Genomic DNA, 72,089 nt, shown 5'->3' with positions numbered 1-72,089 from the left:
AAACCAAACCTTCCTGTAGACAGTGATTAAACAAATTTAATAAGATGATCATTGACAGCAACTCGACCTGGGTTGTTTTTTCTTTCTCCCTCAAGCCAAATTTCTTAACTCTTTGCCCAGAACCTGCCAAGTGCCTGCCTCTGCTCAGATAAGCTCCGTGGTTCCAAATGATGTAATTATGTTCTGTTCATATTCAGCAAAATCATCTTATCTTGGAGACAATCATCAGCATCTAGAGTACTTTGTGAAGATTCTGTGTATTTGATGAATATGAAGTATATAAGAAATACACTAATTTTAATTGAACTTTGAATTTATATTCCTAGATTTCTTTTTTTAAAAATGCCAAATTTTCCTATGAGAAAAATAACGATGACTCAAAAATAAATGTTTAGTTACTATATTATTTTTATTAAAACAGTTTTTATTGGCAGCTCTCAAATTCCACACAGATTTTGTATCAAGTGCAGTAATTGAAACTTTGCATGTCTCCATTAATTCCAGTTTCTTTCTTAGTATTTTTTTGTTTCTTTTAACATATCAAATTCCATTGTTTTTATTTTATGCCAGACATTTTCTATAATTATTAGATGGCAACTTGGACAGTAACATTCTCCCAAAATATTTTTTCAAGAAATCAGAAAGCAATATAATGTTTAAGATTTTAAGTTTTTCTTTTCTCATAGGGCTAAATATGTAAAAGACTGAGTTAGAAGAATTCATTGTGATTTTGGACTGTGTTCCAGAAAAATATACATATATATATATAGTTTATATATATAGATTCTGTATATATAGTTTCTATATATATAGTTTCTATAAATAGTATATATAATATATTTTATATATAGTGTGTGTACATATATTATATTTATCTTAATCCAGAGCCATGGGACATTCTGTTTTATGATTTCTGACTCTGTAAGATTTTTTTTTTAAATAGACAAACGGAATTGGTATTTAAAGGTAATGGAAGATGTATTAGGTTCCCACCGCAGCTGTGACACAGGAACATAAATTTGGTAGATTAAAACAACACAAATTCACTACCTAAGGATCTGGAGGTTAAAAGTTCAAAATAGGCTTCACTGCAATAAAATCAACATATCACTAGGGTTTCATTCCTGTCTTGAGGTTTTAGAGGAAACTATGTTTCCTTGCCTTTTCTAGTTTCTAAAGACTGAATGCATTTCTGAGCTCATGCTCCCATTTCACCTTCAAGCCCACAACTGCCTGTCTTTCTCGCTTTACATTGCTCCAAAACAAGTCGTCTTTTGCTTCCTTCTTCTACATTTAAGGATCCTGTGATTATACTGGACCAACCCAGATTATACAGGACAATTTCCTCACTTTAAGGTTGGTTGATTAGCATCCATAATCCCATTTGCAATCTTAATTTCCCTTTTCCAGGAAACGTAAAAATTTGGGGATAATGATGTGGCTATCTCTGGTATACCATTTTTCTGCATATGACAGAAGAGGAAAACAGTTTTAAGCTATTCTAATATACATATGCAAAAATTGTTTTTAAATTATTTAAATATAATATGACTTGAATTAAAATATTTAATAAAAGTGATTCAGAACAACTGGAGGTAATAGGATTTACAGAATGAAAAACTAAGTTCCCCAATAAACCCTCTCCACAGGAAAAAAAAAAAAATTACCCAGAGAAATTTTTTTAAAAAGTTAAAGTTTAAAAATTGTCCTCACAGCATATCAAGTGGAGAATCATGTCTTCAGGAAAATATATTAAATCTTTATAGGAAAGAAAAAGTCTGTGGCATCTGATCCAAGTTTTACTCCATTACCCCATGACCTTCCTCATGATACAGTAGCTGTACCCTGGGCATGTGCAGCCAGGACAATGGGGACTTCCTCTCACTCTAGCTCCCAGTCAGAGGCAATGGTGTAACCCTTAGAAGCACACTTGGCTGGCGTCTCTTACCTATATGACTCCAAGTCTAAAGCTACACAAGCTCCATTCCAGGAAGGCACAGTAGAAAGGACTGCTCTGTTGTTCCCCATCCAGCCCTTATTTATACAGAAGGAGTTTTATCTCAGATATGGCAGGCTGAGAATACTGAAGTTATGATTGTCCTCGATCTAGTTCACTTGTAGAGAGAGGTTTCATGCCAGAAGGGATAAACAGGAAAGACTGCTATCCTCTTCTCCCCGGTGCCAATTTGTAGAGTTGGGTTGCCAGTCTGGGAAATGCACATTCGTCTAATTCTGGAGCAGTGTTGCAAAGCTTCTGATCACAGGGAAAGACAAACCCGAAGGGCTACCAGCCCCACAACTGTGGCTGAGGGGAGTGATTTCATTTGGAACAGAGAGTGGAAAACTCCATTCCTAAGGCCTTTGTTGAAAATAATGCAGTTCTTCCTACACCAATTGAGAGGAGATTGTAGGTCTGATAAAAACAAAACAGCAGAACGGTCAGAAGTTTGGCAGAAAAAACAAGCAGAAAAGAGCTACTCTGGGACTAAAGACAACAGCTCTGGAGGTTAGCAAGTCTGTGTGCATAGGTTAGGTTGCACCCCTCAGGAGTATCAGAGCAAGACCAGGGGCAGACTTGAAAGCATTCACTAAACTACACACAGACCCAACAACTCAGGTCTAAAGCCCCATTGGCACAAAGGTCTTAAGCACTCACTAAGCAATAAGCTACCCTAACCTAGGAAGCCAGGAGTCACACTCCTTTTAGGAAACTAGGAAAACTTTCTGACAGTCTGTAATGCTTCACGAATGCCAAAGGCTGAGTTCCTTTCAACAGCAACCAGAAGGAGAGAATGTTTACACTAGTTCCAAGCTGAATGTGAAATGAAAAATGTAAATTTTGTGATGGCTGCCTTCAAGCCACATACACACATGCATACACACCACACAGCAGAAAACAGTAAAATGTAACCTGCAATAGAGGTGTAATCCAATCTTTGACTAAGTGGCTTATGAGGACCCAGGGAGCTACCTAAAAGATAAAATGAGGGAAAAATACCTGGGCAAGAATATTGAAGATTTCACACTGCAAATACATTTTGAAGAATTAGTTGAGCTAACTCACTGAACACATATGCAAATGGCCATGCAAACATCTATAGCACCCCTCCCTCCCATAGTGGGTATCAGTATCGAGAATTGCTTCAATATGTGATCTAAAATATCCAGTTTCAGCAAAAAGTTGAGACAGGTAAAAGAACACAGGAAAGTGTGATCCACACACAGAAAGAAAAGTAGGCAATAAAAACATCTGTGAAGGGGCCGAGATTAAGATTTAGCACACAAAGACTTAAAAGAAACATATATATTTCTTTTTTCTAAAAGGGATAAAGGAAATCAGAGTGTAAAGATTTAAATAAGGTGTAGTGACAACATCTCACTAAATAGAAAACATAAGTAAAGAGATACAAATTACACAAAGAACCCAGAATAGAAATTCTGAAGCTGGAAAATACAATAACTGGATTTAAAAAATTGCTGGAAAGGATCAACAGATTTGACTCAGCAGGAAAAAGAATTAGGGAACATGAAGATAGAGTAATAGAGATTACACAATATGAAGAAGAGAGAAAACAAAAAACAAGAAAAATAGAGTCTAAGAGAAATCTTGGAAACCATCAAGCACAAAAATATAGCTTTAATGAGAGAACATAAAAGAAAGTAGAGAGATAAAAGGACAGGAAATTATTTAAATAAATAATGCCTGAAAAACCCCAAAATATGAGGAAAAACACTAATCGATACAAATAAGTATCATGACAAACTTCAAGTAGGATAAATTCAAACAGAGCTACATCTGGACATATTTACAGTAAAAATCTTGAAAGCTAGAAATAAAGAGAAAATCTTGAAAGCAGCAACAGAAAAATGACTCATCTCTTAAAAAGGAGCACTAATACGATTAAGAGCAGACTTATCAGACAGGATGAAGGTGAGAAGATGGTGAGACAATGTTTTTAAAGTGCTGAAATGAAAAAAATGTTTAAAAAGCTTACATTCAACAACACAATTTTTATAAATGAAATGAAAACAAAGAAATTACCAGATAAACAAAAACTGTGCATATGTATTGTTTGCAGATCCACTTTACCAAAAATACTAAGTGTACTTTTTCGGGTTAAAAGCAAATGACATTATAATTTGATGCTACATAGAACAGACTGTCAGTAAAGAAAATTATGTGAGTAAATTTTTTAAACGTATGATTGTATATTTTTTCTTCCTTTAGCTGATTTAGAAATCAAATGTATACAACAACACATATTAATAAAATATTTTTATTTACAAAACAGGCAATATGCTAGGCCCTAAAAAATACTCAATAAGTTTAAAAGGAAAGAAATTATATAAGATACATTTTCTAACCACAATTTAATTTATAAATAATTTAGAAAACATTAAAAAAATTTGGAAACTTTACAAGTGTGTGGAAAGCGAAAAACACACTCCCAAATAACTAAGGGGAATGAGCAAATACTTGAAGAAGAATAAAAAGAAAAAACACACAATACCTATAGGATGCAGTTAGTCAGTATATAAAGGAAATCTGCTAACTGTAAATCTCAACATTAAAAAATAAGAAAGGCTTTCAATTAATAACCTAATCTTCCACCTAAAAGTTAGTTTAAAATAAATTAATAAACCAAACAAAGCAGAAGGAAGAAAATAATAAAGACTAGAGTAAAAACTAATGAAATAAAAAAGTAGAAACACAATAAAGATATAAACAAAACCCAAATTTCCTCCTTGAAAATGTCAACAAAATTGACAAGCTTTTAGATGTACTGACTGTGAAAAAAAAGAAAGAAAAAATGAAGGCAAAAAAAATAAGAGAGGTGAGATAAATTACTAAACCAAGAATAGAAGATGGGATATTAGTGTTAATACAAAAAAAATCAGGAAGAAAAATTATTATAAACAACTAATGCCAAGAAGACAGTTATGATAGATAAAATAGACAACTTACTAAAATAAGATAAAGTATCAAAGCTGATTCAAAAAGAAATGATACATTCTAAATCGTCTTATAACAAGTAAAAAGACAAAATTAGTAAATACAGACTTTCCCACAAATGAAAATCATGCCCAAAGAGCTTCATTGATGAATTCTAAATAACATAAAAAGAAGAATTAATAATTTCACAAATTCTTCCTCCTAAAAAAAAGTAGAAGAGGGAATAGTTTGCAACTCACTTGATGAAGCCAGCATTATGTTGCTGATAAATAAGACAAAGCTGTCAGATAAAAAGAAGACTACACATTATTCCATGCTCATGGATAGGAAGAATCAATATGATGAAAATGGCCATAAATGCCCAAGGTAATGTGTAGATTCAATACCATCCCCATCAAGCTACCAATACCTTTATTCGCAGAATTGGAAAAAACTACTTTAAAGTTCATATGGAACCAAAAAAGAGCCCACAATGCCAAGACAATCCTAAGCCAAAAGAACAAAGCTGGAAGCATCACGCTACCTGACTTCAAACTATACTACAAGGTTACAGTAACCAAAACAGCATGGTACTGGTACCAAAACAGACATATAGACCAATGCAACAGGAGGGAGGCCTCAGAAATAACACCACACATCTACAACCATCTGATCTTTGACAAACCTGACAAAAACAAGAAATGAGGAAAGGATTCCCTATTTAATAATTGGTGCTGGGAAAACTGGTTAGCCATATGTAGAAAAGTGAGACTGGTTCCTTTCCTTATACCTTATACAAAAATTAATTCAAGATGGATTAAAGGCTGAAATAGTAGACCTAAAAACATAAAAACCCTGGAAGAAAACCGAGGCATTACCATTCAGGACATAGGCATGGGCAAGGACTTCATGACTAAAACACCAAAAGAAATGGCAACAGAAGCCAAAATTGACAAATGGGATCTAATTAAACTAAAGAGCTTCTGCACAGCAAAAGAAACTACCATCAGAGTGAACAGGCAACCTACAGAATGGGAGAAAATTTTTGCAATCTACCCATCTGACAAAGGGCTAATATCCAGAATTTACAAAGAACTTAAACAAATTTACAAGAAAAAAAACAAACAACCCCATCAAAAAGTGGACAAAGGATATGCACAGACGCTTCTCAAAAGAAGACATTTATGCAGCCAACAGACACATGAAAAAATGCTTATCATCACTGGCCATCAGAGAAATGCAAATCAAAACCACAATGAGATACCATCTCACACCAGTTAGAACTGCAATCATTAAAAATTCAGGAAACAATAGATGCTGGAGAGGATGTGGAGAAATAGGAACACTTTTACACGGTTGTTAGGAGTGTAAACTAGTTCAACCATTGTGGAAGACAGTGGTGCGATTCCTCAAGGATCTAGATCTAGAACATTTGACAAAGCAATCCCATTACTGGGTATATACCCAAAGGATTATAAATCATTCTACTATAAAGACATGTGCACACGTATGTTTATTGTGGCATTATTCACAATAGCAAAGACTTGGAACCAACCCAAATGCCCATCAATGATAGACTGGATTAAGAAAATGTGCCACATATACACCATGGAATATTATGCAGCCTTAAAAAAGGATGAGTTCAAGCCTTTTGCAGGGACATGGAGGCATCTAGAAGCCATCATTCTGAGCAAACTATCACAAGGACAGAAAACCAAAGACCGCATGTTCTCACTCATAGGTGGGAACTGAACAATGAGAACACTTGGACACGGGGCAGGGAACATTACACTTTGGGGCCTGTTGTGGGGTGAGGGGCAGGGGGAGGGACAGCATTAGGAGACATACCTAATGTAAATGATGAGTTAGTGGGTGCAGCAAACCAGCATGGCAGATGTATACCTATGTAACAAACCTGCACGTTGTGCACATGTACCCTAGAACTTAAAGTATAATAATAAAAAAAAAAAAGAATTCTTGACCAGCAGAATTCATGAATATACAAAGCTTTGTGGGTTATGTTTTAAATAACTTCATACTGAATAAAGTTGACCCTCAAGTTAAAAAAAACAAAAAACTAAAACAAATCAAAAAACAACAACAACAAAAAAGAAGACTACACATTTTTATCTCTGAATATAGACAGAAAATTCCTCAGTAGATACTAGCAAATCTACTCTGATTTGAAGCATGTGAAGAGGATTATATATTATGAAGAAGTGAAATTTATCCCAGAAATACTAGGTTGTTTAACATAAAAAATTAATGAATATAATACAATGTATTTATGGGAAAGAGAACAAAGACATATTATGACCTCAATAAATACAGAAGAAGCATTTGACAAAATTCAACAGACTTTCATAACAAAAATAATTAGACAACTAGAAATAAAATGATATTTCCCCAACTGAAAAACCGCATCTGTGAAAAACTCACAGGCAACATCATATATAATGTGAAAGACTGAATATTCTCCCCTCAATTCTGTAACAAAGGAAGCATTTTCAGCCTTGCTACTTCTATTTAATATTGTATTGGATGTTCCAGTTAGGTTAGTTTGACAGGATAAAGAGATAAATAAATATTTATTTATATATAAAAGATTATATTTATGTTTATATGTTTAAATATAAAAGACAATTTTTATAAAATAGAAAATAATACAAAAACTAAACTAAACTCTTACCAATAAAAGAAACAAGAAGTAAAACTATCGCTCTTTTTAGTTGCCATAATCTCATCTATAGAATATCCTAACGAATCCACTCAAAATACTGTAAAACTAATGAACAAATTCAGCAATACTGAATACAAGGTCAATATATTAAAATCAATTGTATTTCCATACACTCTCAATGAACAACCAAGAAATTAAATTAAAATAATTACATTTACAATAGCACCAAAAAGAATATAATACTTAGACATAACTTTTACATAAGAAGTATCAGACTTGAACATTACAATTTTTTAAGTGATAGAAAGTTAAATATCTCAATAAACTAAAGATAACATATTTTCAAAGATCAGAAGAGTAAATATTAAGATGACAATACTTACCAAATTAATCTACAGAAACAACACAAACTGTATCAAAATATCAAGTGGCTTTTTTTCAGAAATTAACAAGCTGATCCTCAAATTTGTATGAAAATATAAGTAACCCAGAATAGATCAACAATCTTGGAAAAGAAGAACAAAGTTAAATAAACCACATCTCCCAATTAAAGAACTTAATATAAACCAATAATAATCAAGATACTGTGGTCTTCCATAAGTAAATATTTATAGGTCAATGGAGTAAAATTGAGGGTCCAGAAATAAATTTTCACATTTATAGTCAGTCAGGTTTTGACAAGGGTTCCAAGAGAAATCATTGGGAAAATAATAGTCTTTTCAACAAATCATGCACAAAGTCTGGGTATCCATATGCAAAATAATGTAATTGTACTCCTACCTTACATCAAACTAAAAATTTTTCTCAAAAAGAATAATCTATGTGTAATAACTAAAACTAAAAAAATATTAGAAGAAAATTGGAGTAAATTTTTAAAACATTGGGTTAAGTGGGTTAGGCAATGGTTTCTTAGATAAGACAAAATTATAAGTGACAAAAAGAAAAATAGATAAATTGGATAGCATAAAACTATTTAAATTAAAATTAAAAACCTTTTTGTGCACAAAAAAATCATAAAGTGGAAAAAATCCACAGAATGAAAGAAACATCTGCAAATCATATATCTGTGAAGGTATCCAGAATATATAAATACCTTTTAAAATTGGACTATTAAAAAGACAATTCAATTGAAAACTGGCACAAAGATATGGGCAGACATTTTGATACAGAAGATATACAAATGGGTAATAAGCACATTAAATGATGTTCTATATGATTAGTCATTAGGAAAATATAAATCACAATGACATACTTCACAGCAACTAGAATGGCTATAATTAAAAAGACAATAAGTGTTGTAGAGGATGTGGGTAAATTGAAACATTAATGCATTAATGATAGACACATATAATGTTTTAGCTGTTTTAGAAACAGTTTTTCAGTTTCTCAAAAAGTTAAACATACAGTTACCATATACCCATTGACTGTACATCTTTGTATATACTCAAGGGAATTGAAATATATAAAATATAACTATCGGGTACTGGGCGTAATTCCTGGGTGATGAAATAATACGTGCAACAAGCCCCCATGACACATGTTTAACTATGTAGCAAACCTTCCCATGTACCCCCAAACCTAAAATAAACGTTAAATAAGGGATATTTATTAATGCAAAATATTATATATGGATGCTATTACAGCATTTTTCATCCTTGGCCAAATAGTTGAAACAACCCAACTGTTCTTCAACTGATTAATGGATAAATAAAATGTGCTACATTCACACAATAAGATGTTATTCAACAATAAAAAAATATGTACTGACACCTGCTATAACATGGATAATTCTTGAAAACATGCTATGTGAAATATAATTCAGTCACAAAACACCACACATTACATAATTTAATTTCTATGAAATGTGCAGTATAGGCAAAATTATAAAGTCAGAAAATAGATTAGTGTTGCTTAGGGCTGGGGTGGAAGTGAGAAAAACGGAAAAGGGAGATTGACTGTTAAAAGATCCAAAATTACTTTAAGTGATTTTGAAATATTCTAAAATTTTATTGTGAACAATCTGTTATTTAAAATTTTCTAAAATTTTATTGTGAATAATCCTGTGAATATACAAAAATATCTTATTGTGTAGTTGAAATTGTGAATTATACGATAAATAATTTATATCATTTATTTCCTACTTTACTAAGGCATAACTCCTACATTTTTAATTTTCTTGCCATATAATCTTCATAGTACCAAAATAATTGTAGCTTTTTACACAATTCATTTCTGTTCTGATACCAACAGTTTTCTATTTGATATTCTATAATATATTTCCAAGGAATTAACCCCTAACTAAAATTTGATTCAAAAGCCTACAGAAGAGGCAGCAAAAATTTTATTTTGCTATAAAATTTGAGAAGTTCTGGCCTAGGACAAAAGCAATCCTACTATTTCAATTATTTGTGAGTAATGGGAGTACATGTGAGCTAGGTTCACAATTCCTTGGGATGAGGAGAAAGCTTTGAAACAGTTTAAGTAACTGGAAAAGTACCAGGACTCAAAGCACTTTTACTTGCATTGCCCATAGAAAAATACAAGAATAGATCCCATAATCATTTTGTTACTGTTGTTCTTCTGTTGCTAGTACAACCACACACTGAGTACACCAATGAATTGAGTTATAATATAAAAATATTTAATATGGTTCATTTTAACATAAGAAAACATCTCATCTACATAATGTTTCGTTTTTGTTAATTGGTGTTAAGCTACTTTTCTATCACAGTACGGAAACAACTATTTCAGTTGCTCATATGACCACTTCTGAAGCAAAATTCTATCATCAGCAAAAATGACATAATTGTAAATTATATGATGTAGCAAATATTAACACCAATCTAACTAATCTGAGAACTGAAATAAATAGCAGAGGGCAGGGGTTAGGAGTTACCAGATACTCTCATAGCACTGATTGTTTCATAGTATTTTAACAGCATTGGTCTATAAAGCATTACTAAACTGGTTTCTAGGTCAGCTTCTTACTTTTTGTGTAATTAAAATATAATGAATAATAAAAGTATTATGAGAAAATTCATACATTGCTCTTGGTAGTTCTTCCTATTAAGTAAAAAATACTGAATAGTCATCAATATTGAGTTACTTTTCCTAATAACCTACTTGTTTCATATGAAATGTATTATATAAAAAAACTTTAAACACTTTCAGAAGGAAACGACAAAGTTTGAATGAATGGTCAATCAATAGAAAGCCTGTGATTTTTTTTTAGTACATTAGAATCAAATGTTCAAATTTATGAAACAATTGTAAGAGCATATAGCAAAAATGAATGAGTAACAGCTAAACACTGTGACCTGAACATGAGTATTGATCATTTATCCTTTCCATAAGCCCACTAAATAGTACTTAAACCACAAAAGAAGACATAGGCATCAAAGGCAATAGTAACAACGAACAAAATATTTTCTATAGTTTTTAGAAAAAGCAATGCAGACAGAAGAGTGATAACTGACTTAAAAGTGAGAAGAAAGTTATAATTTAATTGAAGGCAGAGGGAGGAATGTGTCAGCTATGTCAATTTGTCCAATAAAACCTCTTTAGACCATCAACTTATACACACACACACACACACACACACACACACACACACACATCAGGACCCCACCAAAGGGAAGAGGTAAGACAATGACCTAAAAGCAGAAAGATCAGTTGAAGCTTTTTACACTGAACAGAGGAAAAGGCACAGAGATAAAAATTCTACATGCTTGCACTCGTATGTGGAATCTAATAAAGCTGAATTCATAGGAATAGAGAGTAAAATAGTGGTTACCAGAGGCTGGGGGAGGGGTGTAAGACAAAAGAGAAGTTGGACAATGAATACAATGTCACTGTTAGGAGGAATAAATTCTGGTATTCTATTGCACAGTGGAGAGACTATAGTTGATAATAATGTATTATATATTTCAAAAAAAAAAAAAAAACTAGAAGAGAGAATCTGGAATGTTCTCACCACAAAGAATTGATAAATATTTGTGGTGATGAAAATGCTAATTACCCTGAGTTGATCATTACAAAATGTATGTATGTATCAAAACATCACATTGTACTCCATAAATGTGTATAATTATTATTTGCCAATGAAAAATAAAATAAAACTAAAAAAAAATCTGCTGTGGAAAACTCTGATTTGCTGCTTGTTCCTCTGCCTCAGGCAGCTGGACCACTATAATTACTCCTCCCCACCCACCCAACTCTGGTGTCAAAACACCAGAGGCAAATTTTCTGAAGAAAGTGAACAAGAAAGACCTAGCAGACCAGTTTCAGCAGAAGGAAAGACATGGAACTGAAAAGTGGGGGATTCAGAGGTCGCCATCTAAATGAGGGTCACACAACCTACCTCATCTTCAGTGCACTTTGGGAATGCAGCTAAGTATATACTCTCTTCAAAACACACACACACACACACACACACATACACACACACAGTCACTAAGCAGGGGATAGGAGAAGTCTTTTAAGAAACTGAGTTTTTCCATTAATGTCAATATTTGCCAAATTGCCATCTCTGTTGCTCTCCTTCATGCTCTCCTAAGAGACACATCTGTGGAAATATGACAGTAAAAATAAAATCATTCAGTATGGAGAGTAGTTGTGTGAATTTTTTGTACTCTTGGGTTGTTTCCCTAAACCTTTAGGAAACCATGCATTTCCTCTGTACCACATTTTTCATTGGTGTCTCATCCATGGCTTCTTGTTGCTTCTCAATAACTTGGTTACCTTTTGAAAATGCTGCCTACTCTGTTATGGAAGGAAAACTTAATTTTCATTGTTTGCATATCTATGAAAATCATTTCTCTATGGCTCCTACCTTTGGGACTTAGACTACAAATGTAACTATTTGTTGGACTCTGTATCTCTGTGCCTTTTCCTCTGCTCAGTGTAACTTCTATTTATTGGACTCTGTATATATGTCCCCAACATAACTTCCAGATATCTTTTAGGGCCAGCAGTTACATCACACAGAAAGGGCAGTTCAATATCATCCTATTATATTTGCTTTGAGACTTAGAAAAAGGGAATATGTTTGACAACAATATTTTCATAAAAACAATTACCAGGGAGAAATCAATGGAAAAATCGCTTTGACATGGAACATTATGATATTTCATGAAAATTAAGATACACTGAAATGCAAAGGAAATTGATTTTCTGCAGGGAAAGTAATCACATATGTGTAGCCGATTGTCTCACTGCTTAAAATATATGCTGTGTCTTTTCCTCCTTTCAACACATTGGCCATTCCTTCCGATGCTACTCAAATAAAGGAGCCTTGAATGGCTCCTGTGGTATGTTAGGGGCCAGTTTCCAAACCTGGCCCCTAACAAACCATATTTACTGACATTCATCTCATTGTGTGGTCCCCTATCCCACTGATTGTTAAATGATCCTGTGATTTGCTTAAACCAACAGAAGAGGATGATGGAACACTGTATCTGCTTTGCTTCTAAACCTTAAGAAGGCCTGGAAGCTTCCGTGTTTGATATTTGAATCTCTTAGTTATCATGTAAATAGTTCAGCTATCAGGGAGAGTGACTGGGAGAGGCCAAATTCCCAGTAGGAAGGGAGAGCTTCCCAGTATCCCAGTGAAACTTCAGATGACTCCAGCTTCACTTGGCCTATGACTGAAACTGCTTAAGAGACCAAAGACCTACCCTTGGTTATACAGCACTTAGCTATGCAGCAGTAGATTCCAGACATAAATCCAGAGTTATAGACTTCCCCTTCTGCCCTCTTAGGATGTTGATTTTTTCCTAATAATTTTATAACTGAAAAACCCTTATCACTTTATCTTATTTTTCAGAATTTTTAAATAGATTACAAATATATCTGCGTGCATGTAATAGTGCTACACTAGCTAATGTGAAAGTGGAACAAGGAACTAGCTGTTCAGGTCCTTTTTCTCTGTAATAGTGTTCATTTCAGTAGTACTTTCAGCGTAAACACAAAGAAGTATGTCTAATTTAGACACTTTCTGGATTGAAAGGCAGTGAGGAAGAGAAGGGGGTACATTTGAGATTCTAATATGTCTTTACCTTTACTCGCTTATCCCCACAATCATACTCAAAGAAACTCACTATGTGATTTATGCTCAGAAATAAGCCCAGATTAAGCCAGACTCAACAGTTCTGACTTGGTTCCAGTCAGTTACTGGGAACAAATCTCCTAGGGTACTATTGTCTAAACACAGTAAGAATTAATGCTCACCTTCTATCTAACTTAGCAAAGTTTTTTTTTGAAAATTTATATATGTTATTCTAAGTCCTGGATCTAAAGGATATTTACAAGTGTATTAACACCACATATACTTTGAAAACTTTAAAATGTAGCTTAATACTTCCTAAGTCAGTGAGCCATTATCATGTGACTTTTCCATAGATCCTCAGCATTGCAGGTAGCCAGACTATCCTTCTAATTTTAAATGAAACTTTGAATACATACTTGGTGATACTTTTACGTCTCCCTATTACTATTTCTCCGTAACAGTTAAATATTACCAAATACCACCATAGCAGGAAACATGTAAGGAACACACTTATTGATGTTAATAATGTTCAGGAAAGAAGGAAATGCATGACAACTATGCCGAAGCTCACTCTCTTTTATACAAAACCACTTTAAATATTTATATCGCAGTTCAAAACAAAAAGTGTGGGTAAGCATCAAGAACATTCAGCAATTCAGACATGAGGATGAGAAATTAGATACGATTATTATTGCATATCTCTAATGTAAAGATACTTTCTTGGCAACAAGCCTGGGAAGGACAGTCAATGGGATGTGAGTCAACCCAAAATGATGTATTATTCAGCCAAACACTCATAAGAGTAATTGCTGGAACCTAAGCTACTTGGAGTGCCATTACTTTTCCCCACGAGAATCCTGGCAGATTCCCCAACATCTTCTGTAGCGGTCAGCACAGTTAATGACTGAAATCATCCTTTGAGTCACCTTGAGTTTGCAATGTCCCTGTTCTCATGGTGCCACTTTCTCTCCTGGTCTTCACTGACATTCCCTGCCACTGCACTGCTGTGACATCTTAGAGCCTCATTATTTAATGTGATTTTTCTATACCTTATTCTGGGGGAGAGTCTCTTCTCCCCTCCCAAACGAGCGTTAGACCCCACCAATTCTCCCGTTTTTGTGTGAAAGGGAAAATAACTTAGAAAGTCTCATTTGGCCTGCAGAGAAACTAGTTACTCATTACTTATTTCCTTCTTTTTGTCTTTCCAGGGCAACGGGACAAAAGTATTTCCTTTTCGAATGTTGGAACAGAATCAGTTTCTTTCTTTCTCTATCTCTATCACTTTCATCTCTATCTCTCTCATCTCTCTCACATCTCTATCTCTCTCTCATCTCTAATAGCTCTCATCTCTCTCTCTCTCTTTTTCTATTTCTTTTATCTCTCCAGCTTAATACTTTCCCCTATCCCACTCTCAGTTTCTTTTTTCTCTCTCTCACATGCTCATACATATGAACATTTGTTCTGTGGCAAATATCAAGCAAATATGAATTAGTCTCAATCTACGCAATAGCATCGGTGGAATGTTTGTAGGAATATGCTGCAGATAATTTTAAATGTCAGAAATAAAGCATTTGAACATTAATTGCTACAAAACCTAGTTCATGTTGGAAAGAAGACTGCCTGTATCCGTTCAGATAATAGACAGCTTAATGAATCCAATCTAGGTGCAGACCTGGGCCGATTTCCACAGAAGATCCATGAAAGCAGACCTTCTGTCCTATTCTATTCTTTCTATTATTTTTTCCTCTTCTCTATCTGAGAATCTAATGTTCTCCTTCCTTTATAATTTGACTGCCTCCCCCCAACTAATTACAATATTTAAAAAAGATAGTCTTTTTCAAAATATATAGTATAAACCTAATAAAAGGAATCAGAAAATAAAATGTGAAATATAATACTAAACTGAGAAACTGCTGGAACACCACACTTCCACCTTCAAAATGCTCTAATCCTAATATAAAATCAAGGGAACAATTAGCCTTTCTTCCTCATACTACTCTTTATCTTTAACTATTGGGAAGATAAATTGGTTATGAGGACAAAAAATCTTATCTGAAGCTAAATGAAGTTTCGCAATTATTTTTTAGTCCCTACTAAATCTTGCCTTTCGGACAACGTTTGGCCAATTAGTATAATCCAGCTCAACCGCTGACATTCTTGGTCTTAGCATCTTCTCTGGCTTGACCAGAGTCTCTAATGCCTCAAACTCTTAGAAAATACATTTTCAAAGTATGATTAATAAGGAAGATTTTTCTGAGGCATAGTATTTGAAAAAAGGATGAGAGCAGAAGACTCACCAGTTTTCTTGTGTTTTCTATAATAAATATTTAGTAGTGAATTGAAATCTCTGTGATCTAATTTACCTATAGTCAATGGTTAGTCTCTTTGCATATTAAATAGTAGCAGGGGTAATTGCATAAAATAGATTCAAAATTATTTTGAAATAAATACATTTATTAAAGTAAAAGTATTCATTAAAATATGAATTTCTGGTCTCAAAATTTTTGATGAGGGTGGAACATCATTATTCTAGATGAGGGTTTCTCAATCACACCAATATTGACATTTGGACTTGATGACTATTTGTGTTGGGGGACTGTCCTGAGCTCAGACATTTGGACTCTATGAATGTTTAACAGCAAACTTGATTTCTACCACTAAATGCCAGTAGTATCTCCTCTTTAATAACAATCAAAAGTGTCTTCTCTTTAATAACAAAAGTATCTCCTCTTTAATAACAATCAAAAGTGTCTTCAGACACTTATCAAATATGCCATGGGGAGAAAGACTGCACCTTTTTAAGAGTCACTAACCTAGATGTGAGTATGACTGTAAGATAACAAATCTAAGGAATAAGTAATAGAAGTCCTTTCTTGAACATCAAGTATAGGCCATTCTCTGTGCTGGGTATTTTATGTCCAATAACTGCAATGTGGAAAATGACCTTGATGCACTTCTACCTCTTCACAAGCTATCCTGAAAGAACAGGGCAGACTCACAGACCAAATTAAAATGCTCAAAATAGATGTTTAATTAATTCAATGTAAAGCAGATAGTGAGGAGACAGGGAAAATGGATGGGATATGCTAATTGACTTAATATAGTTGCCAAGTATGTGGACCGCAATCCAAGGTTAGGCAAGGTTCTTAGGTATGGTCTTTCTCTGCCATATCCAAACCTTCCCTGCCAATGATGTGGTTAATAGGATTATGGGTAAGTTTTGATCATGAGCACTCACAGATAGAAGGTATGGTAAGGGAAAGAGAGGTGGCCACAGATGTAGCTCGCCAGTTAGCTGTTAAAGAGCTATGGGATTTTCCTACATTTTCTGAGAAGGCTACTCATGGGGCCATGATGAAACTCCACTGTCATCATTAGGTGGCTGATGTAAGAATAACATAGCTAGTTGCTTAGAACTGGCACCATCAATTCATTCTATCTCTTTCTATTTTAAAGTCTCATACTTGTTTGTTCCATCATAACTTAATTTTATTCCCTCTTATATATCTTATAAGTTGCTAAATTACATGCTACTTGTTCTTTTCACAATCTACTTGATTATTCATTATCTATAACTTTAAACACACTCTATGATTTGCTTTATTACAAGTTACTAGTTTGAATACCATTTATGCTTAACCTTCCCAATACATTTCACTTACTCTATAATTTGTCTTTCTTTTAAGCAAATTTAATATTCTAAAAATTGGAAACTTGAATTATAGTAATCATTTAGTGGAAAATTAACTCAACAGTTAACTTTGAGGTGATTTCCCCACCTCACTCAATTTGCTTAATGTTACACAAATTACATAAAGTACATTTTAAAGAGAGGATTCAGGTCTATCTGTACCCAAATGAAGGTTTTGAGTTTGTTTGTTTGTTTGTTTGTTTTGGTTTTTGGAGGGTTCTATTTTGGTTTAGGTTGCTTCTTTTACTTTACCATTTCACTTTTTTGAACAAAGATTCCTAAAGTAAATCCTAATAATGTTTCTCCAAGATTTCCCCTCAATTTATTTGTTTTTTTTTGTTGTTGTTGTTTTTTCCACACACATTAATTAAGAAATGTCCTGGAAGGAATAAAACACACAAAATAAATAGAACATTATGTATAGATTGAATCTTACAATTAACCCTGCCACCCTGCTGTCCTTAATGAATATTCATGTAGTTATGCATTGTTCAGCAATGGGAATATGTTCTGAGAAATACATCTTTAGGCAATTTCATCATTGTGCAAACATCATAGTGTAATTATACAAAGCAGGATGGGCTAGCCTACCATACGCTTAGGCTGTATGCTATATCCAATTGCTCCTAGGCTACAAATCTTACAACATATTAATGTGCTGAATATTGCAGGGAATTGTAATATAACATTAAGTATTTGTGTAAGTAAACATATCTAAACATAGAAAACTTACAGTAAAAATATAGCATAAAAGATAAAAAGTGGTACACCTCTATAGGGCGCTTACCATAATGGAAGTTGCAGGACTGGAAGTTTCTCTGGGTGAGTCAGTGAAGGAGTGGTGAGTGACTGTGAGGGCCCAGGACAATATTGTACATTGTTGTAGACTTTACAAATGTACACTTAGGCTACATTAATTTGTAAAATATATTTTCTCTTTATTCATTAATAAATTAACCTTAGTAAAAAACCTGTGAGTTTTTTACTTCATAAACTTTGAACTTTTTAAGTATTAACTTTTTTGTTATAACACGTAGCTTAAAACACTCAGTGTACAGCTATAGAAAAATATTTTCTTTATATCCTCATTCTATAGGCTTTTTTCTGTTTTTAATATTTTAAAATTTCTTTTTACTTTTAAACTTTTTGTTATGAACAAAGACGTCTAAGACACATAAACACACACAATGCCCTTGGCATAGGCAGAATAAGTCATCAGTATCACTGTCTTTCACCTCCACACGTTGTCCCACTAGAGGGTCTTTAGGGATAATACCATGGAGCTGTCACCTCCTATGATAACAATGCCTTCTTCCAGAATATCTTCTGAAGGACCTGTCTCACAGTTACCTTTTTTAATGAGTAGGAGTATACTCTAAAATAATAACAAAAAGTGTAGTATGGTAGTCACACAAACAAGTAACATAGTCATTTATTGTCCTTATCAAGTATTGGTGCTAAAAGTAATTATACTTGCTGTACTTTAAGACTGGCAGCACAAAGGGTTTGTTTACACCATCATCACCACAAACACGCGAGTAAAGTGTTGCAATACTACGTTGGGATGGCTGTGACACTAGGCAACAGGAATTTTTCAGCTCCATTATAAACTAATGGGAACATTGTCATATATGTAGTGCTTTGTTTAATAAAATGACATTACGCAACTCATAACTGAATATATATGTGTCAAGACAGCTACAGCCTTAAAGTTTTCTTCAGCTTTACTGAACTTGGTATTAATGTTTCCATTGGTGTGACACTATTTAGAAGATCTTCTTCCTGACTCTAAGATCTGATCTCCATTTTATTAGAGCATTTACTTCAGAAACCTTGTAATTTCTTTCCCCCTTTAAAATGTAAATCTTTTTAAAAGCCACCTCCCAGTTTTATGGCCCAGAATTGTCTTCTTCAAGGAATGGAGAGCCATTCCTTTGAAATGTAATCAACAAGAAAGACAGAGCCTCTCTCCTCTAGAGTCTTTGGGAGTGTAAAAGTCTAACTTGGTGGAAACCTTATTCAAATTGTCAAACAGCTTTCTGTCATGAAGGTAAGAGAGTTTACTTTTTTCTCAGGAAGTAAAAGGATGGACTAAGATTCCCCCACCTCACTCCAGCTTGGAAGAACTCCCTCGCCTTTTGTTCCAGTAGGGTTGAATTCAGACTGAGTTCTGATCTCTTTCTCCCCTATTGCAATATCCTTGAAGAAACTCTTTCTTGCGTAAATTATATACACATAGTCAGGAATACAATTTTGTGCTAAGAGCACAACATTTCCATATTCAGGGATGACATCAAGGAGTTCAATTACCAGTGCTCACTTCATCCTGCTGTTGTTGGACCAGGAGGCTGATGGAGCAGCCCCAGCTCAGAACTTCACATCCCTTTCAGCAGGTGCAAGTCCTTAGCCAGAAGATGGTGGATGACTCATGAAGCATCAGAAGGCCTTCCTGGACTTCCTGAACAACCTTCCTCCCTCAGTAGTGGTGTCTGAGGACCAGCTAATCCAGGGCACCCAAAGTTCAACATTGACAAAGTACAGACAACTAGCCATCTGCGTTGCCCATGCTTCCACCACAGAGAAGCTCACCAATGCCCAGGTGGAGCCATCCTGGGCCCTCAGCCTGATGTTGCACAGGATGAAGGAGGCCTTGAGTGAGCACAGTGAAGCCCAGCAGTCTACATTTCCAGTGCCCAACTCAGCACCACCAGCCATGAGGTTTGCCTCATGGGGCTCATGTGCAGATTGTTGATATGAAACTGGTTCCTATAGGTGTTTAATAACATGAAAGATGGCAGGGTGAAATGTTAGATTCAATCTTAGAGAGTTTGAAATATTTATTTTCTTTTCAAACATTTAACTGACGGCTCTTATAATCATCTTAAGCCATATTACATACTCAGTTATTACTTAAACTCCAAAAGCCAAATAGCAGAAGGAGAATAAGTAATTTTTAAAAGAACATGTTTCTGTTTTCTACTCTGCTATCCAAATGGTACATCTGTTACTATAGTGTAAGCTTAATCTATCAGTTTGCAGCTCCTGTCAGTATAAAGGACTAGATCAACAATTAATTTTCAGTATGAATATACCATTAAATTTGCACAAAATATTATATTATAAACATGTTCTGTAAAATGGTAAAAAAAAAAAAAGATGTTATTTCATATGGAAACAAAAATGTATTGTGACCATCTCCTTATGAGAATCCTGAAACAGTACATTTATGCAATCAATGGCTGTTTAGTATTGAGTTATATACTAGATGCTGGACAGGCTGCTAATACCTATTTGTGTTTTGTTAAATAAAATGCCCTACAGAAATGCCTCCTCTTAATTAATATAAGTATATTTGAATACTGATTGCAGCATTAAGCTGGACTCTTCAATTATCTGTAGTGTGTGTGTCTAGTTTACCACGAACGGATTTTCAGGGTAGCTCCATATTTTCATCTCATAAGTTATATAAATAAAAAATACTGTAAGAATCAAATTATGTCCTTAGCATCTTCAACAATAATGAAAGTACAAGACCTATGCCAGAGAAGATTTAGGAGAAGGTTGTCAAGAAAAAAAAAAAAGAAAAAAAAAGAAAAGAAAACTCTGACGTTCTCTCAAAATGCTGAAATCCTGCCGATAATAAAGCAATCCACTGTCCAGTTCTGCATTAAGCACCTACGTAATTGCATTCACCTTTGCACTGGGCACTGTGAACAAAATTGAAAAGAAAATAAATATGTAAAGTAAGCCCTCCATGGAGATGCGTAAAACTGAATTCAGGAAGCAAAATACATATTCAATAATTAACCTCACTTCCATGTACAATCTTTGGTAGTTCAACATGAGTTGTATAAAAACAGATATCTGCATGCAATGAAGTAGTTTTCTGAGAAGATAACTCTATTTCCACTGAAGTGTGGACTTGAGAGAAGAAAAGATTAACTGAAGATTAACTGATAATCGCCTATACAGGAAACTGCAAAAACTTTCAGGGAAAAGATAATGAAGACCTGAACTAAGGCACTGGCAGGGGAAATGGACAGGAAAAGCCAGATTCAAGAGATATTTATGAGGAAAGATTAGTAAGTGAATGATTGGCTGTGCAAGATGAGGGAGACATCAGGAGTCAAGATTGGCTCTGAAGTCTCTATCTTAGGAAACCGGGCGTCTGTGATGCTTCTTGAGATAGAAACACCAATTGACTATCTGAAAGATTTCCATAATGTGCAGGATACCAGGCAGTTCTACTGTGCTTATAGAGAGAATCCAGTCTGATATCTCAATTACTGTAGGTGAGGCAGGATGTGTCAGTTATAGCAAAAAGCAGCAGTATCAGTGCCAGTTTCCCTGCTTAGAGGAGGCAGGATATTTTCATACCCCCTGAAGCTTGAGGTAACCACAGACAAGGAAGCTTTCATATCATTTGACATGAAGGATTCTTATTTCATTTTTCTTCTTTCCTTGCCATACGTGATTCCAGAGTTTGAATTCCTTAAATAGATTTGCTGGATATATTTCTTTTTATTTATTTTATAACAATAGGTGCAGATTAAGCCAAAGTTGTGGTACTTCAATTATATGGCTACAATTATATAATAATTTTGGCTGAATGGCATTTGTTCATTTTAAGGATTATTTACAAAAATAAACAAACAAATAAGTTTCTCATTAATTTATAATAGTAATGAAACAAGGCAACATTCTTACAACAATGGAGTAAGAGTCAGGATATTTTGGTACTAGTATCACTTCTTTTTTAAAAAATTATATGTGCCCTTTGGATCTCACTCATTGCCAAAATCCACTGCAACTTCAAATTCACTTCTGAGAATTCTTTTCATCTTCTGATACTAAGTGAAATTGAGTTTCCCCTGCAAACTCTGATTGGTGCATCTGTGTCACGTGGGGTCTGCTAGACAACTAGGCCTGGGGTTGGAGTTGGTAGGTTCCTTAATCTTCTTTGCCATTTTTAAACCATATTTCTATTCTCCTTATATAGTCACAACTTGGAATCTTGTGTAACAAGCTAAACTGTCCAGTTACTGTCTCCTTGTCTATCATCTTCCAACTCTTGGGATAGTCTACCATATGCTCTTAAGATTTTACCTCCTGACCTGATCACTTCTTTTCTTCCGTACTATTCCTTATTCTTTCATTAACATCAGGTGATTTCTTTCTTATTTTTTTTTCTTTTTGAGATAGAGTCTTGCTCTGTCACCCAGGCTGGAGTATAGGGGCTTAATCTTGGCTCACTGCAAACTCTGCCTCCTGGGTTCAAGCAATTCTCCTGCTTCAGCCTCCCAAGTAGCTGGGATTACAGGTGTGTGCCACTACAACTGGCTAATTATTGTATTTTTAATAGAGATGAGGTTTCACCATATTGCCCAGCTAATTTTTGTATTTTTATAGAGACAGGGTTTCGCCATGTTGGCAAGACAGGTGTTGAACTCCTGACCTCGGGTGACTTTGTCTCTGTGATCCAATATATTCAATAATGTCTATAAAATAATAAACATAAGAAATATGTGTTGAATGCACATGTGTAAATTTAAAGGCCATTTCATTTTCACCAAACACTGATTTTCATATAGGAAGAGAATACTATTAATAATATTAAACATTTAACAGATTGTTCTGAATATTACATGAGATAACATATAAAATTAACAACAAAATGTTGTTGGTTAAAATTCTGTTTTGTAAAGCTAGGACTCTTACTGTGAAACTAGCAGCCAAGTTGTTAAAAGATAAGTTGGCATGTTAGTCCCAGTGATAGATTTCCACTACATGGTTCATACGCTGAAGGATAAACAACACAATTGCTAGGACAACTCTTTAAAGACACACATATTTGGTTCCCATCACAGAACTACTGAGTTAAAATCTCAGAGGTAAGCCTTCATCATAGTATTTAGTGGAAGTGGGAAAAAGAATCTAATGTGTATTTTAGGTTGAGAGCAATGATTATCAAAATTTAATACACATCAGACACAGGATATTGCTAAAATCGATACCCCTGGGCCCTCAACACAGAGATTTTGATTGTGTAGACAGGAGGTGGGCTTCAGTGATCTACATTTTTAAGAAGTACTATGAAAAAGTTTCCTAATAGAGCTGGTCCAAAGACTCTGTTTATGATATTCTGTTGAACACAGGTATAAAGGTCAAGTAAAAGTAATATAGAGAAATGAAATTAAAGCATAATTCCAGGAACAAAATAATATGCAGACAAGTTAATGGCAACATGGAAAAATGTAAATTCAGGTATCACAAATAATATATATCACTTTAAAATTTTAAGTATGTGAACTACACATGAAATATGAAATATATTACATTTATAAAATTAAATTTTAAATATCACACATGAAATGTATTCTATTTTTTAGATTCCCAAGTAGTAGAGAAGCATATAGCATAAAAGCTGATTTTTTTTTAATTAAACCTTTTTTTAGGTACACTGTTAACAAAATAATTAGAGCACTATGGAATAAATTTTTCCACAAGTCTTTTTATTTATTTTTTATAAATAAAAGGCGTCTCACCATATTACGCAGGCTGGGTAGTCTCAAATTCCCGAGCTCAAGAGATCTTCCCCTCTTGGCCTCCCAAAGTGCTGGGATTACAGTTGTGAGCCACCATGCCTGGCCGAGAAGTTTTAAAATCTACTTTGTATGCAATGCTTAAATAGACACATAGTCACATTTATTCTATAGTTGGAGTCACATTGTATTTATTATTTTGTGACATGCTGCCTTTTTATTCTTTGAGAGTTTTTTTATGTCATATATTAATGATTTAATATATAGTATTCTACAACCTAGGTGTATATTATAGGTCCAATCTAAGAATCTCTTTTGTTTAATAATGAAATTAAAAGAAATAAAATATATTGTGATAATTTAATATCTGGTCTTTTTTCAATATATTTTATATGATTGCTTATTTCCCTTCATTATTTTAAATTTACATTATATTTTTTTCTCATTCACTGGTTTAATTTTCTTTATCTTTTGCTAGTTTTCTTTGTTCAATAATCTTGTTTTCTTCATTTCTTTCTCTAGATGACAGAACATTATCCATAACATTCTATTTATTTACTAATTGTCTTACATTTTAACATGGATGTTTGTACTTTTGTTAATTTATTGATCTTGGACATTTATAAACAGCGTTAGTCAAGCAGTAAAAATTCTTAAAAAGCAGTAAAAAATGTTATTATGATTTAACTGAATCTCTTTCTCATCTACTTTATGTTTGTGGAAATGATCTAATTTATTTCCAGATTTTCAACATTCTTGAAAAAGACTTCTAATTTTTATAACATTTAAGATTTTAGACCGGGCTCAGTGGATCATGCCTGTAATCCCAGCACTTTGGGAGGCAAAGGTGGGTGGATCACTTGGGGTCAGGAGTTCAAGACTAGCCTGGCCAACATGGTGAAACCCTGTCTCTACTAAAAATACAAAAATTAGCCAGGCGTGGTGACAGGTGCCTGTAATCTCAGCTACTCAGGAGGCTAAGGCAGGAGACTTGCTTGAACCTGGGAGGCAGAGGTTGCAGTAAGCAGAGATCCTGCCACTGCTCTCCAGCCTGGGTGACAGAGTGAGCCTCCATCTCAAAATAAATAAACAAACAAAAACATGTGAACGTCAAGATATAAAGTTGTATTGAGATTATTCATGTTCACTTATCCATTTTACTGTCTCTTTTGTGTGGCTTTTTTTCTATAGTCTACAATTTTCCACTTCACAAATATAATCCTTGATAATCTAACCTGTGTAATAAATCAAAACATAAAAATAGAAAGTATATGTATTAGAAAGAAGAAACAAAACAGATTTGTTCATGGTATGATTACTATTCAAAAAGCACCAGCAACAAAGTCAGATAGCATCATTTAAAAAGCAAGATACTGATTAAAATTGCAATTACAAATATATGACACCTAACAATAAAACCAATAAAATAAGTTCAAGAAAATTGTGAACAAACTATAAACAAATTTCAAATAGTCTTAAAATGTGTTCTGTAGAGGATAAGGCATATAATGTCAACAATAGAAATAGAAATACTTAATATCAAAAATTTATTAATTTTCTCCAAATTTATCTATAGTTTGAATGCAGTTGTAGTAAAAAAAATATGTTTCATAATGAAACTGCACAAGTTGATACTAAAAAGTACTTTAAAAAGGTCAAGAATTGCTAAGGCACTATTGAGAAATAGTAAGAGTCTTGCTTAAAAAGCGCCATATTTATCAAAAAGCTTTAATAATTAAGACAAGTGGAACTGACACAGGCATAGGCCAATATTCCAGAACATTATTCCAAATTGTTAACAAGAGATAACTTAGAAACAGTACTTTATTTATAAGAACCCATATTATGACACAGATATTACAGTATTGTGTATGAATGGAAAATAGGATAGGTGAGTGCTGATAATTGATGGATCTGTATGCAAACAAAAATAAAATTAAACCCCTATCTCATACCATAAAAAATTCTATTCTAAATGCACAAAGTAATTGTGAAGGCAGCAATTAGATGTTCTAATAAACTATAAGTTAATATTATTGTTACCTTTAGATGGATAAGCATTTCCTAAGGAGGAACCGAAAAACTAAATAAATGTTAGATATTATCAAAATAAAGAACTTGTAGCCACCAAATTATACTCAAAGAAGACATCTGCAAAACAATAGAGTGATAATATTCGCAGTATAAAAATAACCATTACAAATCATTAAGAAATATGGATATCAGTAGGGAAAAACACAAAAGACTCAGGAATTTCATAGAAGTGGGCTACATTGGTCAGTAAGCAGATTTAAACACGGTCAACCCATTCATCATGAAAATGCAATTTTAAAAGACAATGAAATGACATTTTACAAATTTTTGTGGAAAAATATGGCTATATCAGGTTTTGACAGGTCAGTGATACAGTGGGGATTCTTACAGGCCCATAGATGCAATGTAAATTGGTATATCCATTTTGGTAAACAAATTTAGCATTACTTATAAAAACTGAATATGTGCATCTCATTTAATAGTCAATGATTTCACTTTGGAATAAATACACCAGGAAAATTCTTGCATATATCTTCCATGGGAAATGACTAAGAAAAAAGCAGGTTTTTTTGAGTAATAAAATCCTAGAACATAACACAGACAGGAGAATGGATAAATGAATTATTCTATTTCTGAACAAGTATTATTACAAAGCACTAAAATGCATAAGTTGAAGCCACAACCATAAACATAATGAATCTCACCAATGAAATTTTGAGAGAAAAGACAGTTTGAGATGAATTCATATAATATGATCAATTTTTATAAAATGAAATTGCCTGATATTGAGCATTATGGCTTTTGAGGTGTATTTACATATATGATAAAACTTTAAAGGAAAGAAAGCAATGATTTACACTAAATCCAGATTTGCGGTTACCATCCAGATTTGAGGTTGGCATTTGTGATGTACTCAGATAGTTCTTCAAATATACTTTGAATAGTATTAAAAGATACTATTTCTTAATTAAGGAGCTCAGCATATAGACTTGACTTTCTTTGCTATTCTGAACTGTACAAATCAATTATATAAATAGTATATTTATACAGTTAAATGACATCTTATAGATCATGTTATATATATAAGAAAACACATGTAAGCATATATATGTGTATATATGTGCATATATAATAGGTATGATATACATTGTATTTTTAAATTTTAAAAGGAATATTAAGCCAAAAAAATAAAAGAACTATATTCCCACACTTGATTTGGGATTGACTAATGACTAATGTTAATCTCATAGGGACACTTCCAATTTATGGAAGACCCAAATTGATTATCTTTTGAAGTCACTGTAGGGAGCAAAATGCTACCTCCAAAATGGAAATACCCTTTCCATTTCCAAGGGAACGTGTACATGTATGTGGGAAGAACAATGAACAGTTGGGTAAAATGTGACTGAGGGAAGACTTATTGTTCATGCAGAGAGTATTGCATAATCGAGAAAGTGCAAATTTAAAATCAGTCTGACTTGGTTTCATTCCTGGCTCCAACTCTTGACACACATCACCTAATTTCTCAGTATATTTCTTCATTTTTAAAATAGGTATAATAATACACAAAATTATGGCATTATTGTGTAGGTGAATTATTATGAATACCAGAATGCTTCTTATATGGTAGAGTCTCAAAGAACATTGTTTCTATTGTATTTCTCCCTAACCTGTAATAACAATGAGAATAACAAAAGTAAAGAGTGATATTTCCACCTCAGTTTGGAAGTGGTATTGGTGATAACAGACCCAAGAATATTTTCATGGAGGTTTTGAAATAAGATGTTTCTGAGGCCAGTCGTCGCTGAGAAAGACAGCAGATTCCCCTTTTTTTTTTTTTTTTTTTTTTGAGACAGGTTCTCGCTCTGTTGTCCAGTGCAGAATGCAGTGGCATGATCACAGCTCACTGCAACCCCAGCCTTCCAGGTTCAAGTGATACTCCCACCACAGCCTCCAAGTAGCTGGAACCACAGGGATGCACCACCACACCCAGCTAATGAGTGTATTTTTTGGAGAGAGGGGGTTTCACAAAGTTGCCCAGATTGGTCTCGAACTCCTGGACTCAAGTGATCCTCTCCACTTGGCTTCTCAAAGTGCTAGGATTACAGGCATGAGCCACCACATAAGGCCACATTACTTATTTTTTAGGGATGTGAAAATAAACTCTCTATTTGCATTATTTCCCTTCTATGATTCTGGTCTGTTATGAACTCTTTGCCAATAGGAAGTTCAATTTTGTGTGACTATACAGCTAAGCTCAGCATTTCAATACATAATAGTGCAAGAAAATAATCTGAGAGGAAAAAAAGGAATGTTATTCTTCCTAACATTATCTCCCAGAGTATCCTTTCTAATGAGTATATTTCTAAAAATAGACTAGGGCAGTCTAAATTTGAGAGTGTCAGATGTCCAGGAAATGCTGAGTCTCCTACATAACTAAGTAAGTCTTTGTGAGCCAAAGCTCTATATTCTGAGATAAATATTATTTCCAAATTACAGGATTAAGACCCAGTTTACTTTTCTGCACAGGATAACATGAAGAAACCAAATTGATATACAAATTTTCTCAGGCTGTCAACTCAAAGAAACACAATATATCCACCCTGTATTACAAAACATGGCAGAGCTCAAAATTTTACTGGCAGAAATAAATCTCTCATAGGAATTCCAAATTGGTTTACCTTCAGCTTCTACTTTCTGATTAAGGGTGAGTTGTTCATTTTCTAGTTCCTCCCTTATTCCTAGCCCTTGCACTGATTCTTCTTCATTCTTCCTCACATTTTTCTGCTCAGCAGTAGACTTGGCCCTCTGCTCTCCAATGGAGAATCTGACAAGTGCATTAGGGGGTTATTTTTCTGTAGACCTGATCTTATTTATATAAATCTGCTGGTTGTTTTTTTGTTTGTTTGTTTGTTTGTTTGTTGTCAGTAGGAGACTTCAACTGGAAGTTAGACGACACTTGCCCATTCCTGATATTTTTGTGCTCATGCATCTGGAGGTTTTTTACCCTCTGTAGAATTTCTATCTTAAAGCTCTCTGGAGGCTTTGCCCAGTTAAGATTTAATTCTCATTTCCCGTCCAATTGTTCCATTCCTCTCTTATTCCCCTTAGACCCTGAGTGTCGATCAGGATAAAAACATTGAATATCTTAAGAGGATAAACTAATAGCTCACACTTCAGCCTTAAATCCAGTGGTCCCAGTAATACTATTCAAAGAGATGAACAGGTGACTTTGGTCATGATGAAAAAGGATATGATACAGAATATTTGAAGCATTGAGTTGCCAGGACCAAATCAGCAGTCCTTGAAGGAGAGAAGACAACAATTCCCAGGATAGGCATCAATTTACCTATGGGTGAATGACAAATTATTATTGATACTTGTTTTGTTTCAAGAGGAACTCGTGAGAAAAATGCTTAAGAAAGATAACAAAAAAATGGGATGGAGTCTAGCTTGCAAACTGAAATGCCCTGTGTCAAAAACACTATTAACTATGAACCATGAAGTAGCTTTCCTATATGAGACCAATCTTCTTCCAAGGGGTAAAAAAAAAAAAAAAAAAAAGACATGGTAATAATATGAGATTTGGGGAACTGAAGACCAAAAGCTGCAGGATCCTTCATAATCTGGCTTTTCGACAGTGTCAGTAATGTGAAAGAGAATATGTCCCATTTGCCTCAAGATAAATAGGTTTCGGAGTGAACAAGAATAAATGTGAAATCTGATGCTACTCCAGACACTTCTAGGCTGTTACAAAAGAAACTGTAACATCTCAAAATCACGCCCTGCCTTACAAAGGCACATTGCAGCCTCCAACAAGAGACTATTTCAGCTGTTTTAATTGCATAAATATATAGTAGAAAATAGGTAGGATATCAATCAATAACAGAGGGGAAATTTATTAACTACTCTGATCCTACATAAAACAGGGTGATCTCAAATATGTTTGAAATAAGTATGAAGCAGAGTGAGTATTTCAGTGCTTTATCTCTTTAACTTGGTCAATACCTCCCTTTTAGGATCTATGCAGGAAAGGAAATCAGTAAAATTAAATTAATCTATCCTTTGGAAATCTGTGACTTCCTATGATGATTGTTAATTGTAGTATTTTGTCAGTGTCATTGATTATAATAAACTGTTACTTACACATAAAAGAACTTTGGCTGGCAGAATAATGGCCCCCTAATGATGTCCACACCCTAATCCCTGGAACCTGTGGATATAATACTTTACATGGAAAATAATAATTAAGTTTGTAGATGAAATTAAATTTGCTAATCTGCTAATCTTAAAATAAGGAGATTTTGGAGTTTGGCCCAATGTACTTCTAGGCTCCTTAAAGTGGAAGAGGAAGGAAGAAGAAGGGGTCAGAGTGACATGAGGACTCAATATACTGTTGCTGGCTTTGAAGATAGAGGAAGCTAGGAGCCAAGGAATGCAGGTGGCCTCTGGAACCTGGAAAGTGCAAGGAAACAAATTCTTCTCAAGAACCTCAGGAAGAAACTCAGCCCTGTTGATACCTTGATTTTAGCTCAATGAGATTCATGTCAGACTTCTGACCTACAGCACCATTAAAAAAAAGTTTGTGTTATCTAAAGCCACCAAGTTTATAGAAATTGTTATATCATGTTGATACACCAATAGCAAACTAATATAGAACAAGGACCCTATATATCTTTGATTTTATTGTCATATTTTTGTTGATAAAAGATAAGTTATGCTATACCTAAACCTACATCAGAAAGAAGCCATAGTATACTGGGATGACTTTTATTTTATTTGATGTATATTTTCTAGCTTTCTAGACATCCATCTATTCAGTCTACCAGTTAGTTAGTCCATATGTTGGTCATAAATTGGTTGAGCACCCACTGTGAGACAGGTATCTTTGAAGACACTCTGCATACATAAATGAAAAATTTATGTATCATACATGCCTTCTTGAAAGTTGGCATTTTGTATTTTTTTCTTCAACTATTGAGGAAATTGTTTTTATAAATATGCTTCCAAGTATCACAGACATAAAAAGTCAGTTAACTTCTTTTTTTTTTTTTAATTATACTCTAAGTTCTGGGATAGATGTGCAGAACATGCAGGTTTGTTACATAGGTGTACACGTGCCATGGTGGTTTGCTGCACCCATCAACCCGTCATCTACATTAGATATTTCTCCTAATGTTATCCCTCCCATAGTCCCCCAACCCCCGACAGGCCCCAGTGTGTGATGTTGCCTCCCTTTGCCCATGTGTTCTTATTGTTCAACTCCCACTTATGAATGAGAACATGCAGTGTTTGGTTTTCTGTTCCTGTGTTGTTTGTTGAGAATGATGGTTTCCAGCTTCATCCACGTCCTTGCGAAGGACATGAACTCATCCTTTTTTATGGCTGCATAGTATTCCATGGTGTATATGTGCCAAATATTCTTTATCCAGTTTTTCATTGATGGGCATTTGGGTTGGTTCCAAGTCTTTGCTATTGTGAACAGTGCTACAATAAACATACCTGTGCATGTGTCTTTATCAGTTAACTTCTTATTCTTATAAATCGCAATGTTGGTTGGATGGCCCTCGTCTAAGCTACCCTCCAAGCTGTGATTAGATGATCAAGGCCTCTTCCATTCTGTGGCTTCATGACCTATGAATATTTCAGCTATAGGAAAAGGAAAGAAATAAAACATTGAGGGTCCTGTAACAGATTTTCAGGGACAGTGCTAAAAGTGAGACACATAACTGTCTCATTCCATTGCCACAAATTCAGAGTGTAGCCACCTTAACTAACACAAAGTTAGGAAAAATAGTCATCCTGAAGACCAAGGAAGAGGAAATGAGATTGGGTTGCACCTCACTGGTGTTGTCTACAATCTTCTTTTTTGATTATATTCTCTCTTGTTTTCACACATGAAATATACATCTCTGTTTTCCAAGAGGAAAAATCCAAGTCTTTGCATTTACTGCAAACAACTCAAATCTAAGATTTGCAATAATATTCAGTTCTTTCCAACGTATTCAATAATCCTAAAACAAAACAAAAATTATTCACCTTGCTTCCCTCTGAAGTAGTAGTAAATATACAGTATAACTATAATAAATATCCAAATTTAAATAGAAAAGAAAGAAAGACAATTATGTCCACCTGTCATTGACGTTTAACATTTTTGACAAAAATTTTGAGAGAGAGTTGAGGCTAGAACACTAGAAATGAAAAATATTAGCCTGAAGCTGATTCTAAATTTCTTAGATGCTGTGGAGCTGAGTAGAGTTATAGAAGCTTAAAAACTTCCAGATGGACCTAGGGAAAAATCAGACTTTTTTCTACTTCTTTTAATTCATTTTAATTACTTTAGTGATAGTATATCTGGTAGCATAGAGTCATAATATTTATATAAAACAAATATCTATGCACAAAATGTGTTAACATTATACATACTATATCAGGGCTAATTTAAAATCAGCCTAGATAGGTGAAATCAAATTGAGCTAAATAAACATCATCTTAATGAAAGTCATAGGATTAGAAATATTTATAAGAGAGTAGCTTCATTAAAAGAGTAGCCTAATTCTGGCTTTTTATATTTTCTCTGAACAAAGAGAGCATAGTAAAACAAAGTTTTACTCATTTCAGTGTTGATATTAATTTTTACCAACATGTCTCTTGCTTTAGCGATCTCCTCAATTATGAGACTATTACCATTATGATTATACTGATATATAATGCTATTTTTATGATATATTAATATTTTGAGTGTTCAATGATTATATTCTATTTATATATCTAATATTCCTGTTATATGTTATATTTAACCATCATTTTTGGTAAGGTAAGTGGGGAAATGTCCTGCTTAATTGTAGAAGCAATTCTGATTTTAGGGAGAGACAAAAGCTGCTTGAAGGGGCTTTTAATAACTGTCAGCCTCAATCACATACTTAATAGGTGTCAAAGCAAAGAGTCTAAACCAGATTTGTTTATCTCCAATGCTTATGATGCTACTTTTATTCTTCAAAACTGCCTATGTAAATATTTTAAACATAAGTTTTGGAGAGTAGGAGAAAACCTAATATTTATTGAAAACTGTTATTTCCAGATACTTTTATACACTTATAATCGAGTTTAATATTCTTTGCAAAACCTCAAATCAGGATGCCTTAGTTAATAGCTCTCTAATCACACTTAAGACTGTAAGCCCTGATCACATGCTAGCCTCATAAGCCTTTTTTTGACCATTTTGTATAGAAAGAACCTGTCTCAAGCTTTCACTTCCTGTTCCCTCTATCCCAAAAGCTCATTTCCCAGTCTTGGTTCCCTTCCTGGTACTCATTGATCCACTCTCAATAAAATTTCTCCTTAAAAAGACTTTACTTAGCTGCTCTGTCACTCTCCTCTTTCACTGTTTTATTTACCATATAGAGAAATGTATCTATCTACCTATAATCTATCATGTATGTATTTATCATCTAATCTACCTACCTATCTACCTCTGTGCCTACTTACCAACCCACCTGCCTATACAATTCTTTCCACAAATAGAATATAAACTCTATGAGAGAAAAATCTGTATTTATTTTACTTATATCCCAAGCACCTAAAAAAGTCAATATATATTTGCTTAACAAATACATGTATGGTTGAAGAATCAGAGGTTGAAATAAAACTCATAAATTCATAGAGTTAATTACATTTTTGATACATATTTAATTACCAGCCGACTTTCTCATTTGTTATTTCACTGATTTTCTAAAAGTTGTTTTCAGATTATTTAAGATGAAGCAGATTCATTTTGCATTTCACTCGAAGAGGGTAGCTCTAGATGTAGAAAAGGATGTTTTCCACAGTCATTAGGCCAATATTATGGACACATAGACAAAATCGTATTATAGGGAAGATTCTGTTTCCATCTCTTGTTAAAAGAGTTGTATTTGATAATAAAATGTATATAGAAATAATTTTTTACTCCAAAATTTCATTTAAAATCATGTTAGCAGAGCCGTTCTAAATAAAAATTTCAAATTGATAATATGATTGGTAAGTGATAGTGAACATCAAAGGGACTTGAAAATGACAGTTTAATATATTCATATAATGGAAATTCTCATTCAGTGGTTTTAGTTTTTCATCCCCTCTTGTTCCTACCATTTCTGTCATTTAAATCTTAAAAGTTCCTGTGGTACTGTGCCTCAGGATATGATTTTCTAGTTTATAAATAAATGATATCCAGCCAAAAGTGATGATGTATTGGTTAGTCAAAAGAGGAACGATAAACCCTATTGACTGTTAAAAATACTGGCAGCAAACCAAATATATATTGGTAAGAAAAATTAGTTCTAAAAGCAGTATAATCATTCTAAAATAAAACATGAAATTGAAAAAACATAATTTTCATTTATTAAAAATATTTTCTGTTTTGTCAAATGCAGTGGTAATTATAAAAATAACTACTTTATGCTAGTACTTCATACCAACTACAAAAGACAATGCTGACACAGTTTAAAAACAATAAAAAAATGGATAAAGTTTGCATATCTCATTAAATATAAATCAATAATTAAAGAAAAATAGGAACTTGAGCAGAATGATATTTGTTTGGTTTTAGGCAACCTGGCATCACAGTAACTTTTTTTGAATTATTGTAGTGAAGATTTAGAGTAGGTTATTGGGTTTAATCTCAATGTCTTTTACTTACAGCACTGTAAGTGTGTAAATTACAGGAATAACATGGTGGTATCATAAAATACAAAGCAGATTATTTCAGTTTTGTACAGTTTCTGGCTGAAAGTGGTTCAATGATCTAACAAAGCTTTAAAAATATTTCCTAGTTTTCTCAAGTCTTCATTAATTTTTAAAATGAGAAAATATTGTCCAACTATGCTTAAACTATGGAGAATTCAATGTATTTTCAAAATGCATTAGCACTAAACTCAGCAGGTTTATGTCTTCAGATTTCTTTCTAGTTGTAGCATTCTGAAGTGCTGGCCAGTGTACCATGGGACAAATTTAACAAAAACTTAAAAAAAATATAGCGCTCTTAGCAAATAATGTTGAAAACAATGTTCTATATAAAATATCTATATGGACACTTATATTTCTCTAATGACTTCTATTATTTCTTATAACAGCCTTGCTTCAAATTGATCTCCATTTGATCTCCAATATTGCTTTAGCTTCAAATGGTTTGTTTTCTTTATACATTTTACTGCATGTCCCCTAGTCTTGTTATAATAATACAATAATAAAAACGAATTAGTTTTCTTTAGATATATGATTAACATTTTATTATGTGCCCAGAGGTGTTATAAACAAATTGCATGACTGAGTTCCTTCAAAATACTCTATTTATAGCTGATATGCAGAACAAATAGTGGGAATGGCATATGTGGGACCTCATTGTAAAATTACTTAATGCATTCCAAATGGCAATTAGAGTCACACCAACTTAGTATGTGTCAAGTGGAAATTGAAAGAGATTTTTGTTATTGATCTAAGGAAAACAAAGAGCTAAAACTGAACTATTGATACCAAACCAGGAAAGATGTCCTAAGACAGCTTTGTTGATATTCTTGGAAGAATATATGTATGTATCTAATGATTTTAAAGATAATACTTCTAATGTTATATTGAGCAACAATTTAGGATAACTCATCAAAGCAGCCACTACTTTTAGGCATTTTTTCCTATACTACAGACCATGGAGGTGTTTTCAATTTATTTAATGTGTAGCATCTTTATTAAAACCCTGTTATTCCTACAAGAAATTGTCACAAACTTAGGGACTTAAGACAACATAAATATATGACCTTACAATTTTTGATATTAGAGGTCCAAAATGGGTCTCAGTGAGCTAAAAATCAAGGTGTCAACAGGGCTGAGTTCTTTCTAGAGATGCTATAAAAGAATGTGTTTCTTTGTCCTTTTCAGCTACTAGAGGCCACCTACATTCCTTGGCCCCCTTCCTCTGTCATCAAAGCCAGAAGCAGCAAATTGAGTCCTTTTCTTACATCACAACACTCTGATCTCATCTATCTTTCTCTTCCACTTTTAAGGACCCTTGGAATACACTGGGCCAACCTGCATAATCCAGAGAAAACTCCCAATTTTTAGTTCAGCTGATTAGCAAATTTAAATTTATCTGAAACTTAGTTATCCTTTTCCATATAAGAGAACACATTCACGGGTTCCAGGGATAGGACGTGAACATCTTCACAGGTCATCATTTTCCCAAGCATAATGCTAATAATGAGTGTTTGATAATAGGCTCACTTGTCATATTACATTGTACCTCACGGAGGTGATCTGAGCTAAACCATTTGTTTGAAGTTGATGGGCAAGGCATTGCTATGTACATGACAAGAAACAAGAAATAAACAGTTTGTTTAATTACTATTTAATTAATTGCTATAAAGGTAATTTTTCACCTTCTAAAAAGTATATTTTGATTATTAACTACTTTTCCATTGCTTACATTTCACCAGCCTCTTAAGATCCTCTTATTGACTTTACATGCAGCCATCTTGAAATTTGCTAAGCAAATGGGAGAGTCTAATTGGTAATTAACCTGGATGATAGCCAAACTCATTAATTTGGGGACTAAATGCATTTTAAATCTAATTTTTCACAGAGAAGTCCACTATAAATTGGCTGATTTGTATTTCCTGAACCTCCAGAAGCAAAATTTATCTCATTTATTTATATAATAAGAGAGTAAATTTAATAATTTTCAAATAAGAAAAATATATCCTCCTTATAGGAATCACGCAATGTGTTTAATCACATTGCAGCTCAAACTTTGTGAAAAATATGGAGTACATTTGCTTTTAATTATAGTAAGGCAATAAACATTTCTTAAAGCTTCATAGCAGATCATTACTTTAGTGGACAAATTTAGTAAAATATCATAATGAGTTGTTATAATCAGATATAAAATTTATTTGCATAAATTTGATTAAATGGTGTTTGTTTCTAATTTCAACACATAATATTAAGTTAAAGGTGTTGTTATAACTAAAACAAATGTAGTTTTAGTCATCTCTTAAGGCATAGTGGAAATAAGGAAACTAAAGTAAAATAAACAGCAGTGTTAAATATTTAGTTATATATTTTTCCAAATATTTGTCCATATATATTTAATATCTATGAGATTAAAATGTACAACACAAAGATTTATGAAATGAGAAACTGAAACATTGAAAATGGCATTAGGTGACATAAAACTGTTAGAAATAAACTGTTTTTAATATACAACAAATAAATTGATATAAAAGTTGTAAAATAACTTTTCTAGAAAGTTTGATTAGATGACCAAATAGATAGCACTTTTAGCCAATAAACAGCACATACACATTATTTTAACATTCCAGAGAAAAAGATTTGAAATTTTGGATATTTAAACCTAAAATTATGTCACTAACTTCATGAAAGTAGACATTCAATAGGTCGTATTTCCAAGGCACTGTGAAATGACATTGGAAAATGTCAATTAGAGTGGAACTCAGAAATAATACCTAACCACATACAATTTTTAAAATTTTTTATGGATACATAACAGGTGTATATATCTATGGAGCACATAAGATATTTTGATACATGCATGCAACGTGCAGTAATCACATGGAGTATCCATTACCTCAAGCATTTATCATTTCTTTGTGTTAAAAACATTCTCTTTTTGTTATTTTTAAATGTGCAATAAATTCTTGTTGACTCTAACCTTCCTGTTGTGCTATTAAATACTAGATCTTATTAATTCTATCTAACTATATTTTGATACTCATTAACCATACTCATTTCCCCCACAACCCACTACCCTTCCAAGCCCCTGGTAACTATCATTCTTCTATCTCCATGTGTTCAATTGTTTTAATTTTTAGATCCCAGAAAGAGGTGGGATCATGTGAAGCTTGTCTTTTTGTGCCTGGCCTCTTTCACTTAAAATAATGTCCTCCAATTCCAACCATGTTGTTGAAAATGACAGAATCGCATTCTTTTTTTATGGGTAAGTAGTATTCCATTGTGCTTTTGTGTTACATTTTCTTTATGCATTCATCTGTTGATGGACACTTAGATTTCTTCTAAACCTTGTCTATTGCGAATAGTGCTGCAATAATGGGAGTGAAGATATCTTTTCATGTACAGATTTTCTTTCCTTTGGATATAAACCTAGCAGTAGTAGTGTTGGATCATATGGTAGTTCCACTTTTAGTTTTTTGAGAAACCTTCATACTGTTTCCCATAGTGGCTGTACAAATTTACATTCCCACCAACAGGTAAAAGGGCTCCAGTTTTTTTTTCCAATTCCTTGCTGGCATTTGTTATTGCTTTTTTTTTTTTTTTTAAAGATAAAATTACTGCTTTTTTTTTTTAAGATAAAAGCCACTTTAACTGGGGTAAGGTAATAACTCAGTGGAGTTTTGATTTGCATTTCTCTGCTGATTAATGATGTTGAGCACCTTTTCATATACCTGTTTGCCATTTGTATGTGTTCTTTTGAGAAATGTCTATTTAAATCTTTTGCACATTTTTAATTGGATTATTACATTTTTTTCCCATAGAGTGGTTTGAGCTCCTTGTATATTCCAGTTATTAATCTCTTGTCAGATGGGTAGTTTACAAGTATTTTCTCCCATTCTCTTGGTTATCTTTTCACTTTGTTGATTGTTTCAATTGCAGCAGAGGACAGTGATCTCTTAAAGATGCAAAGTAAGTGAAAGACTTAGCTTACTGCCTGTACAGAGTTTTCAGGCTACAATGCAGAGAGGAGGAACCCAGAGATCCCAGAAGTCTTTTGTAGTTGAAGAGATATAATTAAAAGTTTGAGTAGTTCAAGAAAAGTATAATTTTCAGGTAATTTTTAAAAAAGTTTTAAGTAATATATAGGTGACAGCCACACAGAGGGATTAATTTGCAAATATGAGAAAGCTGCTCAGAGAGACAGAGATAAAAGTGAGACAGCTTTCAAAATTTTCAGAAGGTTCTCAATTCTTCACTGAGTACTGATCAGTGAACATGTATGAGAAAACTACAGAAGGCTCAGGAAAAAAGCACCAGAATGGAACAGGTAGAACAAACTCAAGAGCTCATACGCTGAGGGAATAATTCAGGTCCCTGACATGAAGAGTGGAAAAACTCACAATTAATGGGGCATTGGACAATCAGGAAAGATCTTGTCTTGTTAGTGGGGAAAATCAGATGTAGACTAAAGTTGCTGTGGTTGCAACTAACAAAATTTACAATCTAGCTTTGAAAAGATCAACTACTTCCAAGTACATTAGCTATGTCCAAGAACAGACACACACACACACACACACACACACACACACACTCAACAATATTTATAGAAGAAGTGTAAGGTGCTCATCAAGGTAAAATTCACAATTTCTGGCATCCAATTAAAAATTACCATACATGCCAAGAAGAAAAAAAATAGAGAGAAAAAAATTAATCAGTCAAAATTGACCCAGAAGTAGCAGATGTTAAATTAGTAGGTAAGGACATTCAAACAATCATAACTATTCTGCTTGTACAAAAACTAGAGAGAACACTGCACGTGTGAGGTAGACACATGGAAGTTATAAAAAGGACCCAAAATGAACTTCTAGAAATAAATAACACAATGCCTGAGATGAAAAGTACTAAATGGGATAAATAGTAGGAAAAGATTAGTAAACCTAAAGAAATATCAATAGACTGTTAAAAATGAAACACAGAGGGATAAATGTTTTAATCAAATTAACAGAGCATCAGTGAGTAGTGAGGTGATTTCCAGGGGCCTAATACAAGTGTAATTTGGAACCCCAAAGGTGAACAAAAGGAGTGTGACTAAAATATAGATTTGAAGATTAGTAGCTCAAACTATTCCAAGTTCATTGAAAATATTAACCAACAAATCCAAAAACCTTAGCAAACCCCATGAATAAGAAACTTTGTTGAAAAAAATTACATCAGAACAAATTATAGTGAAATTGCTTAAAACTGGCAATAAAGAGAAATGTAAAAGCTACCACAAAAAAAAAAGATAGATAGTGTACACATAGGAACAGTAATTGGAAGAACAACAGACTTTCATCAGATAAAATCCAAGCCAGAAGATAGTGGAGTAAACATCTGTATAACACGAAAAAAAAAATAGAGAACAAAACCAATGCCATCAACCTAAAATTTTAAGTCAATATTTGGAATGAATAAGTTTTAAAATAAAGACAACATAAAAAAAAATCTTTAGACTTAGAAAAACTGAATTTCTCATAAGTCAACTTACCGTATAAATTAAAGAAACTTTTTAAAAAGAAGGAAAATTACAAACAATGGAAATCTACATTTTTATAAAGGAATAAAAAATACTGAAAAAGATAATATTTGTAAATGTAAGATGTGGTTGTATTATAAACTAGGTTAAATAAGCATTGAAACTTTAAAGAAAATATATTAAAATATTTTGCTATTTTCATTACATAAATAATATAAATGTTTGAGAACAGTAGCACAAGGGCTGGGAATAAGAAATTAAAGTCTACTTTTTTTTTCAGATTAGTTATCAGTACTCTTTCTTTTATTATTATTGTACTTTAAGTTCTGGGACACATGTGCAGAACGTGCAGGTTGTTACATAGGTATGAACGTGCCATGGTGGTTTGCTGCACCTATCAACTCATCATCTACATTAGGTATTTCTCCTAATGCTATCCCCCCACCAACCCTTTCACGGCCTGACAGGCCCTGGTGTGTGATGTTCCCTTCCCAGTGTCCATGTGTTCTCATTGTTCAACTCCCACTTATGAGTGAAAACACAGGGGTTTGGTTTTCTGTTCTTGTGTTAGTTTGCTGAGAATGATGGTTTCCAGCTTCATCCATGTCCCTGCAAAGGACAGGAACTCATCCTTTTTTATGCCTGCATAGTATTCCATGGTGTATATGTGCCACATTTTCTTTATCCAGTCTATCACTGATGGACATTTGGGTTGGTTCCAAGACTCTGCTATTGTGAATAGTGCTGCAATAAACATATGTGTGCATGTGTCTTTATAGTAGAATGATCTATAATCCTTTGGGTATATACCCATTAATGGGATTGCTGGGTCAGTTGGTATTTCTGGTTTTAGATTCTTGAGGAATCGCCACACTGTCTTCTGCAATGGTTGAACTAATTTACATTCCCACCAACGTTGTAAAAGTGTTCCTATTTATCCACATCCTCTGCAGCATCTGTTGTTTCCTGACTTTTTAATGATTGCCATTCTAACTGGCATGAGATGGTATCTCATGTGGTTTTGATTTGCATTTCTCTAATGACCAGTGATGATGAGCTTTTTTTCATATGTTTGTTGGCCACATGAATGTCTTCTTTTGAGAAGTGTGTGTTCATATCCTTCCCCCACTTTTTAATGGGGTTGATTTTTTTCTTGTAAATTTTTGTAAGTTCCTTGTAGATTCTGGATATTAGCCCTTTGTCAGAATAATAGATTGCAAAAATTTTCTCCCCTTCTGTAGGTTGCCTGTTCACTCTGATGATAATTTCTTTTGCTGTGCAGAAGCTCTTTAGTTTAATTAGACATCATTTGTCAATTTTGGCTTTTGTTGCAGTTGCCTTTGATGTTTTAGTCATGAAGTCTTTGCCCATGCCTATGTCCTTAATGGTATTATCTAGGATTTTCTTCTAGAGCTTTAATGGTTTTAGGTCTTACGTTTAAGTCTTTAATCCATCTTGAGTTAATTTTTGTATAAGGTGTAAGGAAGGGGTCCAGTTTCAGTTTTCTGCATATGGCCCGCCAATTTCCCAACACCATTTATTAAATAGGGAATCCTTTCCCACTGCTTGTTTTTGTCAGGTTTGTCAAAGATCAGGTGCTTGTAGATGTGTGGCGACAAAGCTGAAGGCATCTCGCTACCTGACTTCAAACTACAGTACAAGGGTACAGTAACCAAAACAGGATGTTACTGGTACCAACACAGATATATAGACCAATGGAACAGAACAGAAGCTTCAGAAAAGTGTACTTTATAATGTTCTTATACTGTGCATGAAATAATATGACATTACTTAAATAAAGTTTGATAAGTTAAAATTTATGCTCCAAACTCTAAAGTACCCCCAATTTTATAAAATGAAACAGAGAACTAATATGCTAACTACACTAATGTTGAAAATCAAATACAGTTCATTTGATGTGGAAAAATAGCACAAAATACGTCAAAGTTTATAAAACTGAAATTTACTGTAGTAAAATGATACAATATAGCAAAAAGCATTTAAATAAAAATATGCTTGTTGCCAAATGTTGTTTCACATCGAGCAGTCTGGAGATACCAAGCAGAGACTTCAGTTGTCCCTTTTTGGGATTATACCAGATTCATTTTTCCTCTTAGATCAAGAACCACTGACATATGAAGCAGAGCTCCTCAGAACCAGGGATCTCAACCTGGAGTAATGGCTGGGGTTTCACATACACTGCTGGTCACGTAGGCACATTACTACTATGAGATCAAGCATGACGGAAGCCTATGGGGATCTCCTTGAAACCAGGTGCAAAGAATCAATCTTTCTGTTACCAATAATATGGACAAGCTGGCACAAAATGCTCCCAAACTTGTTTCAGACACAAAGTAGCAAAAACAGTCAGTCAGTACATTTGTGCATGACAAGTGGTCAGTGCTATGTAGATATACTTCCACTTTAGCAAAATAACTCACACCAATGCCAGGCTTGTTGGAATGGACTGTCACATCATCGTTCACCCTCACTGACCCGAGGACAACGACTTTTCATGATAAAACAATCAGTCCTATTTTGGTAGCAGTTTACCTCCTTTATAATATCATGTGATCAGTTAGGCAGTCAAAATGCACAGATACCTAACTCTGCGATAACTGGTAATATGGATTTTAACACACAGTTTAAGCATACAATAGTACCAACACAAATTTCATGAAATAGGTTTCTGAAATAACTTTACAAATTCTTTTGTTCCCCATATCTGTTATCTGCATGTGTTAGTATTCATATGCTGTATAATTAAGAACCATAATCATTGTATTGTTAATTACATTCAAATCTGCTTTAGGCAAATTCTCTACCATATAAATAATGTCTTGAGAGAGTTTTTTTTAATCTTCCAATACAATTGATCACTAACATCAGTATTACCATGAGTTTTCCAGCTTTTCCACTATTATTTTTCCCATGATTCCTGTATTATACCACTGTTATGTAGTATTCTAGTATATTGCTATAATATAAAACTGTCATTATAAAACCCTTATTTCACTCCATATAACAAAATGTACCTGTTCCATACATATTATTTCTCATAGGAATATATTTTAGTAGCCATGGCTTTATTAGTTCAGGATTAGAAAATTCTAAACACATAATCAAATTTCTTTTTGCTTAATAGATACTGGTTTCCAGTGGGAAAGTTTCCATTTCAAGGCCCTTCTATCTCCCAGGAATTACTCTAGTCCTATTAAAATTTTTTCCAGTATCCACTGGTTTCCCTGTAGGTAAATAGTGGTTAAAATTCAGCTGTAGAATAAGAACTAGCCAAGAGAATTTCAATAGGTAAAATTATCCACTGAAAAATGTCCATAGATTGGGAGGCTCATACATCTCCCATAGGTGCATACACAGATTTTGTGAGAATCTCCAGCATTTTTTCTTGATAGTTCGGATTTCTTTAGATTCACAATGTCTAATTTTCCAGGTCATTTCAGGGTACACTCTTGCCCCTACCTCTGGGTTTGATCAGTGTGTCTTATGTTATGATCTAATTGCAAAGCTCATTTTATTTAGGCCATGTTATCACTCCTAGAAGCTTGCCATTCTTGTTCTTCTGCCTAGAATAGGATGTTTTCACTGTCTTATCAGTGCTAGGATGTGGCTTTTTTTTCACTGACAAATAAAAAATGTATATATCCATGGTGTAAAATATGGTATTTGAAATAGACATCCACTGTAGAACAGGCAAATCAAGTTAATTAACATAAGCATTGCCTCACATACTTATCATTTTTTGGTCAGGTAAGAACAATTAAATCTTCAAGATTTAATTTAAGCAACATTCAAAAAGTTATTTTTAACTATAAGCAGAATGTTGTACAATAGCTGTCTTGAACTTATTCCTCTTGTCTAACTTAGATTTATATTTTTTGAACAACACCTCTTCAATATCCTCCCATACCCACCTCCCACCTCCTGGTAACCACCATTCTACTCTCTGTTTTAGTTACAGTACTTGGTCTAAGTCCACCCCAGAACATGAAGCAACATCAGGCCAGATATTAAGTTCTTATATTAAGTAGAAAAGGTCTAACACCACCAAAGAGCACCCGAGAAAGCCGGAAAATGTTAACCATCTTGTCAGAAACACAGGCTTCAAAGTAAAAATTGAAAGGCTGAAAATTCAGGGACATACAACACCAATAAAGCTCCACTAATGAACCCAGAAGAGCTGAAGATCTATGAAATGTTTGAAAAAAGAATTTAGAATAATCCTCTTAAAGAAGTTCAAAAACTCACAAGAAAATATGGATCAAAGAAAAAGAAAAAGGAAAGAAAGAAAGAAAAGAAAGAAAGAAAGAAAGAAAGAAAGAAAGAAAGAAAGAAAGAAAGAAAGAAAGAAAGAAAGAAAGGAAGGAAGGAAGGAAGAGAAAGAAGGAAAGAAAAGGAAGGAAGGAAAGAAGGAAGCGAGGGAGAGTGGAAGAAAGGGAGGGAGGAAGGAAGGAAAGGAGGAATTGAGGGAGGAATGGAGGGAGGGAAAGAAGGATCTTAACAGAGGTTGTTTTAGAACATCTATGAACATATATAGTTAATCTTATACATAACGGTAAAAAATTGAGCATTTCACCCCTAAGAGCAGGAACAGGACCAGATGTCTGCTTTCGCTGTTTTTATTTAGCATTTCAGAAGTTCTAGCCAGTGTAATAATAAAAGGAAAGAGGAAAGCTATTCAATCGGCAAAGATGTAACTGCTTCCTTCCTGAAATTCTTTACCACTGACTCTGCAAGCCTGGCTATTTCTTTTCATTTTGGCCTCAGCTTAAACATTACAGGCTCAGAAAGAACGTATAGTGAAATCTGAAATATTCCTTTGATACTCTCTTCTCTATCTCCTCAGATGCTTTATTTTCACAGTAGCGCTTGTTATTTTCTGATATATCTGATTACAATTGTAAACTTTGGATAGCAGAGATCCATTTGCCTTTTCAGTACTGTATTATAGACTTGGAAAAGTTTCTGCAACATGGTAAGAGGTCAATATACTTACTTATTGAGGAAAAAAAGTAGGATACAACTTAATGGAAGAAGGGATAAAATTAATGCAAATGTGTAAGACTAAAAAGAATATATGCAAACTTTACAACTAAAAAAGTATTATTTAGTTATTCTTTTCTGGTTCTTTTAATTTTGATCAAAGGTATCTTATTTTAAAGATTCTATCTACCTCAATAGTTATGTCATAGATTTTGCTCCATAATTTCAGAAACAGGGTCTTTTTTAGGGCTATGTTATGAGTTCGAATATTAAAGAATAATATTTTCTCTATTTGAAAATGACCTAATTGGACCACATCAATTCATTTGTTTTTCATAAGCTCCTTTTAAACAAATTCAATTTTCTTATGGAATAAATGATTTTGCAAGCTATTTTAAGAAACCTGTACAAGTCAGAAATTTGATGAAAATATATTTTCATTGCTGGCTATCTTGAACTTAAGAAAAACATATTAAGAAAAGTTCAACCATTTGAGTCCACCATTATGGCCATTATTGGTTTAAAAAATATAATATGACAGGTTTTTACATTAGGATATTTAGTTATATATGTTTACTTAAATTTAGGTTAAATCCTGTCAGATTATTAGAATTCTGTATTTCGTTTGGCCCATAATTGTCAGCTTTCATTTTATATTTATTAGCACTATTAACACTGAAGTAACAATTTTTTGAATGTCATTTACTGTCTATGCGCTATTTGCTTCTAACTGAGAAACAAACTGGTCAAATTTCTTGTAATTTTGTGAAAGATAGATGACTCAGCTGTGAGTAAGTTTTTATGAGCTTTCACTAAGAAAGCTTTCATTAAGGCTAAAATGCACAGACTCTGAGACAGATGGTACTGCTATTTAGAAGTTTTCTTTTCTAAATGTTTGTAATTTTAGGTTGTAGTTCTGAGCTTTGTAAAGTTTTGATATGGTTTGGCTGTGTTCCCACCTAAATCTCATCTTGAATGGTAGCTTTTGTAATCCCCACATATTCTGGGAGGGACCCAGTGGGAGGTAATTGGATAATGGGGGCAGGTTTTTCCCATGCTGTTCTCATAACAGTGAATAAATCTCATGGGATCTGATGGTATTATAAGGGGCAGTTTCCCTGAACACTTCTCTTGTCTGCCACCATGTAAGACATGCCTTTGCTCCTCCTTTGCTTTCCGCCATGATTGTGAAGCCTCCCAAGCCACATGGAACTGTGAGTCCATTAGACCTCTTTTTCTTTATAAATTACTCAGTCTCAAGTATTTCTTCACAGCAGTATGAAAATGGACTAATACGAAGACTGAAAGAGTTAATAATTGTATTATTCTATATAATCTAATTTCTTCTACACAAAAGAAATCAGCATTTACAAGCTTATGTCTGTCTCATTGTATGTATTTTTATAGTTCATTAACCAGTTAATATTTCTGGAATTGACATAAGTTTATTATTATTATTATTGCTATTAAAACATCACATTGTAGATATACGACACTTAACTTCAAAAAAAATACATAAAAATGAGAACAGTGTCCTTCCCTGCTAAGTCATGAGATGAGAAAATCTAGTACAATTATTCTCATTTAATTTGTGAGGAAAATAAATTCTAATATTTCTGAGTTAAGAGCTCTTGTCTTCTAATGTTCCTGAATCCATCCCCTAGCATATAGTATACACTCAAGTAGTGTATATTGATATATAGAGAACTCTTCTAAGGCAAACTTTTAAGTGTTTGCTTTTGGAGTCAGAAATCTCAGTGATTCCTGAGTTTTCATTTTCTTAATTATAAAATGAAAACCAAAATAAAATAAAACATGGTATGAGATGTTGTGAGGATACTGCCTATAACGTGCTTACTGCAGGACCTTAAGCTGAATTTAATAACAGTGAGTGAGTGGAAGGAACTTCCAGAAGGACACAAAATTGTGTAAAAAAATATCCAGGAGACAAAAATAATTCTATGTATGGCTTTCCCATCTTCCTTAGCTGTTGTTTTTGGTGGTGGTGTTTCATATACCATGGATTGATTCCAATATAAATAGAACAAAGGCATAATCATGAGTAGAATCAAACACATTTTTTGTTTACTGTTTAATTAGGATGGTTTCCAGTGGGAAAGAGCAAACAGTTTTATTCTTTACTCTGTTCATATCTACACCAACCCTAGAGGTTACTGGTAAAATGTTTATGAGCTGTACTGAAACTATGAACTAGAATAGGTCATAGCAAGAATTGCTTGTATAGCCTACATGAGCTTGAGGCTTAGGACATGACAATTTTCAGACATGGCTGGAACAAAGGTAAAATAATAATGAGAGAAAAAGTTAATGGACTTCAGTTATTGACTGGAACTCTTTTTTTCTTGTTGATTTTTTTCTGTTTTTTTGAAAATGATATGAGTGTCTGGTTTCTACGGCGCTTATAAAGTTGATTTCAGCAATTCCAAAAGGTGATATTGGAATTCGTGAAAAATAATTTAGACTGGATAAATGTCTTTGTACTTGAATATCCAGTTACCATAGTGCATCATTCCACCAAAATGTGTTTTTCATGTTAAACTTAAATTATAATATTGCTTCATCTGTTACTTCCTTAGTTCCTATCAATGTCATATTCAGAAAAGCAATAAGATTCAGGCTGTATTGAGATGTAGAGCAGTGAAGTGTATAAAAATGAGACTCATTTGTTGGAAAGAAAACTTTACATCATAATTCAGAGGTACAGAACTATAAATAATTTAAATTTAGACTAAAGAACTCATTTCTATTTTAATGGGTATGTTTACAATGTTAGAAACAGAAAATCTATCTATTATACAGAAAAAATTTGTATAAACGTTAGTTACAATGCTATATACATGTTATATACATTAGACACAATGTATATGATATATATGTAATATATACGTATATGCCAAATTTCCAGGTAAAGCATGTATAAAATAACTTAAAATATTTATGTAAATGCTAAATTTTATTTCCCATTAAATAGGTTTATTTGCAAGCATATGCGATATTGTGCAAAAGTATTTTTAGTTTTTTTAGTAAATTCTCATGTAAGATTAAAAAAGATTCTACACTACAGGTCAGGATATTTGAAATCAAGAACAAATTCAACTATATTTTGGCCTCTTAAAAGTGACTTCCTTAATAGGCCTTTCACTCAATGGATGTTAGCCCTTGTGTCATTTTAATTTTCACACCAATTTTTGTTATTGCTATTTGAAATTTTGTTAATAGAAACACTTTTAACAACCTATTTACACCTATTTACTGTATTGGTGGTAAGCACCACCAATACAGTAAGTTCTGTTCATAAAAATTAAAATCATACTTTGAAATTAAGATGTAAATAATGGAATTTTATATATTACTAATGTAAGAAGTTGCATTTGTAAGAATCACTGGGTTTATTCTGGAATTGAATTGAACTTTCAGATGCAAGAAATTGCTTAAGGAAGAGCAACATTAGGTCAAACTCTAATTTTAGTGCAATAAACTAATAATTTTTACAAAAATGAATATTTTTACATTTCCATATTCAATTTTAAAATATAAAACATCTTCTTTTCTAAAGCAGAAGTTGCAGACTCAAGAACTCTAATAAATATTTACAAACAGCAACCAGAACTCATTTTATAGGCTAGTTACTTCACCTTATAGAAAGGAGTGATAGAGGATATTTTTGCTAACTTGGCACCCAGATGTGCAAATTATCCTGGCAATACACCTTATTGTTCCACCTACAGCTACATTTTTAGATAGAAGTGGGAAGTTTCAAAGGTAAATGGAAAAGAAGAGTACTACACTGTATCTATTTATTTTAAGGCCCCTTAACACTTCAGCTTCTACAGTTAAAAATCTGAATGCCAGAAACTGGAGAATTCATTTTTTAAAGCAGGACTTGGTAAGATTTTAGGCAAAGGTTAATGTCCGGAAACTAATGAAACTACCCCAGAAAAGCTTGTGTGAGCAGTAGTACAAGCAGAGATACTTTGGGACCCAGTTGACTGAGTCAGGAAGTGGTTTGGAGGCAGTTGTGTTATTCTTGCATGAAAGCACTTGTGCCAAGATAATGTAAATATCTGGGAAAACCCAGAGACAGTGTTAACCAAAACAAAAATTGGACTTTCTCAAACAGTTGAGGAAGATTTTATTCAACACTATTACAATGGGGGAGAGAGAGATCAGAACTAAATCCGCACTCAACTCTACTGAAGCAATGATTGGGAAGATTCTCAAGTGCTGAAGTGAGAGGGAACACAGGCTATCTGTGTTTGCTAATTTACATTACTCAAAGCAAAGCTTTTCATATTTTTGTGATAAAAGTACTTTTACAACTCAAAGCAAGGAACCCACCAAAGTTAGGCTCTTACCTTGTCACATAAACTGAAAGATAGGTGTGCTATCTGACTTGATACTTATGTTTCAAAGATGGCTCTCGGGTCCTTAAGGAAGACATCTCTGAGCTATAAAACTGGAAGGAAGTTTGTAAAAAGATTTACATCTCAATAGGACAGAAAAATAACTCACAATTATAAATGTTCTAAAATAAATGCTCTAAGAAACTGGAGGTCAAGGCCTAGAGACAGGAAGAAGGCTCTCTAAAGTTTAGTCCTCCTGAGAAAGACATTAAGGCCACCTTGGCAGCATTGTGGGTGTGGACTATGTTGCAATAATAGCAGAGAGGGCTGTATCTCTGCTGGTAGCTTCATTGGCAGTGTTCACTCACAAGCTGAGACTAGATCATGAGAAAAGCAAGAGTGTGGATGTCCTGTAGGACCCCGCTGAGCTGAAAGACCAGGTTATAGGCATGTGGTGAAGCAATGTGTGGGTACTTCCAGGAGTAAGAGGGGATATTTAAAGGACAGTGAATTACCAGTAATAAATCCTGGAGAGGCCCGTAGTGGAAACTGTGGACTACTAGATGGCGGAGGCAGAGAGGGGACATGGACTGAAAAACTATCTATTGAGTCCTGTGCTCATTAACTGGGTGATGGGATCAGTATCCTCAACCTCAGCATCATGCAATATACCCATGTAACAAACCTGCACGTGTACCCTTAGATCTAATATAAAAGTTGATGTTATAAAAATATAAATAATGAATTTAAAGAACAGGAAATTACTTCATGGTCATGGGATAGAGAGACCTAGAAGACAAATTACACTCTTATATTTTCTTTTACTTAATTGTGCAAATTAAGTTATTCTCGACAGTCACCTTGTGCTTTTTAAAGTCCTGAGTTAAATAGTACCTCCAGCTACTATTACATAATTCTCTCTTAGATAGATTTTACTTGTTTTCACTTGTTAAATATAAGATATTGGTATCGGTATGAGCAAAACGAGATAATTAACCTTTCTCCATCATTTAAATAATTGTTTTAGTTTTTGTTTGCTTTTTTTCAGAGTACAACATAACTTAGAAAATAATATTTTCTTTTTGCTAGAGAAGCAAGAACCAGACCAGAATCAAGAGAAAACTGTTCATTATTGAGCAGAGAAATAAGCTTTTCTTTGCAGAAATATTTAAGAATTGAACAATCTTAAACAGGTTTCTTTTTCACTGTGTGAGTTCTCTGGATATTTAACATGCTCTTTAAATCTTCAAAGAGTTTTAAAATGCAGTTTCTTAACTTATTTGATCACAACATTTGTTCTTAAAGTGAGGTAATATACTGTAGAACCAGATTTATATGACTCAAAGTTAGGAAAATGATGCAGTTCAAATTTCTTAATGTCATTCCATAGAAAGAAACTTCTAGTTTGCTGTAAGTGGTGAAATGTGTGCAGTAAACATTTTACAAATGGATGGTGTGAGCATAGGACCATCAGCAGGTAAGTCCCCCTTCCTCTCCCTGTGATGAAGAAGCAAGTCTATAGTCCAAAAGGAAGAAGCTCATTTTCAGAAAGTGAAAAAAAGCAAGAATCAGTGTGAAAGAAGACTCAATGTTAGGCAAGTCCTTATTCATAAACTGTTTTGCTTTTCTGTTTTGGAATATTCTTAAGTTGTTGTACATATTGCTGATTCATATTTTTCCACCAAGAAAATGCTAAATTTTTCTTCCTCAACTGATTAATTAACTTTGCTATTGCATGTTTCTTTCATTTCCATCTTACTGTTTCCATTTCTAAGTCAATTTGAATTCACATTGAATAGTTACAAGTAATTTCAGTTGCCATTATGCTTCCCTTAAAATGTTAATGAGAATGTCTATTGTCAGTTTATATGCTAGAATTTAGGATACTCTAATAAATTTATTTAATAAAATAAATTCTATGCTTCATTGATACTAAGATGTACATTTTCACATGTTGTTATATTTAAAACTGGATGTGTCTCATAAATCATGACATCACACATTTACTTTGGTCTGATGATAAAGACATATTTGTGTTTGTGAATATATGAACATCAAAAGCGTCTGTACCCAAATATTCAAATTAAGGCTCAAAGGCTTAGAAAATAATCTTAGAGATGATAGTGGAATTGTATTAACACACAGGAACCGATGACTGTGGGGAAGTAATGAATCAGAAATGTTTAGCAACGTATTAGAGTCAGAGTTAAAAGAAGACTAGATTTACATTAAGGCAAAGCTAGCTTGAAAACATGTGTCAGTGACTTTCAGCATTGTTAAAAGGAAAACAAGCCAGAGTAGCCTCAGAGACTCCAGTGCAGCCATGGTGGAAGAAGATTTATGGACAGAAAAAGGAAAGTGATGTACAGAAAATGGAAGTGAGATACTGAAACAGCTGTATTGGTTACAGCTTGGCGTTTGTCTTATTTGAACATGGTTTGAACAGTTGGCCACCTTTGATTGGCTGAAACTTGGCGATTGGCACAAAGGTAGGCTACAGTGTGTTTACAACTCCATTTAGGTTATATTTCACTATGTATACAGAAACATTTAGGCTGAACTTAAAATATGTAAGAAGGCAGTTTTAGGTTAAACTTGATGCAACAATTCCCCATTTTTGGTCGTTCTCTCAATTTAGAGAGATTGCCCAAAACTTTAGTCAATGATGTTACCACCGTCATGGTAAATGTATTTATTTGGTCTTGAAACCCAATGGGAAATAGCAGAACAGTGGGTTCTATAAGGTAGGAACAAGATTGTTTTCCTTTTTCTTTGTAAAGGTTAGAGTAGAGGGTACCTTCTTATGCTGGAATGTCCTGTTTAAAGGAGAAAACCAAAACTGTCTGTTTTAACATCTATGTGTTTTCTTGAAGTCTTAGTTTGATTATGTCACATTTAGCACAAGTTGACTCTATTTTGGTTTGATCTGCTCTTTTGGGGTACAGTGCATGAGATCTGTTCAAAACAAGAGCCTTCCATAATTTGTTTAAAACTTCCTCCTTTTGGTCAGGTTGTCACTTAAGTGAGAGTGTGACCAAAATGTAGGGGCTTAGTGCCATTCTCAGTTACTATCATTTTGGGTTTCCTGTCTTAGTATGTCATTCATAGGCTATGGTGCTCTCATGATCACACATTTATTTCAGCTCTTGTCATTCCAGTTGAAGAGAGGCCCTATTTGACATTCTAGGATGGCTGCCTGCAAACATTTAAAACTGTTGAGAGTATACAGCACACCAGGGAGACTACTATTTATGACTATCAGGAGGATAATACCAAGAGTTTAGAGTATGCTTTTTAGCCAGGGTCCCCATAAACCAACCAACTAAAATTAAATCAATTAAAGAATGAGCTAAAGAGTCTACTCACTTTAACTAAGAAGTTTCATCATTAATCCTCTACAACTGAATAGCTATAATACCCATTGTGAATATTTCTCCCTGGGCAACAAGAAGTATCAGCCACTGCACAGATACTTCTCAGTTTAGCCAGTAAGTAATCTAGGGCCATATTATTTAGCAAAACTCTCACAAGAAAATTTAAAGTCTGTTGTGTAACCACAGGCTTTACAGTAGAATTTGCTGTAGATCCTATTGTGAGGGATAAATTTCCAATTATTGCCTTATTTACTTCAAACCATGGGAAAAAAAAAAGACCTAACAAATGATGCCCTCCTAGAATAGTGAAGACTTCCTGGCAATTTTCTCTTTAACTCATGATTTAGGTTAAGGGGACTGAACCAATGTTTTGTTTCCAACTGATTATGAGGAAACATATGTACCATTAAAATTTTTCACCTACATTGAGCCTTGTTACACAATGGATGTAACAACTGTAGAGAGACCCTTCTGAGTTGTGAGATTATGAATCCAAATTTCAAGGTCCCAGAGTTTTGTGGCAGAGTGGATGGTGATGGCAGTCTTTCTCTGATGTTCCCACAAGATCCAATATTTGAGTTCTAGATTGTGAAGGGGTTGATTTTCCTCAGTCAGTGGACCATGAAAAGCTTTCCTTACCTGGTGAAAATATACTTTGGTATAGTGAGCTACTGTTAATGTTATAATAGCCCTCTTACAGGGGAAATCTTTTAAACAACCAGAAAACCTGCATTGAAAATTACAATTGAATAAAATATCTCTATAAATGTCTAAATGGCTCATCAGATAGCAGTTTTATTGTCTTCCCCCAAATATGGGTTTGATAAACCATTGGTCATAAAATATTTTAGCAAATTCAAATAATAATGTATTGATCATAAACTATTTTAGCAGTTTAGAGGTCATGAAACACACACACACACACACACACACACACATATATATATATTTGATTTGGAACATTTTATATTTTTCATGTGTTATGGAATGCAGAACTTTTAATACAAAAGCTTTAAGGACTCAGGAAGGACAAGGCAGCCATGTTGATTCTCCATTAGTTCATGCTTAGCATTGAACGTATGTCTTCTTGAATACCAGTCATCTCTCCAATTTAGGTGTAGAGCATTGATAAATAATAAGTTATTATAGGTAATTTCACTTAGAAGATGGAGTTCATTCAGTATGTATATCTAAATAATTACAATACTGGCTGATTTTTTATTAAAGTTCCAAGAATTCTTACCCAGTTCAAATGATATGATTCTAAAGTTGTCAGAAACCTGTATTTAATCATTTTTCTTAGGGTCATTTCTATCCTTGTATGAACCTGCTAAAAGACACCATATTCTAGAATTTTGTGTGCTTGTGAAGTTTTCAGAGACTGCATCAGAATTAAGCAATTAACTATAGAAATAACTTTAAATAGTCACAGTTAAAGACACAATTGACAAAGAATTTGATTATTTCTGTGGTGTATAATAATGTAATATAATAACCATGATTATGTTTGATATCATATACTCACGCATGTAGAATTTTAGAAATCCCATACAATTTTGGAACACATATTAGTAACATTCATTAAAATATAACCTGAAGAAGGTTAAACATTATTTCTTAATAATGCTTCCCATGTCATTTAACATGTCAAATAATCCTGTTTAACTCTATCTCTTTCAGTTGCTTCAGTGGCCCTCTGTAGTGTTCTAAACCTTTAACATATTTGACAGGCTTCCCAAAATCAAATTTCAGCTTCAAAATTAAGTCAATGATAGAGGTCAAAAAGGATTTATTTAATTTTGAAGCTGAAATTTGATTTTGGGAAGCCTGTCAAATACGTCAAAGGTTTAAAACACTTGACCAAAACAGAATCACAGGTCACCATAAAATGGTAGTTATAGATTTAACCAAAGTGATAATTAAAAGATTTTAAAAAACAAAAACCTGTACTCTTTGATAAAAGAAATTCAGATATCTAAAAAACTGAAAAGACCTAAGAGAGCATGAGACAGAATCTGTCTCTTCTTCTTTCTTCTCTTTTTTTTTTTACCTTTTTGTGGTTTATTCAAAAGGTGAGCAAAAATATTTTACTATGTCTTATTAATACTACACAAAACCTTCATTCAAAAGAGAGAGACTACTTTTCTTTTGTATTACTGTATTATCAATACTAAAACTAATTTCAATAAAACCTCATAAATTTATCAAATTTGTCATCTTTTAACTATACAAGATTTCCCTGAAGATCCTTTGCATTTTTCCCTAACTTTCTATATTCATCTTGTTTCATCTATTTTTTCTTCCTTCAACTTGAAATCTTAAAGTAATTTTAAACCTGGCAAATTTTTAACACACATTTTTATGCCTTTATAAATTTTCTCATCAAATCCATACTTTGCTTTTGTTTATACACTCTTAATACAAAAATGTTTCTCTCATGTCTCACAGTTTTTAATTGTTAGTAGCCCTAATTTCTAGTAAAAAGTGTATAAAGTAATTTTGAAATGTTTTATTACAGTATTTCTAGATAAAATGATTTTATAATATTTTAGAAAACTAGTTCTTCAAATTATTGTTTATTAGCAGATCCACATGTATTTAGCTTTTGTATACCATATAAAAATAACATGCTGAGATATGTAGACTTAAACACATGTTTAATATTTCATTATCTTCCAGATGACTCAGGAATTTTATCATTATTTATTACTTAATTTAACATAACATAACTCAAATATATTAAATTACTGAAAATAATTTTGAAATTATGACACAAGTATCCTCCCTAATGACTGTCCCCAGTCATTCTAGGTCCCAAGTAGCCATGTAACACCCAGGAGGACTATGAAGGTCAAGGCCTGTCTTAATCCTTTAGGACAGAAGACAGAGCTGTGAAGACTATACATGGACGTTACAATTGCTCCCAAAATAGCCAGGAGGCAAAACAGGGAAAGCCAGAAAGAAGGGGCCATACTGAGCTTGATTCTGGCTTGTAGCTGCTGTCTAGACACTAAGAACATGTCTCCAGACCTCATTGTGGCCACCTATCCAGACCCCTGAATCCACAAACTCCAAACCAAAGGCATAAGCTTAGTCAAATCAAGCAAGTATCTAATTATATTTAACTGATTATTTTGAAGCCATTTCTATTTTACACTCTAAAAACTAACTTTACTTACCAAATATTACCACATAAACATAACACATATAGATATACAAACACACAGAAGATCTTATAGCTTCTATAAAGGATTTTCATTTGCTGGCTTTTACATAGTTTTTCTTTTCCCCATTTTGTCTATCAGTTTTTCAGTTACCTGTTTCATTGCCCTAAGCAATTGTTAACTAGGCAATCAATTTGCATTTTCTGAAGGGACAACTCTTAGGTGAAACAAAAATAATTATATTTTATAAACACGGAGGTAAAATTTTAGGATTGAATATTATGTCATCATTTGCTCAAACCAAGGGGGGAAAAAACTGCTCAAATAAAAGTTCACTTAAGACAAGATAGCCAGAAAAGCACCTTAAACAAAGGCATTACTTATTATATAAATTTAAAAGAATGGTAACAGTTTCTAATTTACATATGCAGACTTCCTTATAAATGGAGATTTCTTTATAGATGAAAATTTCTTTTACAATAGAGTTTCAAGATAGCCAATTAAATACCAGCTTAATAGGGCGTTCTTTTAAAGTTAGCTACTGTTTTTAAGCTAAAATTACTGAGTTCAGAATGGAATCTATTAAGAAATAGGGACAACAAAGCATTTTCTATGCTCAGACTCACCATGGATATATCTGAAAAAGAGCCAAAGCTATTTCTCATTTTCATTTAGTTCTACCCTAATTTTAGTTATGTATTTTCTTCTGCCAGCTTTATGGTTAGTTCATTTTTGTTTTTCTTTTTTGTCTAGGTGTGATGTTAGATCATTAATTTGAGATGTTTCTAACTTTTTTCTCTAGTGCTAGGATAATTGGATAGCCACATGTATAAGAATAAAACTAGACTCACCCTTTACCATACACAAAAATTAACTCATGGCAACTTAAAATTTAAACATAAGACCTCGGACTATAAAAGTCCTAGAAGAAAACCTAGGAAACGTCATTCTGGACATCAGCCTTGGAAAAGAATTTATGAAAAAGTTTTCAAAAGCAATTGTAACAAAAACAAAAATTGACAAGTGGGACCTAATTAAACTATAAAGCTTCTGCACAGCAAAAGAAACAATCAACAGAATCAAGAGACAACCTACAAAATGGGAGAAAATATTTACAGACTGCGCATCCAACAAAGTTCTAATATCTGGAATCTGTAAGGAATTTAAACAATTCAACAATCAAAAATAAAATAACCCCATTAAAAAGTGAGCAAAATACAAGAACAGACACTTCTCAAAAGAAGATATACAACTGGCCAACAAACATATGAAAACATGCTCAACATCAGTAATCATTTGAGAAATGCAAATCAAAACCACAATGAGATACCATCTCATACCAGTCACAATGGCTATCATTAAAAATTTAAAAAATAACAGACACTTGTGAAGTTGCAGAGAAAAGGAGGCACTTATACACTGATGGTTGGAATGTAAATGAATTCAGCCACTGTGGAAAGCAGTTGTTAGATTTCTCAAATAACTTAAAATAGAACTACTATATGACCCAGAAATCCCAGCACTAGGTATTTTCGAAAATAAATTGCTCTACCAAAAAACAGATGCACTCATGTGTTCATTGCAGCACTGTTCACAATAGCAAAAGCATGTAATCAACCTAGGTGCCCAAGAATGGTGGACTGAAGAAACAAAATGTGGTACATATACAACATGGAATACTATGCAGCCATTAAAAAAGAACAAAATTATATTCTTTGCAGCAGCATGGATGCAGTTGGAGGCCATTATCCTAAGTGAATTAATGCAGGAATAGAAAACCAAATACTGCATGTTCTCACTTATAAGTGGTCACTAAACACTGGTAACTGATGGACATAAAGATGACAACAGTAGACACTAAGCACTACTAATGGAAGGAGGAGCAGAGGTAGTACTATGCTCACTACTTGGGTGATGGACTCAATCATAGCTGAAACCTCAGCATCATGCAATAAACAAATACAACAAGCCTGCACATGTAAACCTTTAATCTAAAATAAATGTTGAAATTATTTAAAAAATCAAAAAATTTAAAAAATTAAATGTTGATAGCATTTTACAGTATAGCTCTCCATATATTGCTGTGGAGGTTGCCATTTTAATCACCAATTTGGAGTTCAATTTATTAATATCTATATTAGTTTTCTGTGACTGAATAAATTACCACAAACTTGATGTCTTAAGACTGCAGAAATTTATCATCTCACAGTTCTGGAGGCAAGAAATCCAAAGTTAATATCACTGAGCAAAAACCAAAATAGGGGAAGATTATATACCCTCCAGAGGCTCCACAAGAGAGAATCCATGTCTTACCTCTTCCAGCTTCTAGTGGCTGCCAGCAATTTTTGGTTGTGGGTGCATCACTGAAGTCTTCAAGCTAACATCTTCAAATTTCCATTCCATCTTTACATCTTCTCTTTGTGTTTATTCTGCTTCCTTCTTCTAATGATATGCTTGATTGCGTTTAAGACTCACTCCAACATTTTAGGAAAAGCTTCCCATCTCAATTATTTAACTTAATGGAATCTGCATAAACCTTTTTCCTGTTATATATATATATATATATATATATATATATATATATATATATATATATATATATAGGTTCCAGGAATCAGGATCTGATATGTTTGGTGACTATTATTCTGCCTACTTCAATTGCCATGAAAATTTTCAAAGTGCATACCTAATGACTCAATAATTGCATTTTTTAGTGTCTTTTTGAGAATAAATATTTATAATGCATGATAATAATACATATACACACAGTTGGTTACAGATATGATTTTTTAATGTAAAAAATCGAAGGTATCTAAAGGCTTACAGAGAGAATAAATTAATAAGCAGTTAAAATGTGGTAGCTATGTATGAACCAATATGAAAAGTAAAAGGGAGATTAAAGAAATTGTGCAATTAGGTATCATATATGTAAATAAACAGAAATGATATTATGTGTTTCTGTTAAGACTACATATGATGCAACTTATGTAAAGAGAAAAACTTATATTACAATTAAATACTTTGTTTTTTCAGGAGTAGATGTCTATTTGTAAGGATTTATACTACACTGATAAGGGAGGTTTTATTTTTTGAGGAAGAACTGGAACTGGAAATGAAGAGGGAGTGGTCCAAAGACATGTTAGATTTAATTCTAATGTTTAAACGCTTACATTTGAGTAAAGAGTATGGACCTTTACTCTGTCTTCCAGCTGCAGTAAATTAGAGTTTTTAAAAATATTTCCCAGGAGTCCTTCAGAATTTCATATTTTGCTTTGGATTTGTTATAAATCCACCTAAGTCTTCTATTATCTGTCTTTATTAAATGGTACTCAGCAACAACCACCATGTGGTTAGCAGTTCCCTCATCCCTCTCCAGCACCAGTGATACTGCATTAGCCAATGTGTCCCTACTGCACTGATATTTCATCCAGGTTACCAACATAGGCAATTTTAACAGTCGTATTGCCACACCTGCTGAGCAACATCCATACTTCACCTATTACCAGTAATGGTATTCTCACTGCTAGCCTGCCAAAGCCAGCCATCTTAACATCTTTTTGAAATGATTTCCTAGAATCCTTCTGGCAAGAAATATCTTACTTATTTTGGGGGCCCTGGAAACAGATTCTGAAACAAATAATTACACATGGAACTCCAATAGGGAGAATACTTAGGAGACATACCTAGGGGCTGGGATGACAGAATTGAGCAGAAGGAGAAGCTTCCCCATAATGCAATTGCAACTAAGTCATCAGCTGACCCTATGAGAAACTCTGCAATTGAGATGGCTCTTTAGAGGTACCCCAATTGAAGCTAGGATTCTGCGATTTTGTTTCCTTTTAGTAGCCGCTTCTCAGCTGGGAGACATCTCCTAGAAGGAGCATAATTAAGATGATGTAGTTCCCTGTGGTCAAGGACAATTTACAATGAGGAGCACAGCTGTAGTCTGTCAACAGCTAGTACTTGCATTACTGGGGAATAAAGACAGCTCATAATAGAGGCAGCACAATATTCACTATCCTATCCAAGAAATGCTTTTTTCCGTGTTTTGAAGTTCTACAGTCATTCTCTGATTTACTGTTTCCAGTTTTAATAATATATCCTACTATAAAATGGAATTTAATAAAATAATCATGTTCTTGACATATAGCACTTAATCATCTCCATTGTAATTTCCCAGTTTATGCTTTTTTTTTTGTTGTTGTTGTTGTTGTTGTTGTTGTTGTTGTTGTTTTGAGGAGTGGTCTCACTCTGTCGCCCAAGCTGGAGTGCAGTGGTGTGATCTCTGCTCATTCCAAGCTCTGCCTTCCGGGTTCACGCCATTTTCCTGCCTCAGCCTCCCAAGTAGCTGGGTCTACAGGTGCCCACCGCCACACCCAGCTAGTTTTTTTGTATTTTTAGTAGAGACGGGGTTTCACCGTGTTAGTCAGGATGGTCTTGATCTCCTCACCGTCTTAGTCAGGATGGTCTTGATCTCCTCACCGTATTAGTCAGGATGGTCTTGATCTCCTGACTTTGTGATCCACCTGCCTCGGCCTCCCAAAGTGCTGGGATTATAGGCTTGAGCCACCATGCCTGGCCTCCTAATTTATACTTTAAAAAATTAATTAAAGCAGATGCAGGATATTCATTCCAGTCTTATAATTGTTCCATACTGAACTCCTGGACTTCCACTTATAACCACCATCATCACATTTGATAGAAATGCCATTCTCCCAATTTATGAGGCCAGAGTCTTTGGAATCATGCGTGGTTTTTCTTTTTTTCCTATCTCATATTTAATGTGTTGGTCAATCATTATGGCTCTACCTTCAAAATAAATGCACTTCTCCACTGTTACCATAGTGGTTTAAGCCAACACCAACAATTACCTGATTTATTGTAATTATCTTCTTAACGGACCCTCTGCTTCTCTCCTTGCTCATGGGCTGTCAATTCTGAACACAAAGACCCAGTCAACCTTAAAATAATTAAAGCAGATCAAGAAAATATTCTGAATACAAATCTGCAAGGGCTCCCCATTTCATTGTGTGTGAAAGTGAAGTTGGGTCTGTAAGCCCAATATAGTCTGTTTCCACTTATATTCTTGATCTCTTTTCTACCACTCTTCCCACTCACTTCACTCATTCTACTCCAGCTACACCACGATCCTTGCTGCCTCTTCATCACACAAGGCATATCTTTGATTTAGAGCTTTAAATTAGATACTCCTCTGCCTGGAATTCACTTGCTCCAGCTAGCCACCTGACTAACAGTTTCACCTACAAAAGCCGTTACCCAAAGGTCATGTTAGCAAGGTAGCCAATCTGTAGCACTCTATTTAAATTTGAAATTTCCTTCTCAGCGTAACACCTGATTCATTTAGCTTTATTTCACAATGGTTGTTTTTTTGTGTGTTTGTTTCTGTCACCTTTTTCCACATATTTTAACTTTTGAACAACTATAACATGGACCTCTTTATTATTTTTGTTATTTTTTTATCTGTTTCTCTTTTGTTGGCATGTAACTCCCATAAAGACATGAAATAGTATTGTTTAACTGATATATCTCCAAAACCTAGAACATTGCTTGGTACATAGTAAACATTCAATATGAGTATTTAAGTACATGAATTGCTCAGTTATACCACCTGACCCCTAAAAATTTTTCTCAAGTTTAATTCACAGTGAAAACTTCTTCTCACATGCAAACACTTTTCTGATATAAATCTCCAATGAATCCAACTCTCCAGGGATAACAGTCAGGAAAATGTCTTTTGTCTGTTTTATGCTTCACAGGTAATTCTGATAGTAAACTCAGATTAATCACTTCTTTGTATGCTGTATAAAATTCTGAGCTGATCCTCTCTTTAAATTACTATACTCTGCATATACCAGATGGCAAAAAACGATGGAATTTTTGTGAAGAAATAAAATGTACATGTTTAGACAAGAACATCAGTATAACTGTCATTAGAAAGAAGTAATATGCCACAAATTTGAAGCTCTAAAACACTGGCGTGTGTAGATTTTCTTGCTTAATGTTATTATCCCTGATATTTTACTTTACACACTTTCTATAACAATGTATTCGAGTGGTACATGTAAGATGGGGCATATATTGATTTCATACATAGATAATGAGTGGACTATTTCCTCCCTCAACAACTTCATAGTTTAATGGAGGGAGGTGCTTTGATCCAATAATGTCATATGAAATTGAAGATCTTATAATAAATGTATATTGTGTTGTAACAACAAAGATAACTGAACAGGCTCTACGGAGGGATGTAAGATAATCCTACATAGCAGAAAACACCATTGGTGTAAGATAAGCCTACACTGAAAAAAAAAAAAAGCCTTGCAAATGACTCTTTTAAAAATGGTTAAAATACATTAGTTAGAACAGGGTCTAAAGACATTTTAGAAAGAGAGAAAATGAAGGATATAATAATCACTGATTGGTGTGATGTTCCACATGGCTTAAAGATGGGCTGTATCTGTTGAATGTATATTAGCATAGGAAGATGGAAAAGGGAATTGGGGCCAGGATTTCCTAATTGTAAAACAGATCCATCATATAACATCACAAGAGTTGATTTTTCTCTTACAGTTTCAGAAATAATATTAAGGGTAAAATTTTGTACGCCTCAATTATAAATCGTTTCTTAGTAAACATATAATTATCTCTCGGAACAAAAGCTTAATAATTGTTGACAATTGTCAACCCAACAGGAAATTTTCTCTGTTTTCTAACTGTTACCAAAGAGTGGAGATAAGTTGGAGCAATGATATTTCATACACAACTATACTCTATTTTTTAAGATTGGAGATTGAAATCCAGAAACAACCGCCCTGAATTGAGAAAATAAACAATATAATAGAACCAACTTCTACTCACATATTATGCAAAATGTTCAGCATGTTGCCCAAACATCAAGAGACATAACACTTAAGTATCAATACATGTTGATATGGGAAAGCTCTGGACATTTTTCTACTTATTATAAAAGCTTAGAAGTAGGAGAGGATTACTGAAAAAAAGATGACAAAGTTACTTGAAACAGCACTTCCATTGTAAAATAAATAGATATTATAGGTTAAAGACAATTTTAACTCTCTTTCACTGAATTTATTTCTCTCTCTCTTCCCAGCCCCACCTCACCCCCTTCCCCACCTACCCCACCCCCTGCTATCTCCCTGTGTTTGCCTTTTCTCTTTGGCCTGCCAGTCTGGTGTTACTATCATTTTGACAACACAAGGACTTTTAAAAGTAGCAAAGGGTAGCAGCAGTCTGTTCCTCAACTTTGTTAGTAAGCTTAAATGCACTGTGTTTTTCAGATCAAATGGTTTTACCTTTTAAAATTTTTTAACTTTAGGAGCTTTTGTTGAGCTCTTGTGACTCACCAAAGTTTTTGGTATAAAAGTATTAGTAGCAGTTGCCCGAGGGCAGCCACTGGGGGTAGGAATAGAAACTTACACAGCACTACTTGATCCAACCCTTAAAAATGGTTCTGCAAGTTATCAAAAAATAGTTTTAAAGAAACTGAGGATACATTTCTATAGACATAAAATCCTGTGCCAGAGAATCAGCTTAATCAAGACCCAGCGGGAGGGAGAGACTAGTGAAAGGTCTATTGCCAAAGGCACAAAGGTGAGTAGCATCTTGACATCTCACCTGGCTGGAAGGCCTAGGAAAACAGAAAATGGACATGAATACCGTGATTTTTATAGTAGACATGCACGGATACAGCCAAGTATCCAACTGCATCATTCAGGAATCTCCAGAGAAACAGAACCAATAGATCTCAATCTCTCTCTCTCTCTCTCTTTCCCCCACGTGTGTGTGTGTGTGTGTGTGTGTGTGTGTATACACACACATATATATATACACATATATATGAACAAGACTGTACATACACACACACACAAAATGGAGCAACTGTGGGGACTGGCAAGTCTGTAGTATATAAGGCAGGCTGGCAGGCTCCAAATTCAGATTAACGGCTCATGTTGCAGTCTTAAATATGAGTTCCCCAGGGCAGCAGCAAGCTGGAAATTTAGACAGGGTCTCTATGTCGCAGTCTCGAGGAAAATTCCTTCTTTGGGAAAACTCAGCCTTTTTCTTAAGATTATCAGCTGATTGAATAAGTCCCAGTCACCTTATGGAGGTTAACGAGCTTTACTATATGTCTACAGATTTAAATGTTAATTCTATCTAAAAACCGACAGAACAATCTAGAAAGGTGTATGATCAGACATCAGGGCACTATAGCTTAGACAAGTGGTTATGTTAAACTAACCATAATAACAATTAAAATTAAGTAGACTTAGGTCCTAAATTAAGTATTCTTGATTTACAGTGCTTAATAGAGCCAATTAGTCTTAGCATCTACCTATCATTTCAGTAAGATATTCCTGCTCACCCCCATCTGTGAGCCTCAGAATAGCCAGTGACTGAAAGAAAGCTTCCACCACCATCCATAATAAATCTGGGTGTTGATTGCCCCAAATTTGATATCAGGATATCACCTCCTCACATTGGATTTATTGACTCTTTATAGCCAGTGTTCCCACCGGATTTCTGATCACTATTGCTTTGATGACTTCTTGACCAGTGGACAGTCTGTGGGCTTTAGAGATATCAGGTTCTTGTCTTTCTTAACTGCTCCATCCCAAACAAAGCTCTCTCTTAGAATGGGCGCTCAGTGCGTATTTATTGAAGATTTTATTGCATGCTTGAATTCTGAATCTTTCTGTACTCTCAACTACTGGGTTAACATAGCATTAATTTTATTCATTTCTAAAACTTACGTGAGGTGAAACCCCGTCTGTACTAAAAACACAAAAATTAGCCAGGTATGGTAGTGCGCACCTGTAGTCCCAGCTACTCAGGAGGCTGAGGCAGAAGAATCTCTTAAACCCAGGAGGCAGAGGCTGCAGCAGTCATCTGAGACTGTGCCACTGAACTCCAGCCTGGGTGACAGAGAGAGACTTTGTCTCAAAAAAACAAAACAAAACAAAACAAAAAAAACCTTACATGAAAGATACACATCAGCATCATCTTGACCCCTTTTTTGAAAACTATTTTTGTGTTTCAAATGTAAATTGAAACATAAATAAGGCACTATTTTATATTTTTAGGAAACAGAAGGAACTTTAAAATTGTGCATGTGTTTTAATAATAAACAGTTTTTACTAAATGATTATTTGAATCAGGGATTATCTGTGTGAAAAAAAAAGTCAGGGCTGGGTGCTGTGGCTCACACTTGTAAACAGCAATTTGGGGTGCTGAAGCAAAAGGATCACATGAACCCAGAATTTGAGACCCACCTGGGCAATGTGGCAAAACCCCATCTCAACAAAATTACAAAAGTTAGTCAGGTATGGTGGCACGTTCCTGTAGTCCCAGCTACTAGGAAGGTTGAAGTGGGAGGATCCCATGAGCCAGGGAGGATGAGGCTATGGTGAGCCGAGATTGTGCCACTGTATTCCAACCTGGGCAACAGAGTGAGACCCTGAGTATTGGTCCATTTTCATGCTGTTGATAAACATATACCCATGACTGGGTAATTTATATAGAAAAAGAGGTTTAATGGACTCACAGTTCCACATGATTGCAGAGGCTTCACAATCATGGTGGAAGGCAAAACGCATGAGGCAGGCAAGAGAGAATGAGAGCCAAGCAAAAGAGGAAACCCCTTATAAAACCATCAGATTTCATAAGACTTATTCACTATCACGAGAACAGTATGGGGAAACTGCTCCAAGATTCAATTATCTCCCACCAGGTCTCTCCCACAAGACATGGGAATTATGGGAGCTACAATTCAAGATAAGATTTGGGTGGGGACACAGTCAAACCATATCATTCCATCCAGCCCCTCCCAAATCGCAGGTCCTCATATTTCAAAATCAATCATGCCTTCCCAACAGTACCCCAGAGTCTTAACTCTTTTCAGCATTAACTCAAAAGTCCACAGTCCAAAGTCTCATCTGAGACAAAGCAAGTCCCTTCCACCTGTGATCCTGTAAAATCAAAACGAGTTATTTACTTCCTAGATACAAAGGAAGTACAGGCATTGAGGAAATACAGCCATTCCAAATGGGAGAAATTGGCCAATGAAAGAGGTGGGTTCCCATGATCTGGGCCAGCTCCATCTCTGTGGCTTTGCAGGGTACAGCCCACTCTTGGCTACTTTCACAGGCTAGCATTGAGTGCCTGTGGCTTTTCCAGAAACAGGTTGCAATCTGTTGGTGGATCTACCATTCTGGGGTCTGGAGGATGGTGGCCCTCTTCTCAAGCTCTGCTGGGCAGTGTCCCAGTGGGGACTCTGTGTGGGGGCTTCAATCCCATGCTTCCCTTTAGCACTACCCTAGCAGAGGTTTTTCATGAGGGCCACAGACCTGCAGCAAACTTCTGCCTGGACATCCAGGCGTTTCCATACATCCTCTGAAATCTAGGTGGAGGTTCCCAAACCTCAATTCTTGACTTCTGTGTACCCACAGGGTCAACACTACATGGAAGCTACCAAGGCTGGGAGCTTTTACCCTCTGAAGCCATGGCACAGCTCTACCTTGGCCCCCTTTTAGCCATGGCTAGAGTGACTGGGACACAAGGTACCAAGCGTCTAGACTGTACACATCAGGTGGGCCCTGGGTCCAGCACATGAAACTATTTTTTCCTCCCAGGCCTCCAAGTCTGTCATGGGATGGACTACAGTAAAGGTCATTGATATGCCTTGGATACATTCTCCCCATTGTTGTGGTGATTAACATTTGGCTACCCACTACTTATGCAAATTTCTGCAGCCAGCTTGAATTCCTCCTCAGAAAATGGGTTTTTCTTTTCTATCGCATCATCAGGCAGAAAATTTTCCAAACTTTTATGTTCTGTTTTCCTTTTAAAACTCAATGCTGTTAACAGAACCCAAATCACCTCTTGAATGTTTTGCTCCTTAAAAATTTCTTCTGCCACACACCCTAAATCATCTCCCTCAAGTTCAGAGTTCCACACATCTCTAGGGCAGGGACAAAATGCTGCCATTGTCTTTTCTAAAGCACAACAAGAGTCACCTTTGCATAAGTTCCCAGCAAGTTCCTCACCTGAGACCACATCAGTCTGGACTTTATTGTCCATATCACTATTAGCATTTTGGTCAAAGCCATTTGACAAGTCTTTAGGAAGTTTCAAACTTTTCCACATCTTCCTGTCTTCCAAACCCTCCAAGTTGCTAGAAAGTTCTAAACCTTCCCACATTTTTCTATCTTCCTCTGAGTCCTCCAAACTATTCCAACCTCTACCTGTTACGCAGTTCCAAAGATGATTCCGCATTTTCAGGCATCTTTACAGCAGCACCCCACTCTACCAGTACCAGTTTACTGTATTAGTCCATTTTCACGCTGCTTTTATAGACATACCCAAGACTCGGTAATTTATAAAGAAAAAGAGGTTTAATGGACTCACAGTTCCATGTGGCTGGGGAGGCCTCACAATCATGGCAGAAGGCAAAAGGCACATTTTACATGGCAGCAGGCAAGAGAGAATAAGAGTCAACTGAAAGAGGAAACCCTTCATAAAACCATCAGATCTCGTGAGACTTATACACTATCACAAGAACAGGATGGGGGAAACTGTTCCCACGATTCAGTTATCTTCCAGCAGAGCCCCCTTGCATAACACATGGGAATTATGGGAGCTACAATTTAAGATGAGCCTTGGATGGGGACACAGCCAAATCATATCACTCTGTCTCTTTTTTTATTTATTTGAGATGGAGTCTCACTCTGTTGCCCAGGTTGGAGTGCAGTGGCACAATCTTGGCACACTGCAATCTCCACCTCCCCCAAGTAGCTGGGATTACAGCGCACCACCATGCCTGGCTAATTTTTGTATTTTAAATAGAGATGGAGTTTCACCATGTTGGGCATGCTGGTCTCCAACTCCTGACCCCAAGTGATCCAAATGCCTTGGCCTCTCAAAGTTCTGGGATTCACCCTGTCTTTAAAAACATAAAATTTTTTTTAATTAAAATAATAAAAAGTCAGGAGAGAAAAAATATTCTGCTCTTTTTGAGAGTAATTTCCTTCATTTTAATTTTGAAAAACCTCCATTTTATTATATATATAATTATATATAATATATATTTTATTATATATATTATATATAATATATATTATTTTATTATATATAATTATATTTTATAAGCCTCCATTTTATTATATATATAATTATAATATCATATATTCTAATTATATAATTATATTATCACATTATTAAAGTGAATTCACACACACACACACACACACATTTACTAAGCTTCTCCTTTACGCTTGCACATTCATTCCGATCATTAAAAGCAAGTGTGGGTGTGTGTATATAGAATATGTACATAAATATATATGTATGTAGTTATGTATGTATATGTATGTAGTTGTGTATATATGTATGTAGTTATGTATGTATGTATATATATACACATGCATATATACACACTTGCTTTTAATGATGGGGATGGGTATATATTTATAAAGTGTTTATATATATACACACTTTTTACATATATATATATAGAAAGTTTAGTCTTTGTTTAAAAGCCTCAGGGACCTCTTGCTTAGAATGTTTGCGTTATTTAAGTGGGCGAGACACACATGAAGTATTCAAAAATATATATTATTTTTCATTTGTGTTATAAGGATTGAAAAATTAGTTACGAAGATTCTGTCCTTAAAAATCTTCACTTCCTTTCTAGCCAAACTCTGTTCATTTCATAGGAGAAGGATAATAGCTATATGCATTTAAATTTAATGATGAACATAGGTAAAGAGGAAATTCAGAATAATATAAGAACATAGTACCACTTTTGTCCCAGTGACACCAGTCTCCATTTTTCTTTTTAGTTCGATGTTGCTATATATTTTAATAATCGTCTGGCCAAGCCCTAAGCCCTGATTTCAGATTATGAATGTGACTTTGTCATCAACATTTATCTCATAATAAAATGATGAGCTGCTCTTTCTCTCTCTATGAAAATAGGGCATATTTTACCCATAACAATTCCATACTGGGAGTTGTTATTTTGAATTTTCTACTCAACTTCATTCTTTTTTTTCCAGCTTATTTAAACAAATTATAGAAGGGAAATTAATCACAGTTTTGCATATGAATTATGAGTAACCCTGATTCTTTTTCCAAGTAAAGTATTCATTTGTAAATTGAATTTTAAAAAAAGAGATGAGCATCAACTTCACCTTTCTTGTCATTTGAATAAGCCACATTAAAATTCCATTAGATTTAAAAATGTTACTTATACACAATATAGTCACACAGAAAAAGAAACCAAATCAATAATAAAATTAATGGTAGTGGACAGCACAATTAGGCATTATCTATCTATAAAAAGTAAACACCCATTGCCAAAAGGGGAGGTCTAATTTTCATTTAAATTTCTTCATGGCTATGACTCAGGAGTATTACGTATATCATAATTGTCAGGAAAATAAATAGAGGACATAGTAAACAGGAATCACTGACCAGTTTACCTCAAATTGATGCTAACGCAAGACAGTACACACATGATAGTTTCAAATATGATTTGAAATTTTGTTATGATTATAAGCTACCTCAGAACCTTTGACATTTGGAGACAGATAATTCTTTACTAATGAGAGACTGTCCTGTTTTTAATAGGATTTTTAACAGCATTCTTGGACACTACGTACGAGATACCAATAGCTAGCACCGTTTTTTTTTTGTTTTTTTTTTTTTTGAGACAGAGGTTTGTTCTTGTTGCCCAGGCTAGAGTGCAATGGCGCGATCTCGGCTCACCACAACCTCCACCTCCCAGGTTCAAGTGATTCTCCTGCCTCAGTCTCTGAGTAGCTGGGATTGCAGGCATGCACCACCATGCCTGGCTAATTTTGTATTTTTAGTAGAGACGGGGTTTCTCCATGTTGGTCAGGTTGATCTTGAACTCTTGACCTCAGGTGACCCGTCCACCTCGGCCTCCCAAAGTGCTGAGATTACAGGCATGAGCCACCACACTCGGCCTGAACCCACTTTTGTTTCTACGTTGTAACAACCAAAAATCTCTATAGATACTCCTAAGTTTCCTTAGGGGAAAAAAAGTCAATCCTTTCCAGAGCTATACTTTAAATTCATTTTTAAAATTAACCTCAAACATTGAGCCATAAAGTGAATATAGAATAATAATAAAATTAAGAAATTAATATGTGTTTCCAGAAAACAGGCATGAGGTACAGATCTCTGAAAAACATTATTCATTAAGTCAGATATTTCACAGATCTAAATTTATCATGAATCTCTGAAGAACATTGCAATTACAAAATCAAAACACTTATAAAACTTTTTTCTAGCATATACAAAACACTAAAACAACAAAAAATTTATAAATAAACTTTGAAAAACAGGAACAATGTTTTCTCGTCTATAAACTAGCCTGACAAATATTTCAAGGAAGAGAATGCAAAGTAGCCAACAGATTTTTTTCACGTTATCAACAGTTTGGAAAGAGAAAATGACAAAATATACTCTAATTATGTCAATTAACCACAAATTGAATAATGAGTTTTGCTTGAAGCCATTTATTTTCTGCATTATGAAGAGGGCAGTGGTTAAACAATAATTATTCATATGACATGGAAACCATGAGGTAGAGTTTGTTTATAATTACAATTCTGGACATTAGAAATTTCAATCATTAAGAAAATGTGTGTCCAGAGATTGCATGTCTGTGGACATACGTAGCTTGCTATTATTTTTAATTCTTCCTTTTATTAAATTTTTTTTAGATGCTGCCCTTTCTTTAATAGAACATTTTAGAGGTTTTTTTGTTGTTTGTTTTTGTTTGTTTTTTGTTTTGTTTTGTTAATAAACACAACCAATCTAACCCAACAGAGATTGAAGCTATTACTGGCTTCAGATATTAATTAGTCAAATGAACATTCTTCTTTTAAAAGGAAGGTGCAATGCTTATTTGTCCATGAAATAACATAAAATATTTATAGTGATTTTAATATCACACAGCAGTATATGAAGGAGCAAATTAACTGCTTGTTTCATGTATGATATTTATCAAAAAGCAATAATTTTGAACAAAACTGTTAAAAATGCAATGTGTTTTGTGTTTTTTGTTTGTTTGTTTTCGAGACAGAGTCTCTCTGCGTCGCCCAGGCTGGAGTGCGGTGGTGCAATCTTGGCTGACTGTAACGTCCGTCTCCCAGGTTCAACAATTTGGCCTCAGCCTCCCTAGCAGCTGGGATTACAGGGACCCGCTGCCACGCCTGGCTAATTTTTACATTTTTAGTAGAGACAGTTTCACCATGTTGGCCAGGCTGGGCTTGAACTCGTGACCTTAGGTAATCTGCCAGCCTCAGCCTCCCAAAGTGCTGGGATTACAAGCATGAGCCACCATGCCCGCCGGACAATGTGTTTCTTTAACTGTAAACATTCAAAGAGGCAAGATAATTTTCAATGCAATTATTTCCAAATAAATCATATTCTATAAACTAATTTCTTTTTATTTGGTTTACGTTAGCCATATTCTTTTTGTAACTATAAAACTCTTGATGAAACTAGTGACGTAATTCAAATTATGATGTGAAGAATTAGTTAACAAATGAGATTAGTGTCTAATATATACCATGTATTGTGCTACTTAAATTGCAATTAATCACACGGAATTATAGCACGGAGGATGCTTGCTAATCTTGGAATAAAATGTTATCAGATTAAATTATTTGTGATTAATAAGGAAAGACTTTTTCAGCTGTTGTTAAATCTGGAAGGATTCTCTTTTCAACAAAAATTCAGGAAATATAAACTGGTTCCATTGGTTCAGCGCTACAAAGATCAACATTTTTATATTTTAATTGAGACAAGAAAAAGATAAATACAGTTGAGCCATGAACAACATGGATTTGAACTGTGCTGATCCACTTATACACGAAGGTTTTTCAAACAAATCAGAATAAAAAATACAGTATTTCCAGATTGAAACACTGCCTATATGGAGGGCTGACTTTGCATA

Source organism: Pan paniscus, chromosome 3, assembly GCF_029289425.2.
Source record: "Pan paniscus chromosome 3, NHGRI_mPanPan1-v2.0_pri, whole genome shotgun sequence".
Classification (NCBI taxonomy): Eukaryota; Metazoa; Chordata; class Mammalia; order Primates; family Hominidae; genus Pan; species Pan paniscus.
Note: the sequence above shows the minus strand (reverse complement) of the source record.